At 41.5% G+C, this 62,684-nt stretch overlaps 1 long non-coding RNA gene and 1 other non-coding gene across 2 annotated transcripts; one reads left to right on the top strand and one right to left on the bottom strand.

The window, feature by feature from the left end:
- Nucleotides 1–4,487: 4,487 nt before the first annotated feature.
- LOC114135662 (uncharacterized) lies at nucleotides 4,488–36,998 on the bottom strand. The gene is made up of 3 exons (XR_003593632.1): nucleotides 36,872–36,998; nucleotides 34,910–35,061; nucleotides 4,488–16,598 (listed from the first exon to the last, which is right to left on the bottom strand). It is a non-coding gene; the product is annotated as an uncharacterized LOC114135662 (long non-coding RNA).
- On the top strand, nucleotides 26,206–26,277 carry trnad-guc (transfer RNA aspartic acid (anticodon GUC)). Its single transcript has one exon. It is a non-coding gene; the product is annotated as a tRNA-Asp (tRNA).
- Nucleotides 36,999–62,684: the final 25,686 nt, after the last annotated feature.

The raw sequence follows: 62,684 nt of genomic DNA, 5'->3' as shown, positions 1-62,684 counted from the left end.
TTTCTTATTTAATGGAAACACCACAATTTGAACATTTTTGAAAATCAGTAGTAAATAACACGCAGCATGCTCAAGAGAGTAACATTACATAACTGTGAGCCATTTCAGCGGAGTCATGCCACAGGACAACAATCACAAAAAGAAAGTCAAATCTGTAACACAATAGCTGAAAAAGAAAAAGAAAATAGGTTGACTTGTAACAACACAGGTTATTGTTTTCAGGAGATTTGTTTTATCACTAATCTTTTTAGCTATGATACATGCCTTGTAAATGTGCTTGGTGCATTAATCGTGATTAGTTATAGCAAGCAGCCACTGAAGTGGAAGTAAGAATAACTCTAACTCTGGTGTGTTGTCAGCAGCAGAGTGATCCAAAACATGGCCAGATAATGACAGATGGCTTCCCGAACACAAACAGACCTTGTTCCATGGCCACCATGCGGCTAATTTTCAAAAGGGAAACATAAACTAAAGTATCAATCTTATCATGCTAGCATTTATCCAATACTGATACCAACTTGGAATTGATATCAATATTTTTGGATCAATCTGCCCTCCTCTAATTAGGGTAAAAATACTTATTAGTTAGCTGGATTTTTTCCCCTGACCACATGAATGTGTGTGAGATTATGCTGCAGCAATAAAAATAATACATGAATTTATATGAACACTTGTTGCACGTCTTTATGTAAAATCAACTTTTTGGCGCTTTACATTATGGCATAATGTTATTCCATCTTCAAAAACATACATGAAAGGTTGATTTAATTATTTGTTTGAGAAATGCTTGAATCTCCCACGGCAACCAGACATCCGTGCCATAATGCCTGCTTACCCAAAGCTCCCCCCTCGGAGCTTTAGTCGCCCGGCCTAGCTTTCACCCCTCCTCTAGACTAGCGGCAGCAGCGAACTCCTGGTGGAAGTGTACGTCAGCTGAGCTCATCCAGTGTTCCTAAAACAGGTTATAAACAGCATCATGGAGGAGCATTGTTATGATGAAGGGCGGAAGACAAGAGTAGGCTCTTCTTAAAGAGATAAAGGCCAATTTCAATGGAACAATTAGATGTTGCAGCGTTGATTGATTTGCTGATACAGACATTTAAAACATGTCAAACGCTGTAATGCGCATCTGACGCTAACATCTGAACAGACAAATTATCAGCATGTGTAAATGTTGGTTGCATTCTGCATCTTTTCAGATGGGTAAGTAATACTAAAATTTTTAAAAATCCTTTCTGAAGAAAATGACATTGGGGGGAAAACATACTGCTGTCTGTGGTAGCTTCTCTTCATGATATTGATGGGCGTCTAATATTTTTGTTGTCACTATATCTGCTTTCATCAGATAGTGACCAGTTAGTTCCTGGCAGTTGCCAAGGTGAAAACTACTGATTCCCGGATGTATGATTAAAAACTTTGCATTCTGGTAAATTAGACAGAACAAACATCACAAAAGCTGAATATGACATGAAACCCCACAGAGTTTAGCAAACGAATAGAGAAAAATCCACCTTTGATTTCACAACCTAAAGCTTTTATGCTTTAGGTGAGGTGCTGGGTTTCCTTATATTTCATCCAAAAATATAAGCAATCTTTTAAGACTGTAAGGACACAATAAGCACATCCTAAAAATTAGCTTTGCATTATTTAGCTTCTTTTGACTAGCTTTCATTATTTTAAAAAAGGGTAGAAAATCACATTCTTCCCAATTAATGGATTGAACACTTTAAGTTTGGCAGATTGAAACATAATTCTACCCATAGTTATTTATCTGATTTTGCTGGATGAGGTGTGGACAGAAGACAGCGTCTGCCAGTCAAGAACTCATCATTTTCGGACACACATGCGTCGCTTTTCTCCCCCTGGAATCACCTGTCAGCCACTCGTCGTTTCCTCTCGGGGTTTACCTCCCTTTGGAAATACGGTGAACCACGTGATTGGCATTCGAGGACAACAAAGAGCGCCGCACGGTTGATTTATGTTGGAAATCTTAGCCTAACCGTTTAGCATGTGACGGCAGGATTGGCACTGTTCACACTCCTTTGTGACACATGGGCTAGCATACATTTTACACAGAGGTTGAACTTCAAAGATATTGGCTGTGGTCATCAGAAACTGAATGAAAGAAATCCTGATTTTATTTTATGTTTTTTTTTGTAGAAACTTAACAGTTAGCTGGTGTGTCTGCGCTGATAAGGTTGCATTACCATAGGTCATTCTGGACAGCTGAGAACAAAAGCTTCAGTCAGAAGTTCTGATGCCTGACAGGGAATTTTGCACGTTTTATCCTTCCAGTGCTGCGGTTCAATAAATCTGAAGGACAGCGAAAGGTATCTAACCTTAACAGAGATTTTCCCATTTAATTAAATTCAAAACAAAAAGCTTCCTCTGACTTTCACGGATCTCAGATATAATTTGAAATGTGTGCCCTTGAATCGATCTGAGACTCATATCCAAAATGAACGTTTTCCATCGAACATCATTGGTCAAATTTATTGATAAACCCTAGGAAGTAAATATTTCTTTGCTCACAATCATGTGAGTTTTAGTTTAAAAATGAAACAATGAAGGCAGTTTTTTTTTCTTGTCTATCCCTGAAACTCCACCATGTTTACCTTCTTGATTTGGCAGCATTTTGGATGCTTTTGGTCATAAACAAAACGTTTAGGGTCAGACAAGACAAGGAGGACTAAAGATTAGACTGAAGATTAGAAATGCTTACTCACTCTTCTGGTTTTATCAAACTGCCTGTCACTGAGTCAGCTTTGTAAGAGCGTCCTAGAACATCCTGTGGCAGAATTCTCTGACGAAACTATCTGTGTGACTATGTGAAGAAACCCAACCCTCTTTTCCTTGTAATGATAATAAAAAGCAGCTGAGAGGTGAGAGCCGGTGCAGTTGATCCCAGACAGTGTTTGACTGCAGTTCTCAGTGTCTGGCTTCTCTCCCCTCTTCTGCAGAAGAGTAACTTGTGCCTCTGGTTGATTCCCTGCAGGTTGGGAACTAAAATAGACCCAACATGGAGGACATTTTTTCTCTTTTGCGTTCTCTCACAATAAGGTACTGATCACTTACTGCAGCATAATTGGATACTGTAAGTTTTTCTTACGGTTGCTATCATACTTTCTGCTATTATATAAGGCTTTCCTAAGGTTTTTCCATGTATGCTAATATCTCGTTGTGAAATATCTGATATTTTCTGTCTTTTTCTTTAGGACAGAAATGCACCACAAACCTACAAACAGAAACCTTCCGTAAGAAGGAAAGAAATAAAAACTACATCCAAAGTATTCGGACTATTTCTGAGTTATCATCACAGGATAATGAGACATCTGACAGTTTTGACTGCGCCTCTTGTTGGTCTGAATGGTTTAAAGGGCCGTTTTCATGGGCAGTTACATCTCAACCTTACACAAACACATAAACATCCAGTGAATAAATGGATTTTCAGTCAGTTTCTTTGCACCAAGGAGTTAATAATAAACACATTTTCACTGGGGCTCTTTATATGTGGATATATTTGAAATGTTTTATTGACTGCATACAAACTTGACCTGCAATGATATTGCAGTAAGCATATTGCGAGGGAACGCAAAACGTGTTGCGAGGTAACGCATTGTTTTTAGCAATGTTTTTTTTTTAACAAAAGTTAAACTCTAGTCCTGTGATTCTAATATTGCGTCTTTGCCTTGTGAGGTAGAGATATCGGTACTTCCAATAATGAAGGACCGACAGGAATTTCTTCAGTTCAGGTTTGCGCGAACTGAACGTACCACTTCATAGTAAAAGGCCAACTTTCAACAACACTGATTCAAACATGAGGAACGTGGCTGGGAGCGCACTTCCATCCGTGCCTCTGGTTTTGGTAGTTGGATTTGCCAGCTCTGGTTGCCTGGGTTACAGCCTCCCCTGTGGACGGTCATCTTGCTGTTGCTATGCTAATGAGAGTATATCAAAGTCAGGAGCACAGCCGCCTGTCAATGTATGCGTTGCGCTCGCAGGGGTGTGTGTGTGTTTAAACAGCCTTGACACCGCGGGGTCATCCAAAGGCCGGAGCTTTTAACTTGGAATGTCACACCAATTAAAAATTTGCAAAATTAGGCGAGCAGTATGAGGAACTTTGCATTTTATTCATTAGGTATGGAACTGCTCCTAATGAGATTTCTCTCTCAGCGTTGTGACTCTTCCTCCACCTCTGCTGACTCTCCCTTTTCACCCGACGCTGTTTTATTATTTACATCCCCATCTCTGGCTCTTTTTTGGCGCACTTTATCAGTTTAATCAGGCTGCGTGGGGGAGACGGAGCGGGGTGATACGACGTGCGTCATTTACCCGGCCTCACAGTAATGCATCTTTATTAGGCTCCCAACATCAGCCCAGGAGACGAGTCTCTGCTATCACTGTCAATTAGCGAGGCGGGGGCACCGGGGGGAGGCGCCTGGCTGCTCTTTATTAATATCTGCAAACAACCACATAACACTCAGACGTGTAGAAAGAGGCCTTCTCTTTATTAAAACACACACGGAGGCGCGGCGTCATCAGGCGGCACAGCTTTAGGATTCATTAAGCCACAGAATTGAGAGAAGAAAAAAAAGAGAAGAAGAAGAAGTGGGCTGCAAAGAAAAAGAGAAGGAGAAAGCTTGGCTTTAATCAGGACGAGGACAGATATTACATTATCGTTTCATCATGGCTTTCTGGCAATATGGCTTTTTCAATCAACGGAGAGACATTATTTATTCATAGATGCATTTTTAAAAAGGCACAGCAGATACAGCGCAGCCAATCTCCACAGAGTTTACACAATCAAATATACATGAATACAATATTAGTGGCGAGGTGGAGGGGGGGGGGGGGTAAATGAAACTTTATTTGTATGGAGAACAAGGAGTGAAAACGGCAGAAAGGATTAGAGGAAGGAGATGTTTCACAGCATTTCTGCTCTGCTGAGATTTCAATTTGATTTGCAAAAAATGCAGAAGGCCGCATTAGCATGTTCCTGCGTGTGTTTAGGAGTGTGTGTACATTCAGTGGCGGGTGCGCGTGTGTGTGTATCGTCCAGCTTTAAGGCTGCTGTCTCTGTAATGAGGCTTTGCTGCAAAGCGGAGCTCTCCAGGACTCTCGATGTGTTCTGCATTTCAAAGATCCTCTCTGCCGCGCCAGGCGGTGTTTCCCATTATATGTGTGTGTGTGTTCCATCACAAACACACACACACACAAAATACCACACAGGTTGATCTGTCCCAAAGGGCTGATTGGTGGGTTTCGTGAGTAAAGCGTGAGCTTGTCAGCCACAGAGCGTTTTCTAAAGCTCTATTTCTGCCTCTTCGCTGTTCTTCGTAACTCTCTCTCTCTCTCTCTCGCTCACATTTTCTCCCGTTGCTCGCTCTGTTCTCCACCTCCATCTCCCTCAGCGATCTTCTCTGACCTCATGTTTATGTATCTCGCTATGTCGGGGCTGTTCATCAATGTTGCTCTGTCAAAAGGTCCCTTCTTGTTTTGTTTTTTTTTCTTGCTCGTTCCATCTCAGCTTTGCTTGTTTCCCACAGCAAAAGGCCCTGAGATATGAATAATATAAGAACTCCACAAACGGGAGAGAGCGCAACACTTTTACTGTGGTGTGTGTTTTTGGATGTGTGTACAAAACTGGGGTGAAAAAAACTGCAAAAGAATCTTTTCAGAGTAAATGGGAACGCTCACAGAGAGACGGTTTTCAAGGCCAGACGACGGAAAACAAACATTTAGCGTTTGTTTCCGATGGCTCTGCAAGCAAAGAAGAGAAAAACTCTGTTGGTTAAGAGATATCCTAATTGAGGAAAATGCTTTTCAAACTGTCATATTTTGTTTCAAACTTTGTGGTGTTTCTCTGGGACTTTTAATGTGATAGACCAGCAAAAGATGGTGCGCACTGGTAAAGGTCAACCCATTCATTCTAACGACTGTTTTTTGTCATTTAAAGATTGTGACATCTTTAGTTCCGTCCATCTTTCTGCCCAGTTTGTCATGTTCCCTGTTCTTGCTGGACGTTACGTGGGGAATCATCCCCTCAGCATTACGCTACCACCATTATGCTTCTACATAGGGTTGGTGTATTCACTGTAATATGTGGTAGCAGTTTTCTGATGCGTCACATACCTGCCAAAAACCATTTCCATTTATTCACTGGCTCATGGATGCAGTATGACTCCCTCCACCCTTCCTTGTGCTTTTTACAAAAGGTTGTACTCATGCTATGTATTCAGTGGGCGTATTTAGCATTTGGGGTGGTCATTTCTCAGATTTAAGTGAGTGGTTGGGTTTTCAGCTCAACTCTGGGACGAAGTCAAAAAAGAAGGCAAGTCAAAGAAAAATGTGTTTATTTTTTTTTCATTTCCTGTTTTCTTGACCTCCTTTTTCACCTACTAGATGTGACCAGATCAGAGCTGAAAACCAGTCAATCACAAGTCATATTTAGAGACTTTTTACCACCTTCTTAGTGCCACCTTGAATGAAATTTAAGACAGAAAAACTATATTATATGTTTTATTCAGTGGTGTCAGAGTGAATGGGCATCTGGCCAAAATTAAAGCCATACAAAAAAATACTATGCGCTTTTATTTACCACTATGTTGTTGTTCCTGTTGGTCTGTCACATACAACTCCAAATAAAACACTTTGTAGTTTGTGTCTCTAATGTGACAAAATATGAACTAGAGTATGAATTAGGGCTGTCAAAATTTGCGCATTACTTCACGTTATTTTAGCGTGGTTACATTTTTTTCAATGAGCAATTAATTGCACAGGTTTCTGTACTTTTTGGACGTCACCTGTGCTGCAGAGTTTTAACATAATTTCCTTTATTTTCCGTAGCTGGTTTTCTATCGGACTAATTTCCCTTTTCTTACAAAAGTAATCTGTGAAAACAGCTGGAGAGCGGACAGGAGCGCACTGTGAGTATCGGCGCTGTGAGCGCAACAGGCAGAACCTCAACAATTGTTGACAATTGCTGTTGCCAACAACAACTGAATGCATCATTTTACATTCACAAGAGAAGTAACACACATGCTGCGGAGAACAAATAAAAAAAGATGAACAATGATAAACACAAAAGCAACGACGACATGAGAAATAATCCCGTGTACTGTGTGTTACGTCCTGTTTTAATCAATCCTAATAAAAACATTTAGAACTCATTAACTCGTAATTTTTTTAACAACTAATTAATCGTGATCAGTTCACAGCAACCCTGTGATCAATCAGATTAATAACTTTAATCGTTTGTCAGCCTCGGCATAAATACATTTACAAGAAACGGTCTTGTTGGAGATGAAGCGGGAAGCTTAGAGAGTTGACTGAAAAAGCGCCAGCGCTGTCTTTGCGTCGTCACTGTTTCCTAGACGAAACAAAGCCTTCAAGAGCAGATCGGCTCATTAGCGGCCATGTTGGATGGCTCTTGATGAATGTTATCACCCGCTAATGAAAAGTATTGTCCTTAAGCACGGCTAAATCAAATGGAGTTTAAATCGCACGCTTCATCAATGAGTGAAGAGGTCCCTAATGAAGGACTGGACCCCCTGGTTCCAGGGAATAACCCCCCACCATTCACCTCAGGGGGAATCAAAGTCTCATTTAGCTGCTGCTCGATAGCCGCTCCAGTATTGACCAGTTCTGGCAGAAGTGTGAGAAAAATGAGTGAGTAAAAAAAAAGAGTGAGAGGAAAATGTGAGGTGAAGCAGGAAAGCGAAGGAGAAAAAAAGAGCGAAGAATCAATTTATCGCTTCTGGCTGATCGTGGTTTGGAACCAGCTGTGTGGGACACTTAACCTTTGTTCCAGCCCTCTGGGCAATGTGTAAAAGTTTTCCTCGCACAATTAAAAAAAAGCAGCTTAATCCACACTACTCATAGTTTACTTAGTTTAAAATCCTGGATCAGCAGCTGTGTGAAATAAGTTCCCGTAGCCCAGAGCGGTTGTGCAAGTTGTTCAGTATTTCCGAGAACTCCCTTAAAGGTGATGGTATAAAGTTCCGATCTCACTCAGCATCTTCTTTAACCTTCAGCCCACTACAACCGAAGGCTGCAGGATATGTTCGAAAACTGCAACAGACGCGAGCTGGATATTTTAAATGAATATTTTCTTTACTTTATGGGGCTTTTTTAGAGCAGAGTTAGTGTCAGTTTTTATATAAATATATTGTCTATGTTTCTCATTCTCCTAATTTTTTTCCAGACGTAATCCCCATGGTGACAATCATCCAGTTAATGATGAACATAATGTCAGTTGTAATATTTATAAGATGTAAGTTATGAATGACTATCCAACCAAATGTTCTACAAAGTTAAACCTCACTGTCACTCAGTTGCCTCCTTGTTTCACTTGTTTACTTATACTGCTGGGTGTCAGATTCTATTGTTTGTAATTCTGTATTTTCTTAAAATATTTAGATAAATAGTCACAAAGAACATTTATTTTTTTCCCTAAAGTTTTGCTTTATGTGGTATTTCTACTTATTCTGGTTTGCCATTTATGCTGAATTGAAATAAATGTAGGTGAGTCACATCAGCCTTGTTAAATCCGCTTTAGTCAAACTGGTCCATTTGCCTCAATACGCAATCAAACTCTGGTCTCCAAGACTGTTTATCATTAATAAATATGAACTGTAATTACTTTGTCTATACAAAATGCTACAATATCGATTCATTGATTACATTGATTATTACATGTCAAAAATTTTAATAGCATTTTTTTTTCTATGTAAAAACGTTTGTATACATATGTTTCTGGTACACCGTTAAGTCTGACGGACAAGCAACAAACTACTACGACAAAGGCACTACAGATTGTTTTTGGTTTTTTGCATCTAAAGAAACGATCTGATTGGATGCTGGAAAAAGGTTTAAGTTGTGTTCAAGGTATGCTAAAAGGAGTTAGCATATTGGTGAAGCTATTCAAGCCTAAACTAGCGTCTCAATGCTAAACATGTAGCATTAACTGTATTGCTAGTGCTGCATGTTTACAGAAGTTCCATGAATGATCGCTAGTTCCTGAAACACGGATTGAAATGTAACTAAATATAACTTGGTAACATTATTGTAATCTAAAGCACAACTTAATGCGTCTCCACCAAAAGTACTTTTCACATTTCACCTAAACTTCTAAAACATCCACAAAACTTTCTAGATTGCAAATACTTCATGAGACATTTTCAAAGCAAAACCTCGAAGGACAAAAAGTCGAACTTTTGTCCTAATTGTAATATATCTGAGTCACTTTCTGCATCCACTGACAACACCTCTACTAAAACTCTTTGGAATTGAAGTTCTAAATTTCAGTAATTTCTCACAGCCACTCGAGCCTGACAGCGTGGCAATTTCTAAATAAATCATTCTTGACTTAATGTCATCACTCCTCAGGCATCGACCGTAACTCTCAAGTGTGTCAGAATTGCTTTTCTATCAGAGACTATTTGCAGCTGGCAGGTGAGCATGGATGGAGATAGGATTGGTTGGGGGCCAGGGGTTTGGAGGTCGGGGCTGGTAATGAACACAGCACAAACCCGAAGGCTGGCACAGCAGGCAGCAATCTAATCAGCTCTGCACCTTATTTTCATCTAGACGTGAAGGGGAATTAGATATTTAACGGTGCCAGTCGCTTCTTCAGAATCACACCGTCAGGTCTGACCGTAAACATCCTGTTAAATGGCTATATGTGTCCAATACGTCGATGTAGGTGTGCTGACGGTGTGTGTGTGTATTCGTGCGTGTGTGGGTTAGAGTTTGGAGATGGGGTTTTGACTGGTTTGTACTCTCTAATCTGCGTTATTAGCATGCCTGCATGTGCTTGTGTTTGATTTCTGCAGACGAGTAGAAATTGGAACGAGGGTGATGCTGAGATGAATAAAGGCCTGTTCTTTTTTCCTCATCTTCTCTGCCACTTGCTGCATTTCCATTTACCATAGAATTACTGCTAGCAGAAAGTGCTAAAATAAGTTAGCCTAATGGAAACATACAAATTTTGAAAAAACTCACGTCTTTCGATAAAAAAGTTGTTGTGCTAGGAAGAGGTGTTTTTACGGCCATATCAAAGTGGAAGTAGCTCGAAAAACTGCAGTGGGATTTTTTTTTCCGTGATCGCCAGCCGGCTGTTGCTACTGGTGAAAGCCACAAAGAAGACGAAGGCTGTCCTGTTTCTGTTTATTTCTGACAGTGTGCAGCTGGCTCCACCAGAGCTCTCACAACATCATAAAAAGTTTGTAAATCTATAACTTTTATGTAAAATCACAGACTACAATTTCCCAAAAACGCTGCATATGTAGCCGCTCCAAAGTAGGCGGGGCTTGTTGCGGCAGCGCCCGACGTCTCCTCCAATGGCTGATAATTGATGAGTGCTAACGCCATGAATGAATATTTAATATAGCTCTGTTGCTGCCATTATTTTTCATGACTTATTGCTTGAACAGGCTTATTCATGTATGATCTTAATTTTATTTCTTCTTTAATCAAAACATACATTATTTTAACTGGCCATGAGTTTTTTAGTGTCAGGTAATGTATTATGATATAAATATCAGATTGATAAAGTCATAATATGTTACCTGATAATAAACCACCACAATCCTCTTCTTAGGATTATTAGAAAATATGTAACATTTTATATTAATCAAACATCAAACTTTGTTTCATATCCAGACTTCTTGTTTTTGCATTAGTGTCCAGCAGCCAATCAGAAAGCTAAGCATGACAAATAACATGTCACTAAATAATTTAAATTATTATTTTTTTGTGATCAAAAAACAGATATTTAAAAGAATAAAGTAATTTAAAATTTAATTTAAAAAATTTATTGGATAATGTTTTTATTTTTTTTATTTCCTTCAACACCTTGAGGTCTAAAGTGTGAATATGCTTCTCTAATAAATCATACATTTTACCAGGAGGACCCAAAAGGCCAGCCCTGTCACTTCCAACTATAACCTAAAATGTTAATTTATTTCTGGCTTATTTAACTTCACAGAGAATTAATTTGGGCCATCAAAGGAGATTTAAAAAAATATTGGACATTAAACATTTAAGCCAATATTTTAAAATCTGACTGCTTTCACGATTTTACTGGATCATTCTATTAAATATTCAGGTATTCATCAGTTCTTAGGTTTCCTTAAAAGGGACACAATATAAGTAAAACTTTGAACATCTAGTGAAAACTATTAAATGGAATATATGGATCTTGCGGTACTTTTTTTTTTCTTCTTTGGTTCTAGGATTCAAAGTCGAGAAATACTTCCTAATTAAAAATTGTGGAACCGTGAATGAGTCATGTTTGCATTATAATAATAATAATGTTTACATTGGAAGACATTTCTTTAGAAATTGGCAGTGAATTAAAAAACAGCAGACGAGATTGGTCTGTAAAAAAGGTATTGCAGAACAGCATATTGAAAGCACAAGTGGCAAGAGAATTATCTGATGTTGTTTTAACGAAATCTCAAACTATCAGTTTAAGCTAATGCATTTTGTAGAAGTTTTACACATCACCTTCTGACCTATAGTACCTGCGTTTCCATTGACCATGAAATTGCACAAATTGGAATTCTGAAAACAAATTTGCTTAATGGAAACGTTGATCAATAGAAAGCTTTTTGTGCTAGGATGAGGTGAAATACAAATATAGTTTTCAATGACTTGTCACGCAAACAAACTCATACATTTTGCGATGTTAAATGCTTTTCTTAGTTAATGGAAACACTACAAAAGCAAAATTATGTATTTTTGTAAATATTAGAATTATGGGAAACGTTTTGCGCTCATTTGTTTTGGAAACGCAGCTAGCATCTCTTGTCAAATGCGCCTCATATATTTCCTGTTGGAGGGACACTGTAGTGGCCCGTTCATAACTGCAGTCTTAGGTTAAATGACCAAAGGCGTAAAGGTACATTACTGGATAATATGACAGCATTTTGGAGCTTTATAAGTAATGTTTACATGAAACGCAGCCACTTGCTTTGGTCTTGGCATGTCATTATTTTATTTTCATAATCCTCAGAAAAACAGTGCATTTCTAAAACAGGAAGTTAAGAAAATTGTTTCCACCATATGAACTGCTCACATCCCCAGTTAAAAAGAAAACATAACAATCCATTTAAACAGTTGGTTTTCAGTCAACAAGGCAATCTAACCATCTGAGTTTTGCATTGCAGTCTGGCAATTTAGATAAGTGTTTTATTAAAGGAATAGTCACAATAGTTGGTTGAGGTTTTTCTAAACATTAGCCTTAGGGGAAAAAAACTGCTAAGAGAGTTAGCTCCTGTAGGTAAATGAATGGTGTTTGTTCACTATTACTGGTCCTGAATTATCCATTTAAGCAATTTGATTCCTATCAGCTAAGGCACTATCATTAACAGTTTTGGTATTTACTTCTTTATCTCATTGTGTGAGACATAGAAGATGAAAAGCAACTTATTAAAGTTGAAGATACACAATTTTTTTTTCAACCCATGAGTTAAAAATGGGACCCAGATAAATTGTGTGCATCTTGTTTCCAGTTGAGACCGACTATCTGTCCAGAATTATACATGAAAACCAAATGGGCAGGAAACCCATTTTATGGAGATGGAGCTTATTAGCACTCATACCTGCCCTGTGTCACACACCAGTGAGTAAAAACCACCAAGGTCTTATGGAACCTGTGGGCAAAACCACAAAAAGATCCTTTTTGCCATACAGTCCCCAACCACATGGGGGACTATGTTTTGCTTAACATAGAATTCCAACAAATTCTTGAGCTTTTCCACAGATTACTAAAGCCCTTTTTGCCCAGGTCGGCTCCGTTCGAACAGCATAGCTCTGGTGGTTTCGCATTGAGCTGGATACGTCACGTAAATCAAATTCTTGCTAAAGCTACCGAGGAGATCAAGTTTCCTTCTTGGTTCTCCCGTCCCGCTCTTTCTGAATGTGTTCATGAGCGAGGAAGCTGACGGAAACATTTACCTCAGCTTTACATTTAACGAAAAAAATAAAATTAAAATATCATCTGAATGTCATCTCAGAGCTGGACTTGTGGCCAGCAGAACTGGTGGGATTTCCCCGCTAGAGCAACCCAGACGCGGAAATCCCCTCGTCCACAGCCTTACCAATGCCTTCTGATCAGTTCAATTGGAGAAGTGTTGTTTACATTTAACATTCAAATCTTTGGCTGAAGAGGTGATTGTAATCCCAGTGTGGGGTAAGAATAGATTATGACGGGAATTTATTGATGCAGCACATTGAAATGACAGACATCGAGAAAGCCTATTGCTCCTCTGACCCAGAAATCTGATCTTTGTCCCGCCCGCACAGCCAATGACCCAATCAACAGCTAACTCCAAACCAGCCCGGTCTGGCTGGCCTGACTGGAACCGCAGCTCTACGGGTTCCAGGGAGCTGGGTGGTACCGGGCTGGAAGTGCTAATGCAAAAACGATCAGCCCTGCTTTTAAGCCAGACCGGCCCGGATGAGCCCGGGTCTGGCTGGGCAGTGCAAAAGGGGCTTAAATGTTGGAACCTGGATAACATTTGTGTGTTCAGCTTTTTCTCCACCAAATATCTCCCAATTGCCATCTATACATGATCTGCCTCCAACAGAGCCGGTCAAATGTCGCTCTGCCATTATGGGGCCCCAAACAGTCCGTCCTTGTGCCCCGTTTACAAGCCATTTCCAAAGTAGTGGACAACTGGAGTTTTTCTTTTGCTGTGTTTGTCCTATTTACATAATAAACTGTGATGACACATTGTGTCTGCTCCGTGTAGATGGAATTTTGTTTTTGTTTTTTAACATGGTGGGTTTTATTGTATTTTTTCCAGGACCTGGGATCATGTGAATAATGCAACAGGAGGCCATAAATTGAATGGTATGATCCAAGCAAGGTGCACCTTACAACACACTAACCTTTCTATCCTCCTTGTCTAACCTGGTACTAATCCTTGTATCTTTTTATTGTTGTTCTTTCAAATGTTTTGCAATGCCTTCCCCGTCCATTCCGTGAAACTCGCCCGGCGTCCCAGCCCTCCGCCGCTGTCTGTGCAGGATAAAGGCGAGGTGTTAAAAGAGGAGAGGAGCACAGAGCGGCGGGCGATGAATCTCCCAGCCGTCTGGAACGCTCTCCGCTTCGCCGGCTTTTCCCTCGCCTCTGACCCAAATCTAATGCGACAGGAGTCGTTTTCGCGGTCCCCCCTCCCCCGTCCTTCCCTGTACTCACCTCCTCCCTTCGCTGCTACCGCAGGAGTCGTGCACCACCCTTCTATTTTTAGCTGTTTGTCCTTGAGTTACAATCCCTGAAAATTGTCATGATCCATAGCAGGAGGCTGGGGCAAGGAGAGCGCCTTGCCTCAGACCCCGTCTCGGAGCGTGGCCTGCGTGAGCAACAAATTGCAGTCAACTCCGAGTTCTGTGCCATTACCTCGGTGAATATTCCTCTCATTAAAAGAGGTGAAATGGAGGGATCGTTAAATGAGAGCAATGTAGACAGATAAGGCCTTTCTTTTAACCACACACCTTCGTTTTCGCCGAAGAAAGTTATCCACTGTAGCCAATTAGCATGACTGCTCTGTCTAGCGTTTGCCCCCCTCCCAACTCACTTTCATTATCGTCTCTTCCTCTCCTCCTGCTCCTCCTCTCGTTTTCTCTCTTTCTCATTAGGGCTGCGCCGTAACACACTGAATCATAATAGGTGCTCTACACTGTGAAATGGCTTTTGCTTTGTTTCATTTCGCCGCTCGTAGCGGCGGGAGAACGAGTAAACAGTCGATTCAGCTCAGGCGCAGAGCCACACCAACAGGCGCAATCAGGGCCGTCCATTAATCTGTCGTAAAGCAGCTTCTTTCTTCACTTTCTTACCCGCCTGAAGAAATCCCTGATATGGGATTGCAAGAGTGGGGGCTAATCTACGGGAGCTGCCATGCACGGCCATGTACCATCCACTGATAATAAATGGATGAATTCGACCAAGGAGAAAGTTTAAGGAGAGATGATGAAAAAGAGGAAGATAGCAGGGATGAGACTACTAGGGGCCGGTTGAGGCGAAAAGAACGGAAAAGGTGTGACTTGGGTCGGAGGCTGTCAACAGAGGAAAGGGGGTAAAAGGGCGGAGGCGGTGTCACCGAGGCGTATTCTAAGCCATGAATGTAAATATGCGTGAGGAGATTATCAGAAAGTGCCAGGCGGCGCATTCGGGGCTTTGTTTCCGTGACACCGTGACGTCGGCTTTGTTTCCCTGACAGCAGACGTGTGTGTTTGGGGGTGTGTGTGTGTGACATCCAGGCATCTGTTTCCTGCTGGAAAAGGTTAATTACATCTCCACCGCCTGACTGGACGTGCAATGCATAATCACGCATGCTAATGAGACCAGTGCGCTGGCCTTTTGTCTTTGGGCGTCCGGATGCGCCCGGGAAAGCCTGCGGCATGGCGGCAGAAGATATGTCAACCACTTGTTTCTACTTTGAAAGCACCATTGTGGCAGCCAAGAAAAAACATGAGCACCCTAGCATGCTTGCGTCGCCCTGCCCTCTAACAGGTGACAGCTGGAAGTGCATTGTGGTGGCATTTGCGGGGAGAGACTCGACTCCCACAGGGACGTACATTAATTGAAGCATCAGCATTTGTGGGTGTTCCTCTCGGTAATTACTCGTCCGGATATTAGAGAAGCGGCAGCACCAGGGGAGTGATGTTCCCCAAGCCCCCGTTTCTCATTCTGACCCTTGACTCCCTTCTTCACACTCCAGCTAAGCCACTGATTGGACAGCTGCTTTGGCTTTAGATCGGGGTCAGCTCAGCGTGAAAATCCGAGATGGGCTCGGGGCCCCTCAGCGGGCGACTCTGGAAATTGCTCTACACTTTCTTACTTGGCTGAAGTTTTCGCTAAGTCGATCCGATGTAAGTAAGCAGGTGAGAAGGTGCAGAGCTCCACGGAGCTTCGGTTCCAATCCAGCCTCCACAGAGGAGGCACTATTAAGGTAGAGATGGGAAAGACGGGGCGTCGAGGAGAGGTATGCCTGAACAGAATAATGGATTTTAAGAGACCTTTGTCTCTTCGCACACTGGCAAGAAATGAATCAGACTTTTTTTTTTGTCTTTTTTATCTTTTGAATATTATCAGCAAAAGCCAAGTTCTCTGTCAGCTGCCCAGGGAAAATTAGAGCATAGCAGGTTTGGGGAATGGAGGATGAGCAAAGAGTTCAGAGGCTTTCATTTTCATCAGTCTTATCATGAGAAGAAATTTGGATGGCCTTTTGGTTTGTAAGAGTAGAAAAAGAAGTAGAACACAAAATCTTTTCCGTGAAACACCTGAATAAAAATATGTATTTGAAACCTGAAACCCCTTCACTTCCACTATGGGAACATTCCCAGACACCTGATATGGAGAGAACCTATAACCTTGGTCTTATGTTACAGTGTTTTAAAGTTGGAGAGAGTTCAGCCAACAGCGCTGCTGTCACACCACAGTTTCCTCATCCCGGTGATGCCCGTCTTCATCAATCTCCTCTTCTGACACTTGGTCCCTTTTTTTCTTCTTTCGACAGAAGCCATTCAGACCACAGAAGCAGGCACAAGTGAAGGGCATGGTCTACCTGACGCGCCGCATCCACAAGGACCTGCACAGGAAAACAGGCGAGTTAGGCATTCATCAGACGGTTCTTGGTTAACTGGATCTGACAAAAACTATGAAGGCGTTTCACCCAGATGTCCGTGACTATCTACGAAACAAAAAAAAGAACGTTCAAAAACTTACAAAAACTAAAGTGCAGGAAGATTCAACATGATAACTATGAGAGCAACACACTAAAAGCAGGCTGCTGTGAATAACAGGATGATCTGACAAAGGGCTAACAAAGTGGGAGATACAACAGCTGGAGAGTTGATTACTCCCCAGGTGAAATTGCGAGGGAAGGCAAAGAATGGAAGTTGAACTGAAAAAATGTGAGAAATGGCCGACAGAATAATAAACATACAAAAACCCAAAATAAAGCTGAACGCAAACAAAACCAAAGTCAACAGAGAATAGTTTAAACAGTTTTAAATTGAAGAAACATTTAGTCTATTTGTGAAAACACTAAAGGGAGCATCGTCAATGTTTTGTTGACAGTAGATGAGCTTGTCTGCTCGGAGTGGAATATTCTGATTACACAATAACTAAAAATAAAAAAAACTGGTTTATGTCACTCTTAATTTTACTAAGATATTGCTAAAATCTGACATCATTTCATGCTGGATGTATTTTTTCTACTAATCAGGTGAAACAACTCACCACAATTTCACAATTGTGTGGGGTTCTTTTTGACATTAGTAGAATATCAAAAATGTTTTGTGCGCATTTGTAATGAAAATACGTAGGTGTGTACTTTCCATGGTAATGTGTGTGTTCCATACATATGTACTTTGAATGGCAGAAGTTATGTTGGTAAACTCGTGTAGGTTCCATCAATAAGTGAGTCAGCACACACACACACACACCCCATCATGCACACATGCATGCACTGCAGTAAAGTCTGGCAGCACATGGAGCCCTGGCACTCAGCAAATAGAAAAAGTTTTTCTCCATTATGCTTCTTCGCACATTTTTCCCCTCCAACTTCCCACATCTGCAGCCAAAGAACTTTCTCCCACCGGTTCTCCATCCCGGGCATTCTCTTTTCCCCGTTCACCACCAAAGTAGTCTTAAGGCTCACTAAACTCCCAACGTTAACAGTTTTCGCCAGCGCGCTCGCAGCCAATCACAAATGAGCAGTGAGATTAGGAGAGGCGAGGTGAAACCGAGAGCTTCATTAAATACGAACCTGAGTCAGCAGCGGCGGCGGCAGCAAGCAAGTCTCGCTAGCGAGCGCACAGTGTGTGTGTGTTGGATGTGTGTATGTAGGTGGGATGCAAGTGGGAGCGAAGGAGGGGGGGGGTGTGTGTGCGTGACACGGGCGCAGACTGAACATAAAATTTCTGCATTCAAGCCCGCGTGTTTATTTGTGTGTGGCTTTAGGGATTGATGCCGTCTTTGGCTCGGCTCATGTGGGGGCAATTAGCTGAACCTCGCTCCAAGCTGCCTACGAGGAAAGGCAAAACCGCCCCCGGCTACACAGTACGTAGCTGTGTGTGTGTGTATGTGTATGTACATACCACCGAACCTCGGGGAGGGGGGGGGGTTCTTCTTTTTATCCCCTCTCTGCCATCCCATACATCCATCTAATCCCCGTCTGCAGATCTCCCACTCTGTACCCAATGGCTTTAGACCCTATGTGACACGCCAGAGAAAATCACATAGGAATAGAAAGCCATAAAACACAGCAGTGAGTCAGTCATGGTGGTATCAGGAGTAACATTTTCTCTCCTCACAATGATCCGCATCTGTGTGTGTGTGCGTGTCCCCAAAAGTGTGTGTGTATCTCTCCCAGTTCCATGGCTTTAATACCCTCAGCTTGTCTGACAGCTTACAAGGCCCTGCAGAGGTTTTACAACAGAGCTCAGACACTTCTCTCCCTCTCCCTCTCTCTCCTTTTCTGTCTCTCTCCACTCTCTATCCTTCGTGTCTCCCACATATCCCTATCTCACATCCTTCAACATCTCCTCCACCCCCATCCAAATCCGGCAAAACATTTCTTGTTTTGCCGGATTGTCGTTTCCGGGGGGTGCTTTTACAGACCAATGCATAAGATGACACAGGTGAAAACACAGTTTATGGACCCTCTGAATTATTAAGCGGCTGAAAGTGGATGACTCAACGTTAACCAGAGAGGAAGAGGGAGGCGACTGCGGCACACGAGCGTCCGCAAGTGCAGCGGGGAGAACGGACAGCCGCGTGCCCAACGCTTGGTGGGACCGCAGAGTGGTTCAGCATACGGTCGGGTGTGTGTGGGGGGGGACACTGGCTGAAGGAAAACAGCGGATCAGTCATGAGTTTATTATGTAATCTGATAAAAGTTTTATTCATTCTGAGAGAGCTGTGTGCCCACATGTCCATGTCAACTAATTGGTTCAGTCACCTCAAAAGCAGTAACCCTGGCCATGAATTAAAATCGAGTTCAAAGGAGATTTCATGTCATTCTCAGAATAAGCACACTGATTGTATTTTTAAAGAGGCAGTGGTATGTAAAATCTACTTTTTTGAGCTTTACATCATGATGTTATCATGTTATTCCCTCATCGAAAACATACCTGAGAAATCAATTCATCTCCATGGCAACCATTCAGCTGTGCAAAACATCTTGGGTGGATCTAGTACGGCCTTAGTACGGTCTGAGTTTCCCCCTCACAGAGCAGCCCTCCCCACACCTCCCACACTCAGCTCCTTTAGACTAGCCGACAGTAATTAGCAAATAAATGGTGGAACTGCGAGTTTTCTGAACTCATTACGGGAACTACTTCTCAGTGTAATAAAGGTTAAAAAAATTGCTAAAGGGTTAATAGAGGAGTCATATTGTGATGACTTCCTGAAGGCAGAGTTTCAGCAGGAGTTTTTAAAGAGACAGACGTCCAGTTTTACGATGTTAAATGAACAAAGTCAAACTTCTTTTATGTCATACTTCAACTGAATTAAACATATAGTTATTTAATTGTGCTACGACATGGCACTATGTCCCTGGAATACCCCTGCCATGTAACTTGGCACTTGCCTAGTTTGAAGTAATCTGATATTTAGTCTATTATTTTGTGAAATGATGCACAACAGGCGAGAATGCTAAGGTTTCTGCTAACTTATAGACTTCTTATTTCTGGTTAATTGATGGTTGGGGAGAAAAAATCCAGAGGAGCCTTGTGGCTGATTGATGCGTTTGATGAACCTATCCAAGGACAAAGTCCAGTTGTCTGTTCTGTCTCAGTGCATTTCAACCCAACATCTTTATGTGTGTTAAAAATTAGACGTATGCAAATTGGCTAAATGCACTGCAGAGCTCACAATGTGCAGTTCCCTTTAGACAGCCCCAGATTTGCTCTGAAGTACTTTGCTACTTAGAGACTCAGCTCCTCCTTGGAGCTGCAGATCTTGTCTTATTTACCAGACAAGGTCCTCTGTGTGTTGTTTTGTATTCTGAGGAATCTAAAATCTCTTACGGGATTCCTTAAGCATATAGGTCACTTTTACTGAAGCTATTGTTGAAACCAGATGAAAAGACAAATATTTTATCTCATCGTCTCTTGTGTCAGTTAACCTAACAGAACTTTACAATATCATGAAATCAATCATTTTGGTTATTCTAACTGATCTAAAACAAGAGAATTTGGATCTGATTGAACTTCAGACAGTGAGAAAAAAAAAGTAGATGTGTCTTTTTATTCTGTGTATGTAAATTTCTGATTTGAACATCATATGATGCCTCTTTTTGACATGTTTGTTGATGACACACAACTTTCCACATGACTTCTGTCCACTACTTTTTGGTCTCCATAAATATAAGGATAGACTAGACCAAAGAGCATGCAAGAAACCTCTGTGTTGTTTTGAACACAGACCTAATTTTAACATCCACAAAGAAAACTGTTGGGAAATCATATTATGACCCTCTTAAAACATTGCAAGGATAAAGGACTTTACTGACCAAACAAAGCACAGGATAAACAGCACAGGGTTTTATCGTTCAGCATGAAGTTTACAGGGTCTCCCAGCCCATGTCCGGATTCTCTTCAGGTACTCTGGCGTCCTCTCAGTCCTGAAAAATGACTATGCAGTTATCTGATGACTTCTAGGTTAGCTGGTTTCTCCAAATTGCTCTTGGGTCTGTGAATGCTTGTTTGTCCTGTGTGTCTCCATATTGCTGTGTGATGGACTGGTTACCTGTCCAGGCTGTACATAACATCTCCTGCTGTCTAGCAAGGAAATTTAGATTTAGGTCCGATTACAGACGGCTATTCTTACATGTCTGTGTAAAAACAGTTCAGCGTCTTTAGCTCATCCAAATGCTGCTGCCAGAGTCCTTACCAACACCATAAAATGGATGATACAGCACCAGGTCCTAAATCACTGCATTGACTCCCTGTAAAAGGGTAGATTTTAAAATGTAGCTATTGGTGTTTAAAGAACTGAATGGTCTTTTGACAAAAAACATTTCCTAACTGCTCGCCAAGTTTAAACCATGTGGACTCCTCAGGTCAACAGAGACCTGCTTACTCTGTGTCTCCAGGACCTAAGCAAGGAGAGCCAGAGACATTGTGTCATGTTACAATGTGTTAATATTACATCTGTATTCATTTAGCCCCAGAGAATTGCCCCTAAATGCTCCCATTTCAGCTCATTTCCACTAGCACCTACGTAGCATTGATTGGCCAGGCAGCAGAGTCACCAGTTGTGACACATGAGTGACTACCTTACAATAACACAACTCACAACAGTGGAAACTCACAACGGTGACTGAGCATATTTGGAGTTTTGAAGAACAATGACAGACTGAGCAGAATGTTCTATCGTTTCCCTGTCTTCCATTGTTGTGTTGTATTGTGTTAGCGTCATGTACAGATTCCATCATGCTACTTTTCAGACTCTGTCGCCGAAAAGTAGCATGATGACAACTGTAATGGAAAACCAACCAACCAAACAGTGTAGAGCGTAAAAGTACAGAAGCGCTTCTGGAAAAGGACTGCAGGTTACCTGTTAATGCAAATTTTACACATACCGAGGATGGTATTAAAAGTACTTTGCTGCCATCTTGTGGTCAAAAAGGTGTATTACCTTATGACTACCATGCTATAACAATCTCATATTAGACCAAGGAAAGAAAATATACAGGAACTCAAGCAGATTAAACTGTTTAAAACAATACAACATTGTTTCATCTTGTTTCATTGACCGTGGTTGTATTGTTTTGAAAGTCTCACCTAATTTTATGAATTGTTGCTATAAAAGTAGAATTAGCTTTTGTAGTAAAAAGGACTAAAGTAGTTTTGTTGTTTCATTCTTATTAATCTCCTTAAATAAAAAAACAAACATCTCACATTTTTGCCACTCCTTGCCAGCAATGTATCAGTTTTTGTTTTTGTTGATTTTTCTTATATTTAAGCTAAACTAACAAGCAGAAATCTTCAGCCCTGAAATATTTAGGAAGAGAATCACCTTAATCACGAAGAATAATAGTGCAGATAAAAAAAAATGTATCTGCTGCATCAGAATATGTTGCTTTAGATGAAAAGAAAAGGTGAGTTTCTATATTTTAAGAGGCAACTCTATTGACAAACATGGGGATTTGAGAGTCAAAGGGCTGGAAAGACAAGCAGAGATGAAGGGTTTAAGAATGAAAGAGGAGCACTCAAAGAGTTTGGAGCTGGTAGGATGACTGTCAAAGTCATCTGTCCCTGTTTTAAATCCCAGTTTTTCAGCCCGCTGCCTGTGAACACACACTCTGCCTCCCTTTATGTGATTATATGCATGGGTGTGTGTTTGTGAGCATTTAAGCTGATTTGAGTCTTATCGAGATCCACTGTGGAAACAGACAATGTGCCTTATTTGTTATCTTCTTGTTTGGACGAGGAGATAAGGCGATCAGTGTTTGCAGGAGCGCACGCAGGCATGCGAGTGTGTGCGTACTGTGTGTGTCCGTGCATAAAGCATAGATAAGCTTAGCGTTGTGCCTTTCAGTTTCAGTGACAGAATCCTAATGCCGATCCCAGTGGTCAACACTCCAGAGACTTTCTACCCAGAGCGTTTTCCATTATTCAAAGTTACGACCTGCCTTTGGATGTAGGCTTCCTACGCCTTGCAGAAAGATGATTCTCTAAATGTTGTGCCCTTTCTTCTTCCCTTCATTGTGTTCCTTGTAGTCATGTGCGGATTGATGCTGAAATATCAGTACTTCCGATACCAGACCTTTAAGCTTTATGAAGATCGAATCTCAAAACAAAGCATCAGTACTTTTAATACTTTAGTTATTTGAGATAATGTATCTTAACAGCATGTTAGAAAGTAACTTAATTATAGAGATCTTGCCTAAACGAGACAGGATGGATGGGAACTACTTTTTCTACTACCTGATAAGGACGGTTTTCATTTTACAGTAGGTCTTAATAATTAAACAAGGATTTATTTCAGTAGGGTTATTATTTTTGCAATATTTTTTAGTTTGCAACACTATTTTCACATATTTTGTATGATTTTCTGCTGTTCTTAAGTAACATAGCCATAGCAAATGAGGCTTCTACTTCAATGTAATTCTGTGTTTGAAATTAATTAATTATAGTAATGTCTAGTATTTTATGAAGCCAAGATTTAACAGGAAAATTAAGTGTTTGCACAAAGTATCGGATCGGTGTTGCCGATATCAGCTTCAATTTTACTGAGTATTTGATCGGAAAGGAAAAAGTTGCTGTCTCACCACAAATGTCCTTGTTCCTTGCTGAGTTTTTATGCTTGTCTGTCTCCTGCCTGACTGCTACTGCTCTTCTCCCCTAATGTTGATATTATATTATATATATCTAATTATAGATATTCTAACGTTGATTCTCAAATATGTCCTCTTCCCTTTCCTTCCTTGAATTCTTTCAAATTCAAGGAAATTGAAAGATATATCATGGATATCTACCGCAATTCAGATACGATCAATATCAACTAAATTAAATCTGATAGAATTTTCTTCACTCTTCACTCTTAGGAATGTAGACAGAGGAAAGACTTTAGCTTCTCAACGTCTCACAGCCAGCTATGAAAGGTTGGTACATCAGCTAGCAATAACTTGCTATGTAACCTGTGCAGCAGCAGTGTTAGGTTGTCACCGACATACTTGGACAGGCTTCATTTTTCAGAGGTCCAAGGACTCAAAACGGACATATCTGTACATTATGAAGCTGCTCGGCAGGAAACAGCGTTCACGTTGTACTGTTTTGTATGTGACACCCAGCTGATAATGTTGAGTCGTCACAACCAGTCGCGAGGACGCATGGCGTGACTGGCGCTCTCCGTTCTGCACCAATAGTTGAGCGGTGGCTGCCTTAGTGGAAGAGAAACCAGGCATGGGGCCCAACATGAACAAACAGGAGTGAAAAGTGTGAAGTCTGATATTAACGGCCAAATTTAGACACGTAAAGAAGAAATCCTATATATAAAATTTGTACTAACGTGTGTCTGACTCCTTGTACTCCAGCATAATTAGTCTCTGAGAAACATCTACTTTGCCTTCTCGACATTCTCCATCTTCTTTGTAAATTTACCAATAATTCAAAATTATTTGCTGCCCAGATATTTAGGATAGTTAAATGCAGTTGTGCAACTGAGAAGAGGACCATTACAACCTAAAGAATGTTCAGAGTACATTATAAAAGCAGAAGAGCTCAGAAAACGTTTTGTACTTACTTACATCTTGTTCCCCAGCAACTATTCCAAACTGTTCCCAGTTCACCCCCCTGGCTGTGGTGCAGAAGTCTTATCTACTGGTGATTTCCCAGCCGCCGCATCCTTCTTTTGTTCCGAGTTTCACTCTCCGTACCATTATGTGAACACTGAAACCAGCGCAGATTCGGGAATTCTTTGCTAGTTTTTTGGTACCTGGACAAAGCTTTTACCTGTACAGGCTGCATTCCTGCCCCAACCTCCACCTCGTTTTGTCTTCCACTCCTCCCATTTTCTGTTTTTCCGACTCCTTCTCACTGCCGCTCTCTCCCTCGTCCAACACAAAATGCCCTCTGTCCAGTTCTCAGGTACAGTGTCCTGCGCCGCCCTCCCCCCAAAATCACAGATTAACTTAAGACCACAACTTCACCAGCAGCCCTGTTCCTCCAAAGGTTCAGTGCTTACAAAACTCTGCATCCAAAAGGGAAATATGGTTGGAAATAATCTGTGACATTCTGTCACTGTTTGGTATTCAAGACGTTTCATCAGGTGTGGTTATATTCAGGTGAGGTTCAGTATGGTGGAGTCCCAGACTGTTCTAATGGCTAACTGTCTCCCAGGCCCAGCAAACAAAGAGCCTATTGACTCTGTAACACACAGGAGCTTTCTCTCTTCTCCACAGGCCTCTGCTTTGTGCTTGTCTCCAACACACACACACGCGTCTCTAACTTCCCCCATACACACATGAGAAATCAGTCCAACATCACCACTCCACCTGTTCTCAGTTCTACCTGCCAACCACTGCTTCGCTTTATCATCCAAATCCTTTACTTATTCTTTCACAATGCTTTTGCAATTCACATCTGAAATATGTTGAACGTATTGAAACATTCTCCGGATGGTCAACAGGAGCTTAATGGTGTTGAAAGAGGTAGCTGGGTGTGTTGTGTATAACAATATAAGGAAACATCGAAAATATTTTTCTGGGCTTTAAAATTTATATTAATATTACCTACATGGAGAATTGTTAAAATAAATATGAATATCATGATAGTGGACAGCTGGAGTAGGCAGCACTGTTGCCTTGAAGCAACAAGGTTCTGGGTTTCTATCCAGGTCTGTTTTGCATGGATTTTGCATATTCCTATATGGAATCCACTTGATACTCATTTCCTTCAGTGCTCCATCTGGGATGAAGCTATGAAGCTCAGTTTCTCTGGTTGAATTTCATCGGGGCCAATCACCAAACAGAAGGAGAAGTTCTGAACAATGATTTTTCTGTGCTGTTTTACAATTGTAGTCTGCCTATGGTTGTAGTTTAAAGTAGTTGTAGACTAAAGTACTGAATGGCTTTAGTTGTAGTGACTAAAGCCATTTAGTCAACATTTCTCTCGAGAAGACATTGAGACGGAGCATTTCCTGCCTCTGGTACTAAATCCACCAATTCGACCGGAAGGACCCTAAACACCTGTTGCCACCGACACCGGACCCTAAACAGCACAGCTGTTGCTTAACCGGACACAGTGTTACAGATACTGTGAGAAACATTAAAGACAAGCAGCTCTAATGGAGCTATTACTACTCGACATGCTAACGGAGCTCGAAAACCGATACTGAATGTAAAACCACTACAACACCGGAGAGGATCGGACCCTAGGCAGCTGTTGCTGAACCAGACAAAGAGCTGTAGAAGTATTTACCGGATCACACAGTCCGACCTGAGCTACATGTCATTCATTGTTCAAAATGAAGCTGAAGTAAATCACCAGCTCCTACGGCCAACTCTGTCCTCTTCGTCTCTTTGGTCCTCCTCACCTTCATCACCTCTTGTGATTTCTACATTCCTATCGATTTCAACGAGCTCTGGTTCAACTTGAAAAGGCTTAATAATGTTACTTATCATTGTTTTGGCTGGACGGAGACAGGCAGTTGGACCATTAGATGTCATTTATCCAGAATTTATCTCCTCGTTAGTATAGTGGTGAGTATCCTCGCCTGTCACGCGAGAGACCGGGGTTCGATTCCCCGACGGGGAGTGAAGTTTGTTTGAGGTCCCTCTTGAAAATGAGACCTAGATCTCAATGGGGTTTACCTGATTAAATAAATAAAATTTTTAAAAAAGCATTGCACCATGAACAACATGGCAATGTTTGTGTGACAATATTTAAACTGAATAACCTACAGTGTTACTACTGTATTGTTTTTACATCAGAAATAAATATTTTCCAATTAGTAGTGGTAATTTGCTGTTACAACTACTCATGGATCCCGTTACACTCAGCTCAGAACATGAGGAAGGTATTTAGTTTCTCTCACGAGGATTTAGTGATCCTCGTGAGAATCTGATTTCTTTTAAAGACAACTGGCATCTTTAACAAAATCAATCTCCTTATAATCGGAATAAATAACTTATTTCACAGCCTTGCGAATGTACTGGTCCTGAACACTGATTTTCCCCTTCAAACAGAATGATTATTTTAAGGTAGCTGTAGTCTTATAGAAAGCAGCATATCCTATAAGTGAGGAAGCATTTCAAACTCTAATCTGTGCCTGTACCTACTTTGCATGTAGGTGGTGGTGGAAAAGTGTTCTAGCTCACAGGATTAGTGAACTAAAACTTACAAAGTCTCAGTGTTATTTGTATTTGAAAAGCCTGACATTCTTAATGTGAGAAAAAAACAATCCAACAACACTAAAGTAGGGGCATGCGAAGAAACGAGAAAGAGACCGAGTCAGAAAGACTGAGCGAGAGGACACCCTGCCCTAGATATCCGCCTCTAAGCTGCTCTCTATGCAGACATGGCAACGGGACGCATGAGGCGAGCGCTGGAGTGGAGATGAGAGGAAAACACAAAGATGGTCAGACGGAAAAATGTGTAACGGACAGAAAGTCAGGCCAGAGGAAGGATTAGTGATCAAAGAAAACCAGCAGCCATCCTGAAAGCCTACTGAACTCTCTCTCACACACACAAGTATGTCTTTCTATCTTTACAAGGACTTTGGATTGACTTCCATTCATTTTTTATTCATTTCTACTCCCCAACCCTGACTTTTACCCTACACCTAATAATTAACAGTGCATGCCTAACACTAAATCTGACCTAAATTTAATTCACACCTTACCCCTAATAAATAACCTTAAACAGTATGTCTGACCTTAACCAACATCTAATTCACACCCTAAACAAGGGGGTCCACCATATTAACACCAGGCTTTGGTCCATATGAGGCCCATAGGTCTTCATAAGATTAGTAAATATGCCAGAGAAGGTCCTTAATAGGATAGCTGAACAAATACACAGACAGACACACACACACAAAACTAAAAACTTATATCAGTTCTTATTACGTCACTTATTCATATCTGGTTACCATTAATGTGTCAAGCCTAACCTAAACTCCAACCATAACCCAGGCCTAAACCCTTGGTTATGGTATTACCTTGGCCCACACCTTAACCAAGAACAAAGAAATTAGGATTTCCATTAAATCTTGAAAAAGTTACCCTTTCATCCATCCATTATCTCATTATATAGTAATGGATTTATAATCCAGAATCAGGATGTGTGAGAAGCATCCCAAGCAGGGAGACCCAGACTTCTCTCTCCGTGGCCACTCTGGCCTGCTCTCCAGGTAGAATCCCAAGGAGTTCCCAGGCCAGCCCAGAAACATAGTCCCTCCATGTCCTAACAGAGACCAAGAGGTTTTCCTCTGGGTCTCCTTCTGGTGCCTGGAACACCTCACCAGGGAGGCGTACATCCTGATCAGATCCCTGAGCCATGTTCCACTGGTTCCTCTCGATGCGGAGGAGCAGCAGCTCTAATGTGAGTCCCCCCTGGATGACCAAGCTTGTTACTTTGTCCTTAAAGGAGAGCCCAGACACCCTGCGGAGGAAACTTGTTTTGACATACTCTATCCTCGATCTTGTTTTTTGGTCACTACCTGAAATTTGTGACAATAGGTGAGGATAGGAACATAGATTGGCCGGTTCATTCAGAGTTACGCCTTCACCACGACAAACTGGTACAGCGCTTGCATCATTGCAGATGCGGCAACAATCCACCTTTTGCTTTCCCTTTCCATTTTTCCTTTCTTTGTGAAGACATTCCTAAGATACTTAACCCCTCCACTTGGGGTAGAACCTCGTCCCTGACCACGGACTCACTACTTTTGGGATGGGCTAAAGGGTCAGGTGCTATGTAGGATGGGCAGTTCCCAAAGGTCTGTAGATTCAGAGCATCATATTCAACGTTTTTATTGGATTAGTTCTTTGCCCTCCCTATTCTTAGGTTTGGTGAGAACCGCCTCATTCATTTGCATTACCAATATTTTGGAGACTATAAAAAGAAACACAAATATGTGTGTAGCTTCTTGCAGCACTTTGTTCTGGGTTCAAGTCCCTCCCTGGGGTCCTTTTGCATGAAGTTTGGATGTTCTCCCTGTGTATGTGTGGGTTTTCTCTAGGTAGCTAGGCTTCCTCCCACAATCCAAACACCTGATTGTTGACTGTCCTTAGCTGTGCAGGGTTGTTTGTCGTATGTCTCTCTGAAGCTATATTTCCATTAACCGTAACACTGCGCAAATTAGAAGTACGAAAACAAATTCACCTAATGCAAACGCACCAATTTTGGAGAAAAAAAAAAACGAACAAAAAAAAGTCGGCCGAATGGAAATTATCGTGTTTGGCAAAACTGCAATGGAAGCACATTTTTTCACATCACACAAGTCATGTGATCACCAGCTGGATGTTACTGCTGGTGGAAAAGACAAAGAAGACGACAGGAAATGGGAGGAGGATGTTGGTGCGGTGTGTTTTCAAATAACTGTGTGAACTACTGTAAGTTATTCACGGGTGATCTTAATTGCATTCCTTATTTAATGGAAACGGCTCAATTGTGTTTTTTCAATGTTAATGCAATCTTGATATGCAATAGATAATGGATGATTACAGAGCTGCTACTCAACCTTGTGCCAGTTTAACTTTGTTTTGTACAACTTCAGTTGCCTTTTCTCTTGAGATGATGCCAAGGGAAACACAATTCATGCATCTGCCTTTCCACCCCACAAGGAAATTCAGAGGCAGATGCTAAGCATGTGAAAAGCTTTTAATTCCTCCTCAACCTCTGCCTTCTTCACTTTGACGAGCTGCTGATGAGGAGATAAAAACAACAGGCCGGAGATACCAATTAGGCCATCAAATGGCGGCAGCAACAATCTGCAGCACTCCTCCACTTCCCAGAGGAGTGCTGCTGGGGGGGGGGGGAGAAACAAAAGAAGAAACGGCAATGGCGGAAGGAAGGGAAGTGAGGAGCTGTGAGGAGGAGGAGGAGAAGACGAAGAAGAAAACTTTGTAGGAGCTCAGATCTAATCAGGGAATCCTCCCTCTCAATATCACAGCGTGCAGCGGCACAAGGTAACATAGAAACACACTCTCAGAAACACACAAACACCCTCCCTGTCAGCGGCTTGACCTCCACCGGCTGATCTCGCTCCTTGGTATTCCATCGCCCTCCCACCGGCTGACCTGATTGGCTAATGACGGCTCATTTATCTTGATGCAGCACCTGCGGTGTCGAAAAGGTGTGTGTGTGTGTGTGTGTGTGTGTGTGTGTGTGTGTGCGTGTGTGTGTGTGTGTGTGTGGGCGTGTGCGTGCTTGCGCGCTAGATAAAGTGTGTTTCCAAATGTCTCCATGTGTGCACATGAAGCTCGGCTAAGAACGTTGTTGCTTCTCCTGGGAATGCTGAACACAAGAAGCTAGAGGATGGAATCAGAGGGGAGGAGGTGATGTGTAAGAACGGAGAGGCAGTGATAAATTAGGAAATGGGAGTAGATGGAAGAAAAAAGCAGGAGAAGAGGATATGAGTACAGAAATAGGAGGGGGAAGATGACAAAAGGAGCCGGAAGAAAGAAGAATAAAAAGATAAAGGAGAATAGCATGGGGAGGAGTGATGAAATAAAACATACAAACAAAAAATCCAATAGAAGAGAAGGAGAGGAAGAAACAAACAACCACAGCCATGACTGGAGGAAGAGGGGGGTCAGAAAGATGGGAAGTTTGGAAGCAGGATTGATGTATGTTTTATTCACTTACGACTAATGCTTCTTTAATTATCGCAGCTGAAATCATCAGTCAAGCAGGATGACTGAGTGTGTGTGTGTGTGACAGGCTCTGTAATGTGTGTATTACTGAGAAACCCTCAATTATCTAGTGGGGAGACATAATGGAGGATGGCCAAAGTGAGGGGAGACAAAGAATTCTGTGCATCTACGTGGAAAATAATCCCGTCGTTTATCAGTTCATCAGATTGAAGTTCAGTTTGAACCTGGTCTTACCAGGTGAATTTTTTTTTTTTAAAAACCTAAAGACGTATATGAGTAAGATCATCTTCATACGTCATTAGTGGTTCTTATTTACAGGAAATAGGAAGAGAATAATGGGGGGAATTCAACCCTGGAACGCTTATGTCAAAAACTAAGGCTACGTCCACAGTGCAGGAAAATGCAACTCAAATCTGATTTTGTTTTTTTTTTTCCCCAAATGCGACCTTTTCACTGCAGTCTGAATCCAGTTTGCAATCTGACTCACCTGTGTTGGGTAAGTTGGGTTTGATGATTTGATATCATCAAACCATTCTTACCATTGACAACAATAGGCCAAACCAGACATAGCTAAAGCAACCCTAGTGTAGTTGCTATGGCACTGATTGTTGGCCAAGCAGTCTGAGGCTATTTGTAACCTACACACCTGCTTCTGGGCAGGCAAAAGACAAGCATATGCTTCAATATGTTAATATTGTTTCATAAAAACATTACCATTTTGTTCAGTACTGTGGGTCCTTCTTTAAGTTCACATTCACAGAGTCTGGTTTCTTCTCATGCAGAATTATGATGAATGTCACATCAATAAAGTAAAAGTCAGATAGAATACGACCTGACCGTTCAGACGGCAGACGCTTTGATATATCCAAATTAGTACCACATATGAAAGTGGCCCGGATCGGATGCTTTGGGGGGGTGAATGATCAGAATTGGGCCGTTCAGACTGCAGTGAAAAAGTCGCATTTGGGCAAGAAAACCAAAATCCAGTTTGAGTTCCATTTGCCTGCTTTGTGAACGTAATCTTAGTTTTTGACAGAAGCGCTTTTTTTGACAAAAAAACGTAACAGAAAAACTCATCTGTTCAACTGTAGCAGCGCACTTAATGAATGAAATGTTGTCATGGTTTGGCTAACTTTGCTCTGTGGCATTTGGTAAAAATCCAACCAATGAATGAATTTCCACTCTTGTTTCATTTTCTATTTTCTGTTCGTAGTGGAACACTACGTTCTCTGGGGATGCAACACAAAAGATACTTTTAGGGTCTGTAGAAAATATCAAAGCCAAGGAGAACAGAACTGACAATGTTACAAAAACATATAATATCTGCCTGATGGTTAGCATAAGCTGCTATAAAATTCTCAAGATGCAATAACGTTGAGTAAAAACAGACCAAGAAGCTCGAAGAAAATGATCACCTCAGCCAAGGCGGCATTTGTGAAGGTTGGTCCAGAATTATTCATACACTTGGCAGATTTTGATTTACATATATTTTTATTGAGCAAAGAGTTTTGTTTCTGATAAACAAATTGCCACCCTGTGCTTCATACAACAGTATAAAACATTCAAACACTTTGCATAGTGTCTAATTAAAGTAAGTGTACACACAAGGAATAATATTATGGACAATTTTAGAGGATTTGAAACCTTGGTGTACTGTCAATCCAGTCTATGCCTCCCTGGTAGTAAAGCTGGACAATAAATCAAAAAAAATATACAGTATATAGCCACAGATGCATGACTGATATCAATAGATAATATGTCTGATAGAATATTCTCAGAACTCCGATCCAGAACTACACAGGATTCTGGGGGACGCAGGCAGAGGAAAGACTTTAGCCGTTCAACCTCTGACGGCAAAGCTGGTGGCATCAACTAACTTAACTCGCTCTTTGGTTGCCTAGCAACAAGTCGTTGAGTAACTTCTACAGCAGCAGTTTCAGAGTTTGTCATCTTGCCTCATGACTGCTTAAAAATGTAACAACGTGGAGAGAAAATTGTGGATAAAATAAGAAAGCTTCAGATACTTAAAATAAAAAAAAACAACTAATCCACAATTATCAATATCGATTGATATGAAACGCGTGGTATCGTGGTTTGTTTTTCAGCCATATCGTCCAGGTCTAACTAATGATGTGCTGCATTTGATTTCTCATGTGGATTTTTACTTTCTGGTCAAAAAGACAGAAAGAATATCCAACATATTTGGACTTCTGCCAAAAAGACAACAACATTTTGAATAGCCTAAACCTCAATTTCTAAAAAATTCAGTACAAGTTTTTTTATTAGCGCTTCTCTCAGTCTGTAAAATAGAAAACCATGATGCAATCATCCCTATTCTTACTTGTAGTCCTTTATTGCCACTAACAGTTAGCGTTACAACAGTTAGCAAATCCCACCGGTCTTCTTGCAACCAGAACATGTAAAGTCAGATATGACTTCTGATGCAGATCAAATGTTCCAAAACGGAAAGTTGCGACAGTGGGTCTTACACTAGTTGCAGTTTGCATTTCTGCCACTAGGTGTGGATAAAAGTGCTTTTTTAAGTTTGGTCAGGCAAGTTATTAGGTTGAAGGTGAAGGAAAATCGATACTTAAAAGTAAGTTAAGCCGAGTCAAACTCAATCCTTCCATTGTGTTTTCTAACAAGTCACGAAAAGAAGGTAATTCATTTTGCTCACCTCTTTAAGAGGTACGGTGTCCCCATAGACTGTAATCAATTCACGTAAATCCTTAGTGGGAAGAGAAACTGCTTCATGCTTTCGGTCGCTGTGCATCGACCGCAATCAGCCCGTACATTATGGTTTCCTCCTGCCTATGTTCTCCTTGCTGCATCCTCTTTCCCTGCTGACTGCAGGGGAAAGGAGGGTTTGCATACATTATGCCTTCTTTTGTTCTTTACTGTCAGTTCATTGTCAAACAAAAAGAAAAGGAAAAAATAGAGAGAGCAGAGAGAGAAAAAAAGGGGTGTAGAGGACAAGTAGGTCTTACTGTGACACCAGCCCTGGTTAGGTAGGAGAGATGGGCTTCACCGCCTCCTCTTCTCTCCTCTCCTCTCTTTGTTTGTTCTTATCTTTCATTTTCTGTCTAAACCCAGGTGCTACTTATCTTATCCCACCCCTACAACTCCTTCCCCATTCCACTTATCTCTCACTGTCTTGTCACAAACTCAGAGTCTGACATATGAACACACACTCACTGCTTCAACCCGGCACCCCCCTCCCATCCTCCTATCATTCTTTGTTTTTTCTTCCCCCTCTGCCACATCATGTCTTCTCGTCGCCTGTCCAGCACCGCCGGAGGCAGCTGGTGGGCTGTGACCTATCCTATCACTGCTCCTGGATCAGGCCTGTCATACGTGAATGTGGCAGGGAGACAGACAGGTGGGCAGACAGCCGGGGCGGTCAGAAACTCGTCGGCTTCAGATCCGTATCTCAACTCCAGCCTGAGATTCTTAATCCGTCCGTGGGAGGTGGAACGGAGCGATCCATACGGCTTAAGCTGCCTGGAATCTTTTACAAAGTTTGACTGTTCAGAAGCGATTTATCGCTTTCACGTCATCGCAGCTCATCCCATGTTTATTGGCGGTTTGTCTTACAGGTGAAATTTGCTTTAAACATTACGGATGTCCTTTTCTGACCTCTGGGAATTTGTGTGTGCAGGATTTGGCGAGCTTTGCCGATTGGTTTTTCCACCTTCTGTTTAATTTCGTTGCATTAAAGCAATCTTTTAAACTTTTCACTTTGTTATTCTCATTCCCTTATATGTTGAGTGCAGTAGCTGCTGGCAGCAGCAGGAGGGAGGGAGGATAGCAAGGCTGCATGTGCCGAGCGCTTCGTCCTGATTTAGAACCAGATCTATTTCTGTTCGCTCTTCAACCCCGCCGGGAAACTTTCAAATCTGCCATGGACAAGCATATGTGTATGTGTGTGGGCGTGCGCGGGGTGTGTGTGTACCGTGGGGTTAAGGGGGGTGGGGGGGGTAGTGGAAAAGAGAGCAACAAAGATAAGGGTTGAAAGAAGCGAAGAGAGATCGTTTAATGTATAAATCATTTCTGTGAAAATTCGTAATTAGTACGCAAGAGCCGGCCTAAGAATTGGAATTCCAATTAAGTCCCTGAAGTGAAATGAGTTAGCGTCAGGACGGATGGGGGGTTGGAGACGGAATAAAGAGAGGAGAAAGTGGGGAAAAATGGAGCGAACGCTTCGCGGGCTCCAAGTGGAACGATCTGGTCGGGGAAAAAGATTCAAGCTGTGGTCAGTCATTCTTAACCAGAACACGTACTGACTGAGCCAGGCTCACCCTGTGGCACCAACTCCAACACACACACACACACACACACACACACACACCCACACACACACACACACACACACACACACAGACGGAAATGATATCAACAAAATCTCAGCTCCATATCTACTCCAAATGTCACCAGTGCCACCTTTGACCTGAACTGCTAAGCCCAACTCCTTCCACCGCTGTCACTAGTTCCGCACACAGACGTCCCGAGGTAACGAGACCAGAGGAGGAAAAATTGTGGAATAAAACGGACGACAAACAAACACTCACCTCCGAGCCGCCGCTGCGTCTGTCCAACTGGCTGAATCCTCACACTCACACATGCACTTGTGGTGAGTGCCCACACACGTGCACTCTCCACAGCAAAGTGTGTGGGGGGGTGTATGCGTGCGTGTTTGTGTGTGAGGCTGGACTCGATGGAGCTGTGCAGTAGGAGTATGAGCGTGAGGAGGATGACGATGAGGAAGAGGAAGAGGGAGATGTATGGTGGGAAGGTGGAGAGAATGGAGAGAAGAAAAGACTGTGAGTTATACGCCACAAGATTCTGAACAGAGCGCTGACAAAACTGCCGGATACACCAGGAACACGTTAGAGTCCCCATTTTGTTAATTGTGTGTAGGAAAATGTCTACGACAATCTGATTGGTTCTTTTTGGTGAGTTTGCGTCAGGTCTCTGAGACTTGGCAACTAGTCTCCGAGTGAGGCGGAGCGAAAAGCCTCCCATTCATGTCCTAATCTCCTCCAACAGGGCCGCATGTGGCCAGCATGGCAACACATCCCAGGTTTTCCCACTTCATCACCTCCGCTCCGTCTTCCTCATCCTCGCCTCAACAAGTCTCTTCATTGTTTTAAGTCGTACAGAGGAGTTCACTTCGGGAACTCGCAGAAATAAATCCTTACAAGCTGGCGAGTGAAAACGAAATTTCAGCAACAAGGCAAAGATCTTAGAGGATGTCAAAATTGTTTTCTAATTAGCTAAACATTGGTACTTTCTTTACCAAAACCAGCAAACATTTTTTCTATAACCTTTAATCGCAATATTTTACCTACAATATAGAACTTCTGGTCGGTTTGACCAATCATTACCCGGATTTTGCAATCTCCTCCTAATCTATTTCCATTTTGTACCCACGCATCTAAGCATTATATTTCTGTATATTTCTTTGGCTAACTGTTTTTGATCACTTAATTAGAGAAATTATCATAGATATATTTAAATTTCTTGTTTTTCACCGATTGTGGTTCCAGTCCTGGTTGGATCTGTCTGCACTCCTGCAGTATGAGAGACCATGACCTTCAGATCCATGAGAGGTAACATTTATCCATATCGCCTAACTGCATTTTGTTACTGAAGAATATGAACAAAAAAAAAAAAACAGAGAAAAATGGAACAATCAAAGTTAGTGCAAGACATTCCCCTTGGCATTTTCTTGCTTGTATGTGAGAAAGTTGTTTCTGATAATAAAAAAAATATATTTAAAAAAACTGCCAAAGTACCAAAAGGTCAAAGTGGGAAAACGACATAAATATGGACGCAAGAACGATTTTCACCTTCTTTAGCCACACAAAACGATATTTAAACCACGTACAACTTGGAAAAGTCCGAGAAAACCAACTACGCCTGGGTCGTCTTTTGAACATAACCCACATAACCCGATCAGAACATTTCTTCAGCAAGTTTCAACTCTAGCGTTGAGACAAAATACACAACACAGAGCATCACTGCACACACACTCTGCTCCAGGTGTGTGTGTGTGGGGGTGTGTGTAATTGTGCCTCTGTCCTCTGTCTTCGGCAGAGAAAAGCCAATCTCCACGTCCAATTATTTGCCTCTCAAAGGCAGACAGACGGGGGGAGTCGGGAGAATACAGCACATGGGGCTGAAGGGAGAATTAGTTAGACTTACAGAAAGTGAAAGACAGAGGGATTCTTTGAGGGTCTGCACTGGGGGGAATTAATTAGAATGAAAAAAGGCATAGTGGGGGGTTGAGGAGGAGGAGGAGGAAAAGGCTCGTCTTCGCCCAAGTCCTGGAAATGGCTTCACAATTAGTCAAAGTCCCAAACAGAGCCTGTGGACAAAACTGGAGCCGCAGCTGCAGAGCGGGAGACGAACACCCGAATGGAGAACGCCGAAAGCGACAGAAGAAAGCGCTATAGTTGTTAAAGAGACATGATTGGCAAGAGAACGTCATAAATATAGATTTTTTCTTCTTTCATTGTGAGTCTTCGTACCCTCTCGAGGCGATCGCTGCCTGTCCCGTTTTCTCAGCCCCGTTAATCTTCTCCTCTCCTCTCCTTCCTTCTGCAGCCTCCTTCCGCGCGCCGCCGTCTGGGATATTACATCAAAGGAGGCTCCGGCTGGAGGCGGACGGTGGTGTCGCTGGGCTCCACACGCGCTCCACACTTTGCTGTCTTCTTCCTCTTCGTCTCTTCCACTTGTCGACTGGAGAATGTTTCTTTCTTCTCTGTGGTGGTGACACATGGCGTGTGTAGTGTGTGTGTGTGGTGGTGGTGATGATGGGGGTGATGGAGGGCACGGAGGAGTGAAAGGAAGGACTCGGGACAGAATAAATGAAATGAATAAATAAGGGTTAAAAACTGAGGGAGGGAAGTGCAGCAAGTGTGGGCAGTCGGAGCGGCGAGCGGGGAATGACGGGAAGAGGCAGGTGGAATGGGTAGTGACACATCGCGGAGGTGTGTGTCTGCGTGTGTGAGTTGTGTCAGAGCACGGGGGCCGTCCCTCCAGTCGACACACCGCCGACAAGGAGGAGGAGGAGGAGGAGGAAGAAGCAGTGAGGTAACGGAGGAGGACCGGATGGATGGATGGAATGCTGGGGATGGAAGGACTGATTCAACAAGCCTCCTCCTCTTCACGGTCCATTCACACACAAAAACTCTCCACTTTGCCCAGTTCATTATCATTCACTGGATCTCACCACGACATGCATGGCTAAACTACCCACAGAGAATCTTAATAGAAAGGATGGAGGGAGGAGGACGGGGTGTGTTAGACCAGCAGGTGTCCCCTCTACGTCTATTGTTCCCACCGACTGTGTGTCCATGGAAGTGAGTCTTTGTTTCCTCTGTGTGTGTGTGTGTGTGTGTGTGTGTGTGTGTGTGTGTGTGTTTTCACAAGATGGAGCATGGGCTCTTCTTAGAGGGGGCTGAAGAAGCTGGAAAGCTGAACACATGTTCAAGGAGGCTAGACGAAAACTTCTTGAATCGAACGGGAAAAGGGAGAAAAGAACTCCGGCACTCTGTGTTTGACAGGCAGCTCAGATGTGCTTTTTCAAAAAATGTTTGTAGCTCCTCTCAGGTCATTTCGCGTAGTCCAAATCATTTAACGTCGACGAATACTCTCGTAGATTGACTCAGACGTTCTGTTTTCCTCATTCAGACTGCACAGCTTGAGAGAAAATCAAGAGAACAATCCAGGTTGTCGGATGTTAAAAACTTAATTACTGTAGCGCCGCAAAGAATGCTTTGTATTTCAAGAGAAGTGATTATGTTTTTTTATGCAATCACGTCAGGCAGATCAGAGTTCAATGAATCTGCCTGAAGATCCAGGATATATATATAAATTTATTTATAAATATATAAATTTCTATATACTGTATATAGAAATTATTAATTTGATACAGTACCTGGAATTGGTAAAAGAGGCGGTAGATGGACATGATAGGTCTTGCGTTTCAATTGTGAATGTGTGCAAGTCTTATTCTGCCTGTATTTTGAAAATGTTGAAAATACACAATTGCAGTGTTTAAATAAGAAACACAATTAAAGTCATTTGTGAATAAGTTTGCTCACGCGATAAGTTCTTAAAAAACATGCCGCGCCATCATCCTCTAACTACTTCCTGTCTTTTCCTTCTTCGTTGTTTGCGCCAGAGGCCTGGTTGTTGATTATGTGACTCGTGTGATGCAAAAACATTTTTCCATTGCAGTTTTGCAATATAAAGTCATATCAATGCGGCCAAAAAAGCCGTGCCTCTAGCCAAAACCTTTTATTTATTTTTTATCTTTCAAAATTGTCGCATTTTCATTGAGCAGATTTATTTTAAAAATGTCAAATTATATGGTTAACGGAAGCGCAACAATTCTCACGCCCTTTCAGGTTTACCCCCAAATTCTCCATAGGACGGAGATCAGGACTTTGTGACGGCCATGACAAAACATTGACTTTGAAAACATTCTGCCTTCATTATTTTGTGCTGAAAGTTTAATCAGGTGCATAATTTATTAGCTTAGAATGTTACAGTATGGCAAAGTTCATTGTTTCAGTCTATTAGGTAACTTCATTTCAGTGTAGTCATATCAGCACAGGTGAAGTAGGAAAGAGTACAGCTGATATTACTCCTTCATACCTCGATTAGTCTGAAGAGACCGATTATTTAGACCCCACAAGATTTTTTCTCTGACCGCAGTCCGGCGTGGATGGCACTGACACCGCGTGCAGTTGTATGAGTTTTATTTTTTGTATGGTATAGGGAAGCAACCGCCCCCGCTTCTTGGCTGTCTGACCGTGACATTTGCTGCACTTCTCCTGAGCGTCGCGCTAAGACAGAGGGTCGAACATAGTAGCAGGCTACTGTTAAAGGAGAATGTTGCCAACCACCTGGGTGGACATAGCCCTGCCTTCTAGACACAACTCCTCCTCAGAGCTACAAGTTTCCAAGCTTCCGCCTCACAGAGCAGCCTTTTCCAGCGACTCCCCCCCACTCAGTACCTTCAGACTAGCCAGCAGCAATTAGCAAACACCTGGTGGAACGGCACATATGCTGAGCTTATTATAGGAGCTGCTGCTCAGTGCAACACTGATCAAAAGTGTTGTTAAAGGGTTAATGACAAAGACTCCCAAAGATCCGATCGTCGATCTGTGGTCAGAAAACTTTCCACATTTTGGCTCGTGTCTCATATTTCACATTTGCTAATCAAGATCATTAAACCTATGGGATAGTTTTTTTTTTTTTTTTTAGTGTGTCATAAGAACTTAACATTTGCGTCACTGCCCACACCTTCTGCCATGAATATGCTCATCTGCTCTTTAGCTACAGAGTGACATTATGAAATGTCAGAGTAAGCCATGCTGAAAATGTTAATGTGATTTAATTGTTGAAAACAGTTTGGAAACATTGGACTGCTGCTATGTTTTCACACATCGACATGGCAGTAACTACAACACGCTTTGATTCTTTGCAGTTATTCCAAGATCAGAGCGACCAATCAAAGCGAGTCATTGTGTTGTGTGGGTCCACTTTAATGAGATTACATAGCTGGCAGCCAAGCAGCAATTAAGTGGAATCAATTAATTTAGGTGGCAAAAGGCGCTCTGAAAGCTTTTGTTAAGTGTCCATTAAAGACTGTAAGCGTGCTTAACTTGTGATTGGCTTCCCTCACCTCCACCTTCTCCTGTTCTTGATGACAATGTCCACACTTTGGATTTCCACTTTTGCTCAGCGGTAAAAGAAAGAAATCACAAATCTTGATCTTAAAAATGAATCAGCCACAAGTGATTCTTATTTTTATTCTGCTTTTTTATACATTGTTTGTATTGTGTGAAGCTTTGTGCTGTATGACATTTTCCACGCTTATCCCCTCCCTGGACAGCTCGCCAGTCCATCGCACTATATGACTTTTTATTTGTGACCTGATGTGTTTTTTTTTTTTATAAAAGACAATTTTTATAAACTGTTATTATTCTCTTTTTTGATGGAGTAGGCTTGTTAATTTGCCTGTATTGCACTGTGATGTATGATATGTATATTGATTGCACCCCAAGGGATTACAGATGAAAACTAGCCTTTATGGCTAACTCTTCTTTTTTTATATGTTCTTTTAAATAAATAAACCCAAGGTTTGTTTTAATGGCTTATTGAGCATAATCTGTATTTTATTTAATCCATTATCTTAAAAGAATTGCTTGAGGTATCGTTTCATATGCTGTGTAATTTGTGTGTTAATGTCTTGATTTATACTTTTGGTTCCTCAGGCTGGTAACTTATAACAGAAGTCAAAGTAGCTGGTAAAACCAATCAGTTTTACACAAAGACTTGTACATATTTGCTTGTTGAATTATTATCAGTCTAAAATCTGCCAGAGATCATTTTACCTGCAGTGAAGTTTCAGTCCTGTATCCGGGTCTGAAACTTCCTAGTTTCTGAAACTTTCTAGTTTAGAAAGCAAAGTTAGTCTAAACTAGACAAGAGATTATTTTTGGCTTCACAGGAATACCGTAGAGAGGAAAACATGGGAGAGATTTGTTTGGCAACAATCACAAATTAGAAGCTTAATTATACGTCACTTTCCTGATGTTGTTTTAATCCTTCCTGCATTATTTCCTTCATCCTGTTATCACCATTTCATTAACTTCTTTTCCATTATCATAATCCAACTTTAAGCCTTTTGGAAATCATTTTCATAAACACACTCAATCACAAATAAATTGTACTCATGATTCCTCCCAAAATTATTTTTATGCTCAAATAACCAGGCAGTTGGTTTTCATCAGACACTGAGTTCTGGATATGGCTCCACAGTATGATGGAGGGACAGACAGAAGCTATTCCTGGTGGCCAGACATTGACTTATAGATTGAGGAAAGAGCCAAAAGCTGCTCATGCTCACTCTAAAGCGATCTGTGCATAGCTCCTCTCCACCCATAGGTGTTCACACTTCAGCCACGGCATTGTGTGGATAACGAGTCTGCAGGGCCTTTAGAGGACACAGTGTTTCCTTTAACTGTCGATGCGCAACAGTAAAAGGCCTGAAGTGGCGGTCAGGGAGGGAACCTTCAGGGAGTCAGGAGAAACGTTTAGTTGCTTTTGGATGTCCACTTGCGGGTAGTCCTGCTTCCATTCAACTGTCATGCATATTTTTTAGCAAACTTTAAAAGAAAAAAATGAGGAAATGTGAATTAGTTGTGTTTCCCTCTAGTGGTTTGGAGCCAATCAAGCGGGCTTCGCAAAGAGTCATTTCATCAGATGTTGATGCTACGTTTGGCTGTAACAAACAGGAAGTAAGGGTTGCAATTTAGTATGAACCACACATGTCAGGAAAAATGGAGGAGATTTGGACATTCTCTGAGTTTGGTGCCTCTGGTAGGGCAACCTTTCCTAACACGATGCTTCATAATGTGCAGAAAAAGAAACGTTAATGGAAACACGGTTAGTTGTCCTGAAAGCCAAGAGACATCTGCTCCATACTATCCAGCACCTTGCGGCTTCACCGACAGGTTTGCCCAAACGATGAAAGATGCAAGAAAAGCGTTAAAGTACGAAGGAACGCTCCGTCAAAGGCTACACCGTTAGCTGTTCAACTAATACAAGAGGCAACCAAAGAGAAATCTGTAATCAAATCACTTTTTTAGAGAGAAATAAAGAACAGACTTTAACATGTTGTGAAAGAACTGAATATTTAAAAGGGTGTTTTCCCGTAAACATGAATATAATGTTCTGCTATCTAGAAAAATGTCTGAAACTTGATGGACAAATGAGATATGTGAGGTGTAATGTTGATGAGATGTAATGCTTTACTGGACTCTTAAGTTTGGGTGTATTCTACTGTATGGCAGTGCTTTGAGGCAGGCTGTTCCCTGAAAGCCTGAATCCAGGAAGACGCAACAAGTTCAAAGTCGTGAATTAATTTTCCAGCCTTACGTTGAGTCCTGACTCGATGGACTTTGTTTTTACTGAGAAAAAGTTCACGAAAAACTTTAGGTTTATGAGAGTTTGACTGAGGCATGCGGATTTCAACCAACTGAAATAGACAAAAATGCTTTTAGAGCTTTTTGTTTCAGGTAAGAGGGGCAATTTCATGCAGCGCTACAATAGCACGACCACAGCTGCGCCTCTCGGGAGCTCGGCACACGCAGGGTTGTTTGGGAGCCACGAAATTACCAAACAGGTGCAAGAACAAGTAATCCAACTTCACCCAGCAAACATGGCAATGGTTGCACTGTCACATCTCTCGCTCTCCCAGGAAGAACATGCATGCTGGAACGTAAGCATATGGGTTTTAATTTACAGACAGGATATGGAGTAAATTAAAGACTTGTTTACTGGGATACAGTATGCCATATCCACCAAAACTTAAAGGTCATCCACAGAGAAAACAAGAAAAACAACATCAGAGGCTTTGTTTTTTTACGCAGCATGTGTCTGAAAGAGTGAAGAAAATCTCCTCAGCGCTGTTTCTAAAAAGGTCACATCTCCTCTCTGCGTGTGTTATTTTACTGAGAGTCAACATCTCCTCCTTGGTCGTGTATTCTGAGTCTAATATGGATAATAGAGCTGGCATATGTGTGTGGCTCTTACTGAGCTTTACTTTTCACACACTTTGAACACTGCGATGTGGGTAGCATATGGGTTTTACTGACGGGTGATGAAGAGGAGCTTGTGCCGTCACCTGGAAACGGAAGGAACATAAGACCGACAACGAACAGAGGCGTGGGGAAGTGTGTGTGTGTGAGGATGTTCAATTCCAACACTGAAGGAGACGAATTTAGTGGTTTTAATGCCCAGGAGGAAGATGGAGATACGTAGCGATCAATGGAGTTTTTCTGACAGACTGGGTTTTGTAAATGTAAGCAGCCATTTTACCAGTATGTATTTAAAAGTTTAATGTTGTAAAAATCTTCTGTGTAAATATCTCATGTTACAACCTGGACACCTGCAGGTTATAGACAAGTATATGTACTTATTTATTTCTTTTCAAAGTTAGTGGGTACAGCTTATATTGAGATGCGTTCAATATTTGGGAAATCACAGTATTTTTTATTTTTAAAAGAGTCTGTTGTACTCTTCTTTTTGAACCCTAACTGTTGTTTTGTTGCAACTCAAAGCCTGTTGGTCACTAAAGTTGGTTCCTCAGTACATCACGCAGTACTGGAGTTCTCACGTTACCAGAAACAAGGCAGCACAGGTAGAAGAAATGCCAGCTAATTATACATATGTGTAAGTTACGTCAATCCTTTGACTTCCATTACTTTTGCTCTGACTGATCCAGATAGTTTCTACCATAAGGCAGTGATTCACATATTTCAATGACACACGCATCCCCACAGATGTTGAAAGACGCTAAAATACTCCTTCAGAATTACTCCTGAGGCAGATTCTAAACTCCACCATTTACAAATAAGCTGTCAAATTTAAGCAGTCTTGTTTAATTTAGTAAACTTGTTAATTCATCTATATACTAATCATTCTTAGTCTTAACTTAGAATTGGTCATTTAATTTAGATTTCATTTGTTTGTGGTGTAGGCATCTTCATATGCTGATTATGCTCGGAAATAAATATATAGAATAAATGTTTGAAAGTGAGTCAGGACAGGTTCATAACCCAGGCTTTAAATCAGAAGGAGGAGCAGACAGGTGGAGGTCTGGACAGAGCCAGTGAACTGAACACATTCTTCAACAGAATCAGTTCAGCTTCCTCCTAACAGCGTGCCATGTTCTAGTACCTAAAAAAGCTCCTAGATGACTCTGTATACTGTTGTCTGGAAGTTCTTGTTGGATTCTGTTATCTTTTTCTTTTACTCATCAGGTGTTAATACTTTACTGCTTACTTAATATTAACTGTGTAGCAGTGATCTCTTCTTGCTGGTTGCCAGTTAGACAGAAGATTCTAGAAGCAAAATGTGGCTTCCATGAAGAAATGTGCTTAGAATATTTCACGTAGGTTTTCTTGTTTCCCCAAAAGAGACTAAATTCACAATGTGACCACAGCCGTTTGCACACTAGAAGCATTTATTTCCGAACCTGCCCTTTCCTCTTCTGCAATCAACATCATTCTTCCTTTTATCTCAATCATATTCCCGTTGGCCACATCCAACCAAATCCCCACAGGGCTTACTGAAGCACCATGTTTTCCAACCAAAGGAATCTGCAGTCAAGTCAAGGAAACAACTTGTTCGCCTGCATTAACTTTTGTCATTTTTCTTCATCTGGAGACACCTTGGGCACACCCAGAGCGGCGTTCCGGCTTTCCTCCGCCACAACGTCTCCCTTTCAATCACGCTTTCAAATGCAATCATCTAATTCCCCTCTGGCGCATCAGTCCGCCATGAGGGTACGAGATTTGTCAAGTGTGGGATCGGGGAATCGCCTGCCTCGCGTAATGTGAAGATCTGCACTATTTCCTGAGCGTATGCTCTGCAATTCATTTTATAAATGTCAGAGGAAGCTTGGCAACCCCTCCGCCTTCACCATCTATCCATCCCCATAGAGACACACACACACACCAACATACACGCACACTCAACACACTCAACCTGATAGGTAATATTCTTATTAGAGATCAGCTTGATTGGCTCCTTCTGCCCTTTTCATTGTCTGAGTGACAGTGAGGGAAGGGATGATGACGTGTGGGCGTGTGCGGGGTGTGTGTGTGTGTGTGTGTTCATGCATCGGTAGCCGTGTATGCCCAATGTTCTGCCGTTTACACAAACAGAGATTAGAAAGGCAATAAAACTGTCACATAGAGAATGCCGCCGTAATGCCGTCAACCCCAGGCTTGCTGTCACTCTTATCTACCTATTTTACAAACACGCACACACACTTGTATACTCCAGGAGTATGCTGTGAGAGTCAGAATAGCTTAAGATGCTCAATATCCATAGTAATCCTCTACCTTTCCTTATCAAACTTGTGTATGAGTGTGTGATGAGTCTCAGTGGCTATTTAAGAGTCGGCTAGCTTTCCTATTGCTTCTGGTGCCACAGCTTATTTCATGGCCCTTCATCTGCTGTTTGTATGAGAGTGTGTAAAACAGACCTCCCTCTACCAGTCGTTTACCATACCTATGGTAAACAACTGCATGTGTGTGTGTGAGTTTGTACCATGGCCGAGGCCCTGATGGGTCCCGAGACATGGAGGATGAGTTAGCCTCTGCCCCGGTTTCCATGGCAGCTGCCGGCTTTATTAGAGTCTCACTTTAGCTCCCACAAACACTCAGACACATGTTCACGTGTCCACACAAACTCCCATCATTGTGCGGCGACGGGGCCTGCTCCGCCACCCCGCCCCGGGGCGTTTACATTTTGGAGCAGTTAAGAAACTTGTCAGGAATGAGAGATGGGCAATGTGTGGCTAAATGAAGCGCAATGGAGAAAACGTCACGCGATTTCACACCCGAGTAGCCTCCGGCTCCCCCCCTGCCTCACGCACAAACACACACACACAAACACAGGCGCAAAGACACACAAACGCAGAGACAGGGTAAGATGAGCCTCAAATGAGTGCCATGGTGAACATCAATACACTCAGCCAGCCCGTATCTAGGCCTGGCGAAAACCATTCCCAATCAATATTCTCCAGACCAAACCAATGTCACATTCAGTACAGGACAAGCCAGACTGCATTAGACCTGGTCCAACCAGCATCAGTCATCTCCGAACTATCCATCCAGCTTTTATGCGGCGCTCCATAAGAGCTGCAGAACCTCCATGACCTGCAGTTTCGATCAGAAGGATAAATATTACAGATGCAGGGATTTGCCTAGAGGCAACAAGGAAACCTGTACATGCAAAAGCCTTCAATACTTCCTTTCACAGACTTTAGTCATTTTAAACTACATCGTTGGCACTTAGAAAATAACTTTCAGAGTCATGGAGTAGCACGTTTGAAATCAGCATGCTTGATGATTTCAAGCATCATGCTTGAAATGATCATTTTTGTGTTGGTCTCAAGAACTGTGCCACCACAGAACTGGTTAGAGTCTTTCTGTTGCATTCTGATTTAGAGGCTTTTTCTTTTTCTGGCTAAAGGGGCAGTATTATGTAAAATTGACTTTTTTGAACTTTACATCATGTTAAAAAGTTATTCCCTCATTAAAATCATACCTGTTGTTTCTTTCATGCATGTTTGAGAAGTCCTTTAATCTCCATGGCAACCATTCAGCAGTGAAAAACACCTGAGTGGACCTAGCCCTGCCTTCGAGGACAAAGCTCCTCCTCGGAGCTGCAGTTTTCAAGCTTCTGCCTCACAGAGCAGCCCTCCCCCTTGACTCCGCCACTCAGCTCCTTCAGACTAGCCAGTAGCAATTAGCAAATACCTGGTGGAACTGCTGAGCTACTGCGCAGAGCAACACTGGGAGAAATATTGTTAAAGGGTTAATAGAGGAGCCATGTTGTGATGACTTCCTAAAGGCGGAGTTTCACGAAGAGCAGGAGTTTCTTAAAGAGACAGATGCCCAATTTCAAGGGTTTACATAAAGTATGAAGTCAGATTTCTTTCAAGTCATATTTGATATATTCAGCATTTTTATAACATAGTTACTTGATGTTGCTCTAAAATGGCATGCTTGTCTTTTATTCATTGTGACTTTACTGAAAAAATAGACTAGATAACGGACTACTTAAAAATAGGCAAGTGGCAACTATAAAACATTATCAGTCAGCTCATTCGGATAAATACAAAAAAATGTCCTTTGAATTTGATTACAATTCATTGCCAGGTTTAGTGCTTTTGAGGTGATTGAATCAATTAGTTGATATCGATAAGACTAATTTTGAGTTCGGTCGAAAGATTTTAGCAGTCTGTGCGTTTTGCTTTGCCGATGTTCTGAGGCATGTCTGTTCCCACTATGGCTTGTGAGTCTTACCATGGAACACATTTCCAGTTTGGTGGCAGCAGCCTTGGAATGCTCCAGATTAGATTCTGCATGGAGCAAACTGCTGATCATGCTGCTCTGAGCTCCCTTTGTCTCTCTTTTGGGAGAAAGCTAATTACCTGTGATCAGAGAGCAAACCATGGGGTAATGGCAAGGGTCTATGGCTAAGAAACCATTCTATAACTTGGATCATTTCACTGGAAATTGCTATGAGCAAACCCTGTGTATTGGATGGACTTGAGATAAGTTCTCAGGTTCTTTGAAATGAATCTCTCTGTGAAACACACAAAGCCTGGGATATTGTTCTATAAGCTAACTCTGCTTTATCTGTCTCCACCTGACTTCCCTGCTGTATTCCTTTGTCTTTATGATGCTGTTTGATTTCTAAAGTCCTCTTAGAAACCTCTGAGGCCCTCACCGAACACCTGGATTTATACTGAGTTAAAACTTTAAATTCTTTTATTTGTACGTTTGAATTTTATGCTTTGCTTTTCTGAAACTCTGAGATTTTTAAAAGTGCTACATTAACGTTATTTTCTTATTAGTTTTATTGTATCTAGTAAAGGTGAGTACACGCCTCACATTTTTGTAAATATTTGATGCTATCTTTTCACGAGAGAATGCTGAAGATATGACACCTAGATACAAAGCAGTCAGTGTACAGCTTGTATAACAATGTGCATTTGCAATCCCCTCAAAATCACTCAACACACATTTATGAATATCTAAAGAGCTTGCAACAAAAGTGAGTACATCCCCAAGTGAAAATTGTGACCAAAGAGCCAATATTTTGTATGGCCATTATTCATTTCCAGCACTGCCTCAACCCTCTTGGGCATTGTTCCCACTGAAACCCTTGCCCACTCCTCCAGGATGACGTCACATAGCCGGAGGGTGTTAGAGATATTGCCCTCTTCTACCTGCCGTTTGAGGATGCCCCAACGATGATCAGTAGGCTTTAGGTCTGAAGAACTTGGCTAGTTAAACACCTCTGCCCTGAGTTTCTTCAGACAGGCAGTGGTGGTCTTGGAGATGTTTGGGGTTGTTGTCATGTTGGGAGATTGTCCTGTGGCCCAGTTTCAGATGGGAAGCCATGCTGCTGTGCTTCAGTATGTCAACCTACACGTTGGCATTCATTTTTCCCTCAATTAACTGTAACACCTCACTGCCATCAGTACTGATGCAGCCCCAAGTCACAATCATGCTTGACTGTTGGCAAGACACACTTGTGTCTGAGTGAAGGTTAAACCACTGCTAGGTCTGGGCTAATGTGCTGCAGCTCAGATTCTGGGAGTTCTTGGCCATGGGGTGCCATGTTGAACCTCCAGTGACCGGAGAAAGTTAAATCAATAAAACTAAATTTAACACACCTGCTCCCCATTCACACCTGAGGATGTTGGAGTTGAGGGCCTAAAAACAAAGTGCATACAACACTTTACCCGTTTGTATTCGTAAAAAACCATGAGACAGTGTTTGTAATCCAAATCCAAATCTTAGATTAACTCTCTGGTTAAGACAACAGGTAAAATCATTGGCATGCCAGCCTTCAGGTCACCTTAAGCAGTTTTTTTCTCCATTAGGCACATAGATGGCTTGATGTTGGATGGTACATTCTTTTGAAATCAGGAACATGGAACGAGGTTATACTTTGAAAATACAGCCCATATAAAAATTAATCTGTCCCATGTCTATCAACCTTATTAATGACCCAAGACAATGAGATGAGCTGGAATACAGGAGGGACTGCTGATGAATTCATTTAATTGAAATTTGCATTGATGATGGAGATTGATAGCTTGGAATTAGACTGACTGGAACTCAGTAGGACGTGTAGGAAGACGGTAAATGGTTCTGGGACGATTGTTTTATGAATTCTTTTTAAATGTATATATGTTATTTATTTATTCAATTGTTTCTTATGTAGAATGAATGATGTGATTGTTGTTGGTGCAGCTTTGCTCCCCAAAGGGACAGAGAGAGTTTCTTGAGTCTTGTAATGTGTAATGAGGATTGTATATGAGCGAAGTGAGTCTTGCTTTCTTCCTTCTTTTCTTTCTAACATATCAGTGATTAAAACAGATGTTTGTGTTGGTCAGAAACCCTATCCTTTTCAAGCTTAACAAGCAGTTCCATCTCCTCCAGTTGTCTCCTGAAGACTACGGACCCTTAGAGCAGTCAGTCAGTCCGTCTAAACCTTATCCACCTGTATTTTCCTGCTCACCTCTCCATCTGCTCCCCCCGCCCCCGACCGACACTCACACCCCTACGCTTTTTAAAACCTCCTCAGCTCCTCTCCCATCAGACGCCGCTATTCTCATCTGAAAGAGGAGAACGGAGCTGGGAAAAATAAGCGTGGGGATGCAAGGACGCGTGGCGGAATGAATACTAAGCACCGATGGGTGTTTAACACAAAGCCCGGCGCAGACGCCTGTGTGCACAGAGGTGTATATGATTACACATCACTCAGCGGCACATAAGCATGCAGATGTGTACACAAACTCACAATCCGCTGGGTATCAGCGGACCGCTTGGTGCAGGATGAATAGAACGCATTTGTACCTGCAGGCTTAAACCGGCAGGATTATGAGGGATACGAGGGGAATGCCAACGGCAGAAGAGAGGCCCGTGACCTTGGATGGAGGAGGAGGAAGAGGAAGAGGGAATGTGGGGGAGTGGTACATCAGTCAAAACTGTGCCCTGAAAACAATCACGGCCTGGTGTGGCATGTTTGTTCACGTCGAGACAAACGTTTGAGTTGATGGGGGTTGCAGAGGGGTGGATGGGGACGACTCTAGAGGAATTATATCGGCTTCATGCGTACAGCGTGGTGGTGAATGGTGAGATTAGCATCAGTAATCCATTCCATGTTTTGACTTCACCTCTGTTTACTTGTGAGGACAGGGAGACGGTTGAGTTTCTCTTTTTCCCACTTTGCATGTATTTCTGTGTGCCAAATTGTGTGGAAACAGGGGATGCATCATATACTTGTTACAAGTGCCAAGGCAGAATGCATTATTCATTTTCATTTGGGCCCCTGTAATAGGGCGAGTCCTTCTATGTTTGCGTGTGTGTGGGTGTGTGAAAGAGAGAGAGAGAGAGAGAAAGTTGGCACATCTGTGTAATAACCTGAGATTGGATGTGTCAGGTCATTTCTACAAGTGTTAAAGAAAGCAGGGAGGACAGACAGGCAGTCTGATGAGCTGAGCATCATCTCAGCTCATCAGGAGAAAAGGCAGGTTGGGGGGGCGATGCAAAAGGAATGGAATAGAGGCAGAGAGAGGTAACTTGGATGAACTATCTTTGAATGAAGGTATTAAAGTTGCTTAAATAGAACGTAGATGGGGCGAAACAAGACATAAACCAAACAGATAAAAAGATGTACGAAGACGCTGAGCATACAGAGAAAAGATCTGAGAGAAAAACCTGAGAGTGAATAGTTTTCTTGGAGTGATAAAAATGAATAACCGAAGGAGATGAAATGAATTCTGTAAAGGAGAAACGTGAGAAAAAGGGTTGAAGAGAGAACAGCTGAGAGTAGTTTATCAGAAAAGATAAAATTGTTTAAAACAGAGCTTTATCTGTGTATTTATATCTATTTCTGCTGCTATATTTCGGCACTGTGAAAGTATTCATAACCCACATCTTGTCAAGTAAGACAGTTGTTATAGGCTGGTGTAAAGGATTACCCCAACAAGGAGGCAAATCAGGCTCAGATGCAAAGAAAATATGTGAGGTTATAAGGCAGAGTCTAAAACACAAGAGAATCTACTGAGAAGAATCTGTCTAACTTTGAGTAACGTTCCTGCTTGTAGGTTATGTGTAGCATTATGATACCTTAACAGGCCATACTTCTAACTTTCCTTTTTCTTCCCAGATCCTTTCAGTCTGGAGTTTTAATTCCAAAGCAAACTCACAATCAACGCTACAAAGTATATTAACATCAACTCTTAGTATGTCTTTTCTCACTTTTATTCACTACTCAATAAATATTACCCTTGTTTAGCAATTTAACTCTCTTCTGACTTAAACTGGGTGCATTTTCACGGGTTTTATGTTAAATTGTAAGCGTCCTTTCCTCCTTCGAAGACAGCCAGGATGGAAATCAGACAAGATTTCACAACCATCAAATAATCGCGTCAAAAACAAAAATTTATTTCTTAAATCAGGATCTGTCACATTGTTTTATCGCTTACTTTTTCACTTAAAAAGTCAGTGAAAATCCACCTAACTTATACATCAATATGTCTTGGTAGCTCAAAAGGAGACAAAAATTTCTTAACTCCCATATACTGTATATCTCCTTTAAAGACTTAACTGAAGTCAGTCATGGCCAGGAATGTGATACAAAGTTTTATGTTAGTCTGGTTTAAATGTGCTGTCCTTGTGAAAGAAACTCTAAAGTCCTCACAAGTCAGGCAAACAAAATGAAAGCACAGAGCAGCACCAAAGAAATAATGAGTAAGTCATCCAGGTATTTTCAAGGTTCTTTCCTTTTTTTTTTTTCTTTTATGACTTTTCTTCTTGTGTCCCATTAGATCACACCAGCTGACCTTTGTTCATTTAAGCACCTTTCACGCCGGAAAAATACACTTTCTAAGAATCATTCTAAACCAAAAAAGGCAGCTGAACTTCATAGATGTGTCAGTGATTTGCTACTTAAACCAGACAACGTCAGACTGCAGTTTGTACTAATAAGGAAGAGACAGAGCTGTGCAGATGTTGCTTGAGACAATTTGAGGGAATCTCAGCAAAGTCCTTCCTGCAGATGAACAACACTGTGACTGGCAGCAGACTGGTGACCTGCCAGTTTATCCAATCTAAAACACTCAGACACACAAATAACAGTTGTTTACAGTCGAGCAAAAAGTCAAAGAAATTCAAAACAAAGTCGAGTAAAAATAATCCAGAAGTGTTGTGTGCAAATGGAGAAGGTGTTGGCTGCAGCCATTCAGTTTATACGTGTCCACCTTAAATAACTCTTCATCGCTTTAGTTCAAGAAATGTGAACAGAATGCACAGGATCTACAATTACATCCACACAATAGAAGAGTGAAAAAAGGAAAAATAGAATAAAGAGTAGGTATGATGTTAGTCATATTTCAAATGTTTAGTCTTCTTATGGCATTCAATCATTCTGTATGTTAACATAAACTGTTATGTTATTACTTACTTTAATATTTACAGGCAAGCTGCGCCACTGCTTAACCCCCAGCCACAGAGACACATGCTTTTTAATGTAGTATTTATGTTTGTTTGGTTGGTTTAGATTAAACTTTCATCTCAGCTCATATCTCCCACCTTTTTCATCATCACATTTCTTTAATAATTTCTGAATATTTTTAGGGAGCATATTGTTTTTAGCTTTGTATATTATTTGTGTGGTCTTAAATTTTACCATCTCAGCAAACTTTAACACTCCCCACTGACTGAACAAAGCATTGGTTACATCCTATGTGATTTATTTGTGGCATTTAAAATTTTTTTATTTTTTTTTTCAGAATATAAATAGGTTGGAAGTTGTTTCTGTGGTTATGTCCCCAAATCTATACACAATATGACAAATAAGGCATAATGAGCCTAAAAAGAAAAAGAGGACTTGAGCCACTGGGAAAAAAAAATTGACTTTAATCTCAGAATTTTGACTTTAATCCAGATCGGTGACTGAATGCGATCAGATGCAATGACAGACATGTGAGTTGTGTAGGAACAAAGCTAACCTTCTGGAGAAACATATCGGACTTAAGGAGTTTTATTTTTACGCGGTCGAGGTTTTCTGTTCTCAGGTGCCCATCTGGATATGATCAGCATTCACAGGCTAAGGTCAGAATCCCGAGGAAAAAATCCAAATTCTGAGTTTGAAGTCCGAATTTGGAGGGTGAATTCTGAATTCCCAAGGTAAAAATCAAACTTTTGAAAATACTCTGAATTCTGAGAGTTGAGTCAGAATGTTGAGATCACGGTGCAAACATGACAGAATTCAGAGATAAAAGTCAGAAATCTGAGAGTAAAGTCAGAAATTAGAATTTTGTCGTAATTCTGAGAGTAAAGTCTGAATTCTAAAAGTAGTTTAGAAAGATTAAAATAATTTTTTTTGTTTCATTTTCAATGACCCGAACCTTTTCCGTATGCAGCCATTTTTCCACCTAAATGTGGATGTTGCGACTGTGAGAAGGAAGTTCTACTTTTTAGTAGAGGCTTAGTGTGATCGGTCATCTGCCTTGACCGGCTGAGAGATGCAGTGAACGTCAAAAATAATACACATGTGGTCTCGGTCACCGGACGCAGCGCCTCTTTTAGTGGCTAATAGAAACATCGCTAAACAGGTATGCTCTGAATCATTGGTACAATCTCTGAAAAACTGAGCATACGAGTTTTTGCTCCTTTGTAGACTGATGGAAAAAGATGGAGAAGGTACTGATTAGGAGTTCAAGAGACTGGCAAAAAAAAGGATATTAAAGAAAATAAGTACAGCACAATGTGATTAAAACTTGAAGACTCTTAGAAAATGAAGACGGAGCAGCCAAGTAACAAAGGGGAATCTCACGGACAGAACGCCTCCCTCAGTAATTGTTTTTCTGGGTGTGTGTGGGTGTGCAGAGTTTGATGTTAAGGTGAGCTGATCAGTGACCAAAACCTCCCCCGTTTCGCCTTCACTATCAGCTGTTTAAGGTCACTCTGTCCCCTTGGCAACGGGGACGTCAGTGAACCCTCCGCTCCGCCGCCTCCCTCCTTAAAGCCTCCGCTTGACTCCAATAAAATGCCACGCTTTGCCGTCTGTGCGCATGGTCACGCATGTTAGCGTGCTGCAACAACTTCGGTAAACATTAGCGACCACTGATAGCACTCATCAAACCTCCAGCTCATGAAATAATTAGTTTTAAGGCATCCAGTTTGCTTCCTGTACTTAAACGTGTGCGTCCGTGTGCGTAATTGCAATCATTCCTGTTTCCTGCCAGTGACAGGCGCTTTCCCCCCCCTTTTTTTTTCGCTTGCATATACTAACATGTTGACGCTTAGCTCCTAATTAAGACGTATGAATCACAGCGCGTGCATGCGGGCGTGTGTGTGTGTATGTATGTGTGTGTAGCTTGTCATTGTAGTCTGCCACATATTAGCAGTGCTGTCTGTGCCTCGGTTGGCACAGCTGAACGTTTTTTCAGCCAGGAATGTTGACTAATTTAAGATGTCACACATTCCCATGAATGCCAGCCGTCCACGCGTTAACTCAGCTCGGCACCCGGCAAAGCATAAGGCCACACACACACACACACACACACACACACACACACACACACACACACACACACACACACACACACACATGTTTGTCTCTCTCTTTGTGGGGACTTTCCATTGGCTTCCATTCATTTATACACCCTAACCCATTACATACTTCACCATAACCCTAACATCTTAGTCCTAAACCTAACCCCTAACCCAAAAACAGCATTTCACCAGACCTTGGTCCCCACAAGGAGCATTTGGTTCCTACAACATAATATGTTAGGAAAATGGTCCCTGCAATTCATTAAATACATGGCACACACACACACACAACCCAAACTGGGGTCATGGAACATCTCTGATGGGTAACCAGTTGAGTGAGGAGGCGGTGATGACGATTACACACACAAACATCATGTGTTTGTGACTCCCCCAACGCTCCCTCACACACACACACACACATACACGCCATCATGCACAAGAAGAGCTTTTAAGAAGCAGAAAACACCATGCCTCCAGTTTCCTGGCAGAGTGATTACTACTTTTATCATTTTACTAATCATCAATCATCAGCCCACAGACACATTCATACTGACGTAAATATCATTCAGTTTTTAAACATGGCTTCATTGTCTGTGGTTCATTTACAAACATTCATATAACTTGATGTCTAGCAATCTATGGAAACATATTTAAAACTGTAGTGGACCTGGGTTGATAAGATATTACCACAGGATGATGCACTTAAGTAAGGATTCCACTTTGATGGTTCAAATATCATGTCTTTCTCTCGTGGCTCTTAAAGGGGCAGAATTTTGTAAAATCGACTCTTTTGAGCTTTACATCATGTTATAATGTTATTCCCTCATCAGAAACATACCAGGAGTGAGTCTTTCATGTATGTCTGAGAAATCCTTGAATCTCCCATGGCAACCATACACCTGTGCAAAACACCTGGGTGGACCTAGCCCCGCCTCCAGACGCAGAACCTCCTCTGAGATGCAGTTTCCAAGCCTCCGAGCTTCAGCCTGACAGAGCAGCCGTCCCGTTAATAGAGGAGCCGTGTTGTGATGACTTCTTGAGGGCAGAGCTTCAGAAAGAACAACAGTTTTTTTAAAGAGACAAAGGCCCAATTTCAAAGCGTTAAAGTGGATAGTCAAATTTCTTTTAAGTCATATTTGACATATACGGCTTTTTTATAAGAACTGAAGGTAACATAGTTAGTTAATTGTGCTATAAAAGGGTTCTATGAGGTTAGAAAACACATAATATTGCAACTTTAATGAATAGATTGGGTTTCTTCCTGTTGCTACACACACACAATCTTATCAAATTTGGTTTTAATGGACATTTTTCACTAAATTGCATATTTTCCTCCTGATGATGTTTGGTTATATGTGCTAAAGTAAAACATTTGGGGTAACCAACACTGTCCACTCTCTGATCAATTATTACTAGATCAAATCAAGTTCTCAAGCTGGATTTAAAGTGTTTTTACATGACAGTATTTCACCATAATTTTATGATGATTGCCTGCAGTTCTGTTGTACATTTGTGAAGCTTGTTAAGATGAACACATATTCTCCCATAATCTTTACTTCTTGTCCCACAGTGTGTCATGTCGGTCCACACAGGGAACAAACATATGTCTACTTTGAATGTCACTCAGCTCTGACAGATTTCAGCGTTGCCTACCAGCCGGACTATTAATGATCAACTGCGTTGGGTGATTTTTGTTTGTTTCATTGTGGTTTCACACAACCGAGGCGTGTTGGCAGGCTGCTGCCAGGAGGCCGATTCCACCCAGCCAAGACATCACAGCCTAGCCGGGAGTCTTTAAACAATTGTGCCCACACACAAACAAACACACCTCTTCCCTTTTTTCTTTTTTTTTTTTTTAGTTCATCATCATACAATTCTGCACACTCCAGTCTCATCCCCTCGCCCAGGTTTTTCAGGGTTTCTACATCTCAGAAGTAATTGAATGCAAATCAGCTTTTCGGGGTGGTTTCGTTTCCATCTCCATTATTTTCAATTAGATGTTTTCTTTGTCTGCTGCGTTGTGGTGTCTCATCAGAACCTCTGCTGTGTGCCAACATGCTGATTAAAAAGGAGTTCTGTTCAGGAGGGAAATATGGAGATTTGTGAGCGGGAAATAATGAAGGCCCAATATTTTACGGAGGCCTGACACATTTCAGTAAAATATTTGTTGTTGAAATTAGTTCCAAACCTATTTATCAAAACCTAAACACTTTAACTTGGATTTCCTCTCTGATGTTGTACTCCAATTTGATTCATTTCATGTAAGTGGAAACAAACTATACATTCATTAATCTTTTTTTTTTATTATTGTGCAGGTGGTTGGGTGGTGAAAGTGGTTGTGTTTATCGATCTTTAGGCTAGCGGTGGGGTACATCTTGGAGAATTCAGCAGTCCATGGCACATCTTAAGTAACGAAGCAATTCAAAGTGCTTCACGTGATTAGAAGGAACATAAGACAACAAACAAGCTAAAAGAATTACAATGAAGTGGCAAAGTTAAGGAAAACGAAGGCAGGTTGAAATACTAACGACACTTTATGATGTTCCAGTTATTATTAATCAAAGGCAACTCTAATCAAATGGGATTTTAGCCTTGAAAGTAAAAGTTAAAACTGATCTCTTCAAAAATAGTGACAAATTGATAAATAATATTTAGCAAAGTTAAATATTTACTTCAAGTCAGTGTTTAGCAGATGCACCTTTGGCTGCAATCCCAGCATAGTCAGTAGCTGCTTTTCCATTATAAATGTGCACTAATGTTCCTCTATGTTCTGCTATTGCAAAAAAAAAACAACAACACAATTTTGCAGTTGTGGTGTTTCCAATAAATAAGAAATGAAATTAAAATCAGACACGAATAAGAGTCTCTCCCATCCCAGCTGCTGAAGCATGTAACTCCTTCAGCGTAGTCATGGTGACGTGGTGTCCTGTGAGATCATGATCCCTCCATTCCTTCATGGATTTAACTAAACCTTCATAACATGCAGCGATAAGGAATTCTATGAAGGAAGAACTGTTTGAAGTTCAAACTCACCATGTATTTTCTAGAGGGTCAACCTACAGCATCTAACAAAATCTACCCACAGGGACAAGTAAAAATGTCTTTTGTAGTAAGACAAAAAGTGAGCTTTTAGTCCACAGTGATGAGACGTATGTTTGGGGGATTCAAGGTGAGACTTTTAATGAAGGACGGCTGCCTCCATGTCCGACAACTTCCCATCTAATCAACAGTGAGGCTGCTGAAACCCGGCGCAGTTCCATTTTACAAAACATCCATCACACATGTTGTGAAATATTTAAAACTGTTGTAAATGAAGCTTCCAATCATACAATGAAATAAAGTTGGTTTTTTTGCATAAATATTGATTTTTAAAAGCAATCTGCAGTTTAAAATTGAATATCAAGATGAGTAATTTTGAAATTAATACATTTATGGTGAGTGATTGTTCAGCTATATAAGTAGAATATAACTACATGCAGTATATACTAATAATCAGGATGCTAGCTTGTTCTAGCTTTAAACAGTGGTACGGCCAACGTGACAAGTGATTCAGGTTTTGGCATTAATCTTCAACCTGCAAGCCATGAACATGAGAGATGTGCAGCACGAACGGTTTGACAGAAGTGCAATTATCTCTGATTACCTTCCTAAAATAATCAGACAAGCTCCATGTTGTCTGTGACCGAGCTGAACTCAAATAGTGTCATTGTCGGGGAACAGCGCCAGGTAATGATTGTGATTTTATGCCTTTGGTGGGAGGCAGGGTGTTGAGAGTCTGAACGTTGTTTATGCCAGAGGGGGGAAAAAATAACCCCTAATGTGTTCCCTTATCTGAAACGATGAAGGCTGAAAAAACTGTTTCTATGAACTGAGTGCATGATAAATACGTCCAACCAGTCAAAAATGGTAAATATTTTTCTTTGTTTGTCTTTTTTTTTGTTTTTGCTATTTTCTATGATTTTTATATGAACAGATAATGTTCTCATCTAACACACTGACGACTTGATTAGTTTACTAAAAGCTTATGATGATATGATAAGAACTACCAAAAAAAATACTGCAGAAAATCAAACTAACCCTTTAAAGTGTGATGAGGCTTTACACATCAGCTGAGATGGGGCGTTGACTCTCCAGACCAGAGAGGGCAGTAGAGGGTAGGTCATATCACATCACTTCCTGTTTCGTGTTTTACATGGTGGATTATTCAAGTGCAGATTCTTGTCAAATTGTTTGTTCTTGCTTATTCAAAATCACCCACATAGATTCCCAGGTTAGTGTACAGTGTTTCCTGTTCTTGTTTCTTTTAGCAAATATTCTATGGTTCCATTATAAGAGCATCCAAATTGGTTTTAAATATTTCAACTTTTTTTATTTTATTTAAGTAACACAATAGTTACTTTCACTAGTAGTTACTTTTCAAATATTGTAACCCAGTTACCAACTCAGTGTTGGTAGCTACTGTTTATATTCAGATATTGTCAGATACCTCATGTTAAACTGCAGTTGCCACTAAATAAATACATCTTGTATTAACTGGTCATGTATTTTTCAGTGACGTTGTAGTTGCTGTCCAGGCTGTTTGTTGCTACGGTTTCTGTAGGTGTAGAGGCAGACGTCTTGGGCGTCTATTTGAATTCTGTGTTTCTCTCCTCCACTCTTCTCCTTCTTTAAACATTTCCCCCCATCTTTGTCCTTTCCTTTTTAGTCTCCATTACCTTTGAAACAAACCCAAAGCGATTTCTACTAAAGTTGAAAGGGCAAGAGTTACATAATCGTCTTCTTCTTTATGATCTTCTGACTGCCTCTCTGTCTCTCTCAGTTCTTACACATTAAAAAGAAATGCACTCTGAAAGAACCAGGCAGTAACAAGCAAAAATCTCGCAGCAGAGAACTGCTCTGATCAAAGCTATTTACTGCGGCTCGGATGGAAGAAAACAGCCCACAGAACCTTTCCATCATCAAAAACACACGCAGTTCCATCTCGTCCTCTGGAAGAGCATGGGGCAGGGCAGAAGAGCATACATGAACACACAAAGCATCATTTTAGATGAATTGTAATCTGCTTAATAATGTTTTAGCTAGCTTTGATTCATGTACTTGGATTGCTGCCTCCCCATGAGGAATGCCGTTGCCATGTGGGATCTCTTCATCACAGAACCAGTCTAATCTTTGTCGACCCATTGTTCATTGTGTTGTAGCTGTATGGCTGTATAGCATGTGGTCAAACATGGAAGCTTGAAAATCTTCTTTCCAGCAACATCCAGACTTACAGAATTATCCACACTGGCTGCCACAACTTTTTCTTTCCCTCCACCCTCATCCTCATCCTCCATCCTCAGTCTGCGCTCTATAAACTGTCCCTGTGTTGGGGATTCATTGACTGCTTTGGTCTTGCAGGAGTTTTTCCTTAAGTTGACCTTCACCTGACTTGGTTGAGAAGAGCCTGGAAATTCTGCTTGATTCAAATCTCACTTCACGGCTCCATCTGGGCTTTCTCCCATTGACTGGGATTCCTCCGGTAGAATTTGACGTTGATTTTCTGCTCTGTTTTAGAGTCATAATCTGCCTGTAGATTTAGCAATGGTAGCGGAGGAAGAGAAGGAAGCTGCTCAGTCTGTGTTAGGCACGTTTCCAAATACTGAATTAACACCAGCAGTCGCCTCGTTTGGCTAGGTACTTCTCTCTTCGCAGTGGAGGATGATTGTTTACAGCGCAGGCAATTACCAGTAAGCTTCTTAGCGTCGAACTGGTGCATTACATATGTACCGTACAAACATTAGCGATTGGGTAAAGTTTAAAACTTCAGTAGAGTTCACATCTCCAGGAAGCAATGGTTTCTTATCAGCTGAGACATCGGACTCTCTGGATGAATCAAAGTGTAGATCAAGTGGCTGCTTTTTTACCAGGCTAAGTCAAAAGGGAAACATTTCCATCCATGAGCTACGATGGCTGACTTTGTGACAAATTGCTGTTTTTCAACTCTTTTACAAGCAGGGATCCAGTGGTTTGGAGATGGTGTTTTGACCTGAAAGTCTTTGTCATCTCCCTACAGCAAATATGTCTTAAGAATAAATAAAACAGATCTGCACTGGTTCAAAATACAACATTTTGACAATTCTGACTAAATAAGCTAAGCAATATCATATGCAGCAAATTGTCCTACCAAAAATTCAGGGGCTCCTAGCATGACAAACCTTTCACAAATCCACTTACTGCTCAGTGTCATTCATTTATTTTCGCCTCTGTCATTTTACTCATCGCTGATGAAAGAGGGAGCTACAGGTGTGCAAGAGCCAGCCTCACTCTGGCAGTCCTCCTCTGATAAATGTTAACAAGAGGTGACCTGGAGGAGTTTAGTGTTTCCTGGGACAGAGTGATGATGCAAGTTCCCCTTGAAGAGTCACTACAGTGGCTAAGCAGCATATCATAGACTTTACATTCCTGGAAATGAATTACATGCTGTGTGGTCAAATGTTTGAGAATGTTAGAGATAATTTCCTGGAGCGCTTCTTTGATGAATTCTGAAACAAAATACCGAGCACTTTTTTGTCATGTTTTATTTTTTTCGGAAGCTTAAAATGATTTAGCCTGGCCATCGCCGGCCTACGCAATTCCACTTGATCCTCATCTCCCTTCAACGGATCGTCTGGGATGTCTCCCATTTGAACCGGGCCGATCAGCAAACAGAAGCAGGAGTTGTGAACAGTGATGTCGATTTTCTGAGCTGTTTCAGAATTGTAGTCTGCTTAGGGTAGACTAGAGCAGCAGAGGAAATTAATGAAACAGTTCAGTTCTAGTTGGCCACACTTCCAAATATTGCACAATTAAACTCAGAGCAAGAGAAATGTTCAAGACAGTGATGCCCAAAATCGTTCCTGGAGGGCCGGCGTCCTGCATGGTTTAGTTCTCTCCCTGGTGTTAACAACTTTTTCGACATGTCAATGTTCTTCTTAGGCCTCTAATGAGCCATCATTTGATCCAGGTTAGTTAAACCAGAGAGAGAACTAAAAGATGCAGGATGCCGGCCCTCCAGGACCGACTTTGGGCACCACTGGTTTAAGACACATTATTGCTGGCAAAGATGTAATTCGACTCAGGTCTTGTCTCTTTGCAGTAGGGGATGGTTGTTCACAGTGCAGGAAATTTCCAATAAGCATGCGTCAAACTTTTGCATTACACAAAAGTTAGCGACTGGGTGAAACCAAAGCCAAATCATTTTAAACTTAAAGGAGAGTTCTCGTTTCTCATTAGCCGACCCTCTGTATGGAGCCAGGCGTGCACTGAGTCATAAAAACCTGAAAGAAAGAGAACCCACAAACAACAAAACTGCAAATAAAAAATGAACAAAATGCTGCAACCACAGGAAATGGAGGCAAATGAGAAAATGCTCAAAACAGTTGCAAATATGAAAAGTTGCCAACTTACTCCACAAACTGGAATTCCTCCAGACCTCTAGGACGAGTCTGGAGTAAATATTATTGAACGCCACGTAAATATCCTGATGGTCAATAGCATTGTAAAAGACTGCATGTTTAATAAACACGTGAAGGTAAACACACCTTTATTATTTCCTCCAGTTTTCTTCTTGATGTTCCGTCTTGTCTGTAAAGATGAGATGAAATCTTCACTGACATTTTGGTCCAATAAGATTTGTTGGTCAACTCCCCATAGTGGTGTGGAGGACCTCTGTTTTGTAGCGCTAGTTTGCATTTGATTGCTTTGCAGTTTGAATCATTCATATGTTTGCAGCTCATTTTGCCTTTTGCTATGCCTGATATCAGAGCTCCGGCTTTGTGATTGGTTGTGATATTGTTTCCACTGCTCATGCAAACAAAGGCGGTTCATCTAGAAATAAGTAACTTATATTTTAACAGATCCATTAGCCAGATGCCAGAACCCTGTTATGATAAAGTCACAAAAATAAATCTGGCAGGTAGCGCAGAAAAATGGTTCAGCAGAAAACTTTGGAAGAGTTCTGGGAATCGATTAATTAACGCAGAAATAAAGAGAAGTCAGCCTGAAGAATCGGCCCTGGAGGGTTGAGTTCACTTCTAATTTGATCAGAAATGAACTGGCTGGAAAAATCATCCCGGCCTCAGGAGACTCTCTGCTTTGTTGAAGTGAGGACCACATTCATTATGTTTAGTTGTACCGTCCCGCACAGACAGCT

The sequence above is a fragment of the Xiphophorus couchianus genome, chromosome 20, assembly GCF_001444195.1.
Source record: "Xiphophorus couchianus chromosome 20, X_couchianus-1.0, whole genome shotgun sequence".
Classification (NCBI taxonomy): domain Eukaryota; kingdom Metazoa; phylum Chordata; class Actinopteri; order Cyprinodontiformes; family Poeciliidae; genus Xiphophorus; species Xiphophorus couchianus.
This window is presented reverse-complemented; position numbering and strand designations above follow the sequence as displayed.